This window comes from Gymnoscopelus braueri (genome assembly GCF_963280865.1).
Source record: "Gymnoscopelus braueri genome assembly, chromosome: 6".
Lineage (NCBI taxonomy): Eukaryota > Metazoa > Chordata > Actinopteri > Myctophiformes > Myctophidae > Gymnoscopelus > Gymnoscopelus braueri.
The window spans coordinates 27696360-27768448 of NC_137607.1; the positions used below are offsets into that span (position 1 = coordinate 27696360).

The window sequence follows — 72089 nt, forward strand, 5'->3', positions numbered from 1 at the left end:
GAAGACAAGGACTGTCCATCACTGAATGGCACTCTTTGATGCAGGATTATGCAACCTGACTGTTGTCTGACTCAATCTCTGCCTATGCCAGGAAAGCAATGGCAAGGCCACAATGTATGGCATTACATGTGTTTGTGTCTGTACTGGAAGAGAAGGGCGCCCAATAATGTGAACAGCTCACATCTATTCTGTGTGGCTGCTTATAAATGGCAACTGATAAACACTGATACACTGCAGTGTATGTGGAGTATAGACCCTCTGTAAAGAATGTCCCAATCTCTCTCTGTGTTACCAGCCTTTGTTTACTAGCATAAGCCACAATTCACCTAACCGCTTAAGTGTCTGTCAATTCTAACTGTAAGCAGGAAGCAGCTTAATTTGATTTGTGACACATCAAATTGCGGGTAGCTAATAGGTCTGTACTAAACATACTTCTGTGTTGTGGTTTTGTTATGTTTGAACTGCTCAAACCTCATTAGGGTCACAGAGGAGTCAGATTTGCTCTGTTATCAGGCTATTGGTTGAGGTTGGTTAACATGTCACAGCCTATAGTAGACATGGAGAGTGACCTTTTCTGTAAAGTCTTCTATACCTGCCTCTGTATTGTTTGCTATTTACTTCTAAGTCACAGTTTCTATGGGAAACAAAACATGTAATACACATGTATTTACTTTGTTAACATTTAGGCATTATCCAGAGTGACTTACAAGTGTGAAATCAGAGTAAATGGCATGAACCCTAGTCAATAAACGACAGGATAAATACCATTCTACAGCATACTGTACGTGGAGTGCAAAGAGAATTATGTAGTTCTCCAAAGAAACTAGGATACCAGGTAATCAAACCTAGCATCAACATGCTGTCTAAATAACATTCAAAAAGCATTCATGGTCAAACAAAACAATCTAAGTAACAAAATATGTGAACAATATGTAACTAGCATCTAGGGACACAAGGAGAGAGGAGTGCTAGGGGGTGAAGTGGAGTCTGAAGAGAGTTTTCAGACTGCGGGGGGGAAATGAGGAGTGAATCTACAGTTCTGACTGCAAGGGGGAGTTTATTCCACAGTTTGGAAGCCAGCTCATTGTCTCCGCCAGGCAGGCCAAAGGCATTGCCGAGACTGTATTTGCACCCTGTCCGTCCATCGACCAGCTAATCTCCGGCACCGTTGGCCTGATTGCAGCGAAACTGTGCACACACACTCCCTGGATGCCAAAGCAGAACCTCTGCCCCAAATCTTTCACATGGGCCTGTTATAGCGCCACCAGGGGGCTGATTTTTGCAAAACAATTCTTTGTAATGCCATCTTTTTACAGTACTCCTACAGATTTTGTCCAAACATCATGCAAATCGGTACACAGTATCTCTATAGTAATTAAACGAAACAGGTCTTTCAGATTTTTCATATTCCATCCTGATTGGCTAAGATTGGCTTCCAAAGTTTGCTGGAGTGCTCCGTTTTCTTTTTAAGATATTTTTGGGTCTTTTTCTGCCTTAATTGATAGGATAGTAGACTGACAGGAAATGGGGAGAGAGATGGGGGGATGACACACAACAAAGGTCGTCGGAATCGGGAGGCCAGCGGGCTCCCCCCGGAGTGCTCCGTTTTGAACAAAATGAACACAGCGTGCAATGTCAGTGAAATTTTGCGCGCACATTCCCACTAGGAATAAAATGTTCAAATCAGCCTCATGGTGGCGCTATAACAGGTCGATTTGTGTTTTTACCTGTAACTGCACCGATCTGTGTAAAACTTTGTATGCACACTCCCTAGAAGTTAAGGAAAAACCTTTGCCCTGCATTTTTCACATTTGCCTTTTATAGCGCCACCAGAAGGCAGACTTATGTAAAACTATTTCTTTGATATTACTCCTTCAGATTTTATCAAAATTTCACGCAAATCGGTACACATGATTTCTATAGTCATGTGATCAAATCGGATCTTTTAGATTTTTCATATTCCATCCAGATTGGCTAAAATTGACATCTAAAGATTGCAGAAGTGGCCCGTTTTGAACCAAATGCCACAAATCATGAACACAGTGTCCGATTGCGGTGAAACTTTGCACGCACATTCGCACTACGTTGAGGAACAAATGCCACCCTTTTAACATTGCCCTATTATAGCCCCACCAGGAGGCCGATTTTTGCAAAACAATTACTTTTAATATATTACTCATACAAATTTTGTCCAAACATCACGCAAATCGTTACACATTATCTCTATTCATATTCCATTCTGATTGGCGAATTCCAAACATTGCTGGCCCACAATAACCTACCTGTCCTGGCGGAGAACTGTGCTCCGAGGAGCACTTTTTCTGGTTGATTTTCTTTTTTTCTTCTTTTTATGTGTACATGAAAAACAAACCACACAACCTTACCATGGATTACTGTCATTTTTGTATTTATTTTAGTCAGGTCATGCAGCTATTTTGCTTCATGTTATAAATTGCGCTAATAGTATTGTTCATTATTATAGCCATCAATAAGAGACCAACAAGTCCAGCCAAGTTCAAAGCCTCACAAACAACCCTATTTGGATGTTTCCATGAGTTTCTGTCACCTCCTCAGTAGTATACACAGGAAATGGAATCACTCAGGTCTGATAACAATATTTATGTCATCTTGTGTAAAGCTTTTCCAGCTGTAACATGCATATCTCACTGTGCTGGTAAGATTCAGTTGATACGCCAGAGTAGAAACAGACTGTTACTCACAGTAAATGTAATGTTCAGTTGATGACATTATGCTTTGTTCAACATGGCATTAAATCATTGAGATGAACAAACCCTTGATAAAAACTGATCCTGGAAAAATCCCATCCTATTAATTAAATTCTACAAAAACATAAATATATTTTTGAAACATAAATAAATAAATCTATAATAAATAATACATATAATTTGTCACAATCCAATATGTATGTTATTATTACATTACATTATAATACAAAAACAAAATCCCCCTTAAGAACAGGTTGGTTTGGCTATGGAATAATGAGACCATGCAGATTTTTTATTTTCTTGTTTTTACATTACACTCAGATTTCTTAGTTCACTCAATGTAAAATAATGTTAGGGTTCATTCTCAAGCCCTTGTGATCTAGCAGCAATGTTATGCATTCGCTATAATCAATACCCAAATTGTCTGTCATTGATCCAAAACTGTCTCTTCAAATTACCTCCCTGCTTCCAAAACCATCCCTTTCAGCTGCATAGATCTTCCTCATGGTTCATTCGACTTCATTCTCATCTTCATCATCCATCCCACGCAGCTCTTTCTCTGGCAGCAATCCATAGCCATTGAGAAAGGCTTCCACATCAGTGGCAAAGAACTCGCCATTTAGGTGCTGTGTGCAGGCCAGAAAGTTCCCAATCAGTTCACCCCCCTTGTACACCAGCAAGGTGGGCAAGAGCTCATCTGAGAACCTCTCACTTGCACCTGTTGCCACTGCGTCAATCCTGCAGAACTTGACGGTGGGATATTCAGTGGCCAGGCAGTCGAGGCAGTTGTTAAGCTCCTCGCAACCTTTCACACCGAACTTATAGATATGGACTACTACAACTGTAGTGTGGTGCTCCTTTTCAATGACGTCCAGGAAGGCATCGCCACTGTCTAGGTCATGTACACCTTCAAACTTGGGTCCAAAGCTGAGCTTTTCATGCATCTCCACCATAATTTTTTTGCGGTAGGTTTTAAGACCCGTCTCGTCGTCCTCCTTGAGCAGTTCATACTCTTGGAGGCTCACCTGAAAAACAAAAAGGATGGAATCAATTTGACAATTTCCACTGTCTATCAGATCATTTGCTGACTTTGCTAAATTAATGCTTATTGGTTCATTGTTTTACATTAGTCAAAGCAGTATGGGTTAGGTAGGACACAATTTCATTTATAAAGATGACTAAAGTAGGTAGCTATAAGGATCAACACCTACTGAAATATGTATGCTGCACTGCAGGATAGGCTTGCAAGACTGAATGAAACCATGACACCATTTGTTGATGTGATAATCTTTATCACTGTGTCATACCTTGCGGCCTCCTTTGTCCTCGGGCCTGGACATCTGCCTCAGTAGTTCCCTCTTGGCAGGCGGCAAGTTTGGCTGGTCCATACTTTCCAGCTTGAATCGCCTCCAGTCATTGATCACGCCTTTTGGTCCTGTGGACGAGGAGAACATATATAGATATAAATGTAATAAATTATATCCTGATCAATGGTAGATTGTTTTTGGTCAGATGCCGAGCCTGAATTTGGAGAGTCCTAGACCACTTATTACTGATGTTTTGACCTATATTTTGAAAAATAAAATAAAAGAAAAAGATAGCAAAATCTAAATTATTTTAAAAGTAAAAAAATCAGGACACATCGGTACATAATTGCCGATACCAGTGTCGTCAAAAGAGTCAAATAATGGCAGATATATCGACCAAACCGATCAGTTAACGGTCGGGTTCTATAATGAATTTTGTGAGTGAGCAGCCTGTCCTTTAGGATATTCAATAATATTATATTTCATTCGATTATATTATGCTTATTATTCCACAAACTGTCAACCGCAACAACATCTCAGGACACAGTTAATATTGACGTGTCAACTTAGGCAGTCTAGTAATTGCATTAGTTGCTGCTCTTACAGTTATGTAAGAGCAGGTACAGAAAGAAGATTTAAGTGTCTGTCAAGTTGCTAAGCAAGAGATAATTGATGGCGAGCCGGTCATTGTCGAGAAATAAACCCAGACAGGGTGGTTAAATCCCGACGCGAAGCAGAGTTGCATTCAGTGATTGACCAATCAGAATCAAGCAATCAAACAAGCCGTGTAATAAATCACTATCTGTTCCTCTGCTTTCCTTTTGACTTGGTTATTGCATTAATAGTACTATATGTCCTCATAGAAACTATTTGTAATACTAATGAAATGGCAAGTCAATGCTTTTAACTGTATGTCATGCAGCCAAATAAATATGTCTGGAATTTACATTTAAGAACATAAGCCAAAAATAGATCTACAAGCTCACAGCGTGATATGATATGATATGAACATTGATATGTTTTGTTCATTAATATACGTCTAAATAAACAAATAAAATAAATAATTAAAGTGATGCGTTATGATGACTCATTGTGAGCATGTAGATTGGCTATTTTCGGCAAGAGATGTAAAGAGGTGTCTAAGAAGTGTAGAGGGGAAAAAAGAGACCAGCTACTAGAACTAAGTATTAGTTGACTGATTTACTAAGTATAGAGGGTTTAAGTGGTTAAACTTAGACTGAACCCCCTGCACTTGGCACAAGGCATTGATGAAGGCAGTGCTTTTCCCACATTGGAGTGGGTGTATAAGCTGCTTCTTACCTGTTTGTGTCACGTTCTCTTCCATTTCTGGTACGTTGCCAGACATTTTGAGTTACCTGTCAGAAATCAAAGACATTATCACAATCAGAAACACCATGAGTACTGTATTGTTATTAATAGTGAATACTACTGTATGTTTACACTTTTCTGATTCTCATTTTATAATCATCATCATCGCATTTAGGTTTCTCATTGTTAGGTCCTTGGACATACTGGCCATATGTCACATGACCATCCAATACGCAAAGGAGTCCATAGTCCCACGATAATTAATCAAATGAAGGTGCTCTAAGAGGATTACAGCATTGCCAGATCAGTTGCTCATTGTTGGCCCTAACATTTGAAATAGACTGGGTGATATTATGAACAAAATCTGTCCATTTTGTTTCATCCCACCTGTCTAGTGCTAATATCAGTGTTTGCATGTCATTGAATCAACCAGATTTAATCTTAAGTGTTTTAAAATGTATGTGGATATGTTACTTAGTACATCCAATCTTCATGCTGGCCTGGACTGATTCTGTTGATGGAGTTATTTTTATCAAGTCTACTGTGAGAGAATAGGTCAATATGTCTATATTTCAGGTGTTTCCTCACATACAAATATACTCTACATTTCTCATGTAAACATACAGAAATAATGAGATGGAGTCAAAGAACAAAATACAGATGGAATGGCATTATTTGTAGCTTTGAAAGCCAGAAAGCTAAACCATTACTAAAGATGGTGCAAGCATATTAATAGAAACAGTCAGAAGCTGGTCAGTAGCTCTATAGCAGTTCAAGCCCAAACAAAACTTGCTATCTCTACTCCATTGACTCCATTGCATTTTCCTTACCTCCTGTGGTTAGCGTGAGCTCTTCACTATGTGCAAATAATCCTCGGACTGGTCAATACCGTCGGCACACTGAAGTGAGGTGTCTAGTTTTAGATGCTTTGTATATTTGTGTGCATGTGTGTGTCTTTTCCAACCAATGAGGGTGGCCGATTGGAGATTTAAAAAAGGTGTTACAGGCATCTAGGTTGGACCAAACAAAAATAGCGTGTCGGTCCTAAGAGGATTTAAGTGCAAGAATTAGAGGTCTCTGCTTCACAAAGGCGTAACTACACATTAGTGAGAGGCATAAATAAAGAGAGCACAGTAATAGAAAGTATTAGCCTTGACAAATACTTTTGACTCAGACACTTAATTAGATTATCCAGCAATAGTAAGAAATAGATACCATTTTGTGTTCTTTTACATAATATACAGCAGTGCCAGTAGGCACTATAGAGGACTTGTTAGAAGGAAATAGTAATCGAATTGTTAAGGTTTCCTAACCTTGCTAAACAATGCAATGTGTAAGGAGTCAAGTCAAGCAAGGGCCCCATGCATATCCCCTGGATGAACTTTGTTCAAATGAAAGCATTCTTCTGTGGAATTAGAAGTTCTCCCAGGCATTGGGCTTCACACGAAATGAACACACGGCTGGAAGATTTCAAAGCACCAAACTCCGCTAGTTATACTGTAAGCACGGAATGCGTGGTGATGCTTTATCTTGTAGTCCGTGATTATGTCATTTGACCACCGCCCCAACCCCAACCCCAAGTTTAAACTCTTCTACCTCTTACTAGCCTCTTCTTGTTGCAATGAAGACAGTCTACACAGATATTTATGCTGCAATTTTTTATTTTCTTTATATTTTGTATTTTAAAATATTTTATTTCTTTGTGTTTTTGTCTGAACATTGAAAGCAACTGTCCAAGTCAAATTCTTTGTGAAGATATTCTTGGCCTGATTCTGATTCTAACAGGGAATTACGTTCCAAAGGTTTAAATAAATAACAGTTAAATAACACTAACAGACACACATTAACCACATTTAGCCTGTACATTTCCATTGCATACAGTCATAGAAATGTTGGTAACCCTTCTTCTTTTATTTGTTATTCTCACATACTACAATTTAAGGTTTGTTGAACAGGTTGAATCATTGCAGAGCAAATAGAAAGGGTTTGACTTTCTTAAGTGCTTTTATCACTCTTTCGGTGTACTGTATTTATTGGCTTAAAGGCTTAGTCAACCTTTTATAAAGTCTGACTAAGCATGCAAGTACGGTTGTGCTCAAGCCCTAAATGAGCATAGATTACAGAATCCAGCAGATTATTTACCTTGTAGGCCAAAAAAGGTGTCCATTATTAGTCTCCTGCAATTATTCTGGCCTCTCCAATTCTAAGAAGTACAGAGACGGATCAGTATCAGTTCAAAACAATTACAAAATATTATGAAAATGGGGACATGTTTTACATTTATTCATTATGATAATTTGGGACCAATTCAAGTAACCCTTTATCAAGAACCCATCTGTAGAGAATAATAATAATTATAGTGCATGTGTGTGTGCCTATGTGCGTGTGTCCAGCCCTGTTAGACTCTATTCAAGCACTAGAGGGCAGTCTTGTGCCTCAGTCAACTCAAATATTAAAGGTAGGGTAAGTGATATTTTTTGGTTAAAACAAAAAGTATTTTGTTAAAAGGTTAAAGCACTATATTCTGATAGTAATCATTGCTATAGAGTGTTTGTTCAGTAACAGGAGTCTCCCCATCTCTCCAGCTCTTTAATAAACAGAAAATAAATTTTCCGGTAGGTGTCAAAATCTCAGCCAATCAGGAGAAAGTACCCATTTTTAAGCTTCATTTTTATAGTGTTCCAGTTCCAATTTTGCCTGCTCATTTCTTAGTGTCATCACTTCCTATTTCACTTGTTTAATCTGTATCCTGATTGAGTTCTCTATCCTGATTGGATAAAATTGGAAATGAAACTGAAACTGAAACGAAAATGCATTTTCTGTTTTATAAAGAGCTGGAGAGACGAGGAGACTCCTTTTACTGAACAAACACTCTTTAGCAATGAGTACTATCAGAATATAGAGCTATTTAACACTTATTTTAACCAAAGAAAATCACTTACCCTACCTTTAAATTATGGAATAACATGACAGACAGTCTCTGACTGTACTGTACCTAACTTAAATATTCTTTGTAGTTTCATCAACAACTGTGTCCAGTCAACAAATTTGCATTAACATCTATTGCAACAAATTTGGATTAACATCTATTGCAACAAATGTGCATTAACATCTATTGCAACAATTTTGCATTAACATCTATTGCAAAAAAATTGCACAAACACCTGTTGCAATAACTTTGCATAACACCTATACTGTATCTTTGTCTAGGCCTACTTGCATTTCATCGCTTCTCACATTACCATAAAAGGATTTCCTGAAAAGTTGTAATCATTGGATCTGGTAAATTCTTCCTCTTTCAAAGTGCAGGGGTGCATTGTAAAACTAAAAAGGTGTCGCTGCCTTTGAATGTTTTATGATGGGGGGGTCTTGTTCTTTTCTCTACTGATATGTAAAGCCAGCTGAGAAATAATACATACACTGTCTGTCAAGAGGAGTTGATATGGATCTCATAGGTAAGTGCTTTTGTCTCCATACTGTACGTTTTCCAGGGACATTGAGCTATAAGTGACAAACCACCTGCTGGCAACAGTGAAAGTTACTATTTGGGTGATTCTTGACAGGATCACAATTTAATGATGATCGCACGGCTTTCTATTTTCCAGTCTTACCTCACAGCTCTGTGCTTGGCAATTACCCAACCCCTCTCTCACCAGGCCTTAAGGGGAAATTATTTGAATTCCTTGCATAGTTTACACAGGAATGTTGACTCCCCTTTTCCACGGGAAGCTTAAAGTGACACACCGGAAAGGTGTGCCAAGGTGCTCATTTTAATCTGACTGATTTAAGATTATCATCCACTAAACCCCTTCACTAATGATTTTGCTGAAAGATTTATCTCTGAGATGGTGGCAAAGAGATGAGATACCTGAGCAGCACATGATTGATCGGAACATTATTTGATCTGACATGTCTGATTGTCCCCATGAGCCTCCTCCTCAGCAAGCATGTCTCCTTTAGGGTTTGGGCAGAAGAAAGAAAAATAAATATGCAGTCAAATGATAAATGGGAAAATCAACAGGTATGCTGACAAGGTGTGTCTCTCTTGTCTTTGTCTGTAACCCCATGTTATTATTTAATCTATTAGTCATTAAGATGACAGTGTTGGTGGTGGCAGAAAGACATTACGGAATAGTGTTTGATGATATGTGTGTTTATGTACAGTATCTAGGCACTGAGACCTCCCTCTCCGAGCATGTCTCCAACAGGCCAGGCAACGTAGAGAGAGGAATGGCCAGAAAAATGACTAAACAGAGTAAAACAAACAGCAAACAAATATTTAATACTAATCATACCAATTGGTACGTTGACGTAATATATTGTGAAATATACTGATTCATTACTGCATTGCTGTGTAAGCAAGCATTAAGCTATGCTTGATCAGTATCAAAGTAGAAACAAAACAAGCACAACTCAGTCCAAGACATATAGTTTTCCGGGTGCACGGCTCAACAAAACACAATGTAAAAAACTAAGAAATGCCAGCTCTCACAAGTCCTTCTGGTACTTTTAATTACATACAAGGCACAGGCAGACATGACTGTGCTTCATGTACTCATGTACTCATGTCACCATGACTCAGCCATAACCATATAAGGAGTTCCCAGTGCAGCTATACACCCAAATATGGAGTGTGTTGTCTAACCTCAATGTCTCGTCATGGCATCAGCAAACAAATCAGTCAGCTCCATATATGGGCACAAATGGGGGCATGCCTATATATGGGCATATACTGATGACATCAGGGATCTCCATATATGGGCATAAAGGGGACAAAGAATGACAGATACAGAGATCTCCATATATGGGCATAAAGGGGACTCTCCATATATGGGCATAAAAGGGACAAGGACTGACAGATACAGATATCTCCATATATGGGCATAAAAGGGACAAGGACTGACGGATACAGAAATGTCCATGTATGGGCTTATCAGTCAGATTGGCGATGCAACATAGGTGTGAGGGCCGCACCTCTAGTACTTAATCATTCTTAAACTGTATTATCATTATAAGATTATTATTATATAGATAATGTGCTTGCGTATGTATCTTTCTCTTTATCACAATCATGACTGTATCGGCCCTGCTTAACTTACCTCTATCAATCATGACTCATATCTTCCAGCCACCTCTGCAAAACCTCTGTATATAATGATCTGTGCTTATTGCTTCAGAACTTCAGAACTTATTGCGTGATACTGCCTGGTATCACCTTGTTCTTCGAGCTCGTTGCTTGCCTACAGAGGTTTACAAAGGAAAATCTGCACAACAGCTTAGCTCCCCAACATATATTTTACTATTGCAAAATGTGTCAGTATATCACAAGGTATAAATCTCACATGCATGTACTTTAAGTATATGCTGGGTTTCATTGCTATAGGCGGTTTGAGGCCAGGTGTGGTATTATTATATGAACCATATGTTCTGTGCTGTTTCTGTTACTGGAAGAGGAGGTATAGGGTTACCCCATTTACACAAATCCTGTAATTACACAGAACCTTATTCTGATTTCCATACATCAGCACTGACGGTTCCGACTGTACACCATAGTATTAGATAACATTAGAATGAGTAATGCAGTATTATGGGAAAGACTTCAACAGAGCGTCACTGTCTCTGCCACATACTACTACTACTGCTATATTAATTATTGGGGCCTTCTCTCCTCAGATTTCTCAAGTGAGTCACGGTCTGTTAAGACTGCATCCCGTAACGTAGGTAAACGAGATAGAAAGGGTAGTATCTGTATTAGGTAATGGTTGACTGTAACACGCTTTGATTTGTCAACAGTCTGGTGACATATTGTGCGGAAGCTATTATCTCAAGTATGATGACCTCATAGCCTCATAGCCTTTTGAGTCAGTTACACATTGTCATTATGTTCTTAATGGCTTTACTTTGCTTTGTTTCCTTGTTTTGTTTCTCAAAACTAAAGATAAGATTTGATCCCTAGGGGGAAATTCAGGTGTCATAGCAGCAACAGCAGTGAAAACCAGAAAAGTGCACTCCTCTGAGCGCAGATTAGCAACAGGCTGGGTTGCCTACCCAGGGCTGTGTCAGTCATAGGGTGCAGCCATCAGAACACGAGGGAGCTGCGGCGGGAATAGAGTTTGTACGAGAGATGGTGCAACTGTTGGCGTTTGAGGCACCCCCATGGTCATAAGTGAAAGCACTTTCAATCTCTCAATCGATCAATCTGCAAAATACAAATGCGAAAATTCAGTGGCGCTGGAAGTCATTTATTCCAAGGGGGGCTGGGCTGGGCGGGGGACTCCGCGTGTGTCGCTTTTTTTTTGCGTTTTTTTTCTCTCACATTTTTCACTTTTCTTTTCACCTTTTTCAACAAATATTTTTATATTTTATTCCCTAAAGTTTTAATATATATGTGCCTATGGGTTCACCTATTGACATTATAGCTACTCTTATAAAAAGCAGCCACGTGTATGTTATGACAGTGGTATTACAGTGTTATATTAATGTCCATCTGAAAGTCCAGCCTTGCTCTATTACGAGCCCGGAGCCAAGCCATTCCTGCCATGGTGACTCAGGAGTTTCATAAAGCAACGATTTGTATTGCCGTCGCCTTCCTGCTGTTGCAGTTCCATCACATATTCCTAGGTAGTAATGGTTGACTGTGTGAAACTCTTGTTTAGAGTTGGTGGTTATTTTTAAAGGTAACTGGGAATTACAGGAAATAATTACAGCAGTGTAGAATACACCATTTTAGACATAACAAAAAAAACAGAGACATAGTTTAGCATATATACTTGACAGCAATGTATCTCTATGAACACCTACTGTATCTGTTACACACGTAAAATGAATCAGTCATACACACACAAATCCACAAGTCATTCACAATGCAAGTACGCACACACTATCATTACTCAGACACTTGAGATATAGCTTAGAGTTTTCATAAGACAAGAAAGGTAAAAAATAATATACTGTACGAATCAGGTTTTGCTGTGCGGGGTTGCGCTCATACAGTCTCCTAGCCTGGCATTGGCCACCCTGGTCACGTGGATTGTGGAGAAATTTTGTGAACCCACATGATCAGGTTGACCAATGGCAGTCTAGTCTCCATCACCACGCATTCAGAAATGTGTCGGCAAAAAAGAATGTTGAACCTGGGGTGGTCATTGAACCCGACACAAACCAGAGCAGCCCGATGGAAACTCACCGTATCCCAAATGACAACATATTGGGCTTGCTCTGGTTGCCCTAGCTCCCCTTCCTGTTGAAGAAAGTTATTGTGCAGTTGATCTAGAAAGATTTTTTTGTGTTTAAGCAATAAAGACAAAGTTTTGTTTAGTATTACTCATGGCCATTGTGGTTATAAGTTTCCAAGGTATCAATACATTATTAAGCAGAATGCCAAGGAATTTAGTAGAACTAGACCTACATCGCAACGCCGATCCGACCAATATGTGCCCATACAGTATGGAGATGATATGCCTATATATGGGCGTATCGGGTTTGTTTATGGTTATGTCTGAGTGACGTGGCCGTGGCCTGGCCGGCCGGCCATTAGCCAAATATAATATAGGATACACATTCGTTATGGGAATGCTATCGTATAAAAGTTTAGACGAGGAGTTAAAAGCTTAAACTTATTAAAGTTAAGAGATAATTTCCCCCCCTTTTTTTCTTTATGCAAATTTAAGACACTTCACTTGTATCATCTGCAAATCAATTATTAGACAGCTTATCTGAAACATTGAAAAAGAGCGTGTGTGTGTGTGTGTGTGTGTGTGTGTGTGTGTGTGTGTGTGTGTGTGTGTGTGTGTGTGTGTGTGTGTGTGTGTGTGTGTGTGTGTGTGTGTGTGTGTGTGTGTGTGTGTGTGTGTGTGTGTGTGTGTGTGTGTGTGTGTGTGTTGCCTTTCCCTATTCGTGTGTCTGTGGGTGTGAGTATTGGCACACCATGTTTTTGCTGCTGTGCCTCGGCCTCAGCTGAATGTTTTTTTGTTTAAAACAGCTCTCCTCACGCAGTGGTTTACAGTAACTGTCTAGTGTCTGGCCATAAAAATACAGTGCTAATAATAACTCCATTCTTATTGAGAGATAATTTCTTCTGCACCATCCCTGTTTCTCTGGTTAGAATCATTTTTTCTCCCTGCCTCCCTCTCTCTCTCACTCTCCCTCTCCCCTCATTCCATGCTCACTATGCAACTTGACTGAGACCATGAGGGAGAATAAGCACATGGTTGCTTTTTAGCTTTTTGTTGGTCAAAGCCCATAAACAAATCAGTCAACCTTTTGAACCCGGATGAGCATTTGCACTTCACAAAAGCAAACACTTGAGAACTCATTGAGATGTTACAGCTCGGAGCATCAGGTGCCTGTTTGCTCTTGGAAGCAAACAGACATTAATGATGATGGATTACAAAAAAATTAAAGAGATGAAGGATATGGTATAAACATGACATGAATCAACTTTATAGTCACATCACAGGTTTTCAGGTGTAAAGCAGTGTGTGATATTATAGTTTGTGAATAGTAACGGATGAAATGTAAATGAGATTTAATGAAGGCTATTATATACTTGTACATTTCAGCACGCACACGACAATGTCTCTTCAGTAACTGATTTCAGCGTGAATCTTCATGTCTTTGCTTGGATTAGTGTGCGCGTGCGTGTGCGTGTGTGTGTGCGTGTGTGTGTGTGTGTGTGCGTGTGCGTGCGTGTGTGTGTGTGTGTACATGCTCACATTGCATGCGTGTCCACCTTATGTGTGATGCCATGTCTAGGTCTGTGTGTGTGAGCACGCATAGATGGTGGTACTGCAAGGACACATGGTGTGGTCTCACGGAGGAGATTACAAATAACATTGACATTACTTCAGTGATTCACTGCGGTCACCAACATGATTGTTCGTCCTGACCAAATGATTCCTCCTTCCTAGACGATGCGTGTTAAAGGGCACAAATATTCTTCATAGTGCACACGCTCGAAGCAAAGTGCACACATACTGTGCAAAACACAGACAAAGTGTCTACAAAGAAGCACGCATGTCTGTTTGAGAGAAAACAGAGTGTATATATACCTCTCGTAACCTTGTGATGTTTTGCATGGCCTCTCTGCAACCCCTGACGAATGTACATTAAATTGCTCACGCTCACGCATACAGTATGCATTCAGAAAAAGACTAACCTATAATCTTGTTGCAGCCTGCCACCTTTCGTGTATAAGTTAATTGCATTTTTTCAATGAATCATTCAATCAAATTAAAGAGTTTGTTTGTGCCAAAGATTTGGGAGTGCAAGTTTATTCGTCCCCCCTTCAAATTCTGTTTAGAGTTGCTGGAGGTCTGAATGCTTGCCGGCTATAACACGCAACTGATACCATGGTTTAATGAAGCTCAGGGTCTGGCCTGATAGGGTCCAACCCTACCCCACCGTCTGACCTTCATTTGACATGGTTAGTCTTGTTTGGATTGAGTGACTCTTTTCCAATACCAAGACAGCGCAGTGCATGTACGTAGTTGTCTGGACCTACTGTTCAAGTTTAGTCATCCAAATGAGAGCAGTGTCCAGTGTCCATTTGATAAATGTTCCATTTACATACAGTCAAAATGTCTCTACGACGTAATCAGTAATGAGAAATAGTATAAACAGTGGTCAGCAGCATCACATCTTATTTACTCTGCTTATGTACTGTGAAATAGTTTTAAGTTATCATTCTATGATGTATGGGTGCATTTTGGCTATTATTTATTTGTTAATAATTCAATGATATATTTTTGGGTTTTTTATTGCCTTATCATAGTCACAGAGAAACAGGAGACAGAGAGAGAATGAGCTGAGCAGTGACATGCAGCAAAGGTCCGTCCGGCCTGGTAATCGAACCGGGAACTCGTACGCACCTTAACCACTCAGCTGTCGTTGCCCCATTCTATGAAATCTGTATGATTTTTTTCCCCAAAAGTGCTTGCAAATGTTATGAGATTGCAGTGATTTCTTTTGTACATAAAATGTTATCAGAAAATTATGCAGATTTCAGCTGTATCAGACTCCTATTCAAGGCAAATCTTTGAGTAATGGAAAAGATCAAGAAAACTGTCAATGGAGCTACTGGCAATGGAGCTACAAATGGGTCAGTACATTTCCTTGTTCGTCACCATCATCATCATCATCATCATCATCATCAACAAATGTGGTTGGGAAAGAAAAGAAAGTCACAGGATATGTCTTTCACTGTTGGCGAATCTCCAATTTGTGGTTTAGAGGTATTGCCTTAATACGCTGCATGAACCCCTGATTCACTTCGTCTGTGTGTGTGTATGTGTGTGTGTGTGTGTGTGTGTGTGTGTGTGTGTGTGTGTGTGTGTGTGTGTGTGTGTGTGTGTGTGTGTGTGTGTGTGTGTGTGTGTGTGTGTGTGTGTGTGTGTGTGTGTGTGTGTGTGTGTGTGTGTGTGTGTGTGTGTGTGTGTGTGTTGCGCAACAGCATAGCAGACCCAGACGGCACGAGTAGAAATGCGTAAGAGGGGGAGGAGAGAATGACGTGGCTACTGGACACTCTCCTCTTCCCCTCATTGTTGCTACTGTCACCATGGCTTGTCATTCATAAACATTTACTCACCCAACAGCCAACAGTGATGTTTTTGTTTGTCGTGAGTTTTGGGGGCCTCACTCCAAGGGAAACTTACAACTGGGGTTCGAACGGTTGTGTAATCCTGTTTGAACTCCCCACTGAGGGGCGCTGCAAGAACACAAAGCTCACCAACCACTCTGCTCAAATCACTTTCTCTCACCGGCTCTGGATGAGAGGCCAATGAGCAGAAGCTGTGCAGGGTTAGGGAAAGGTTGTGATGGGGGAGGGCCAGGATTCAATGCCACATACAGTTACAGTACATAACTCTGCTTATGATGTAAATATGTTTTGTCTCTCAATATAATAATGCCATCATTTATTGAATCATAAATGCCATAATATATTGAACTCATTTTCAGTTAAATAAAAAATGTGTACCATACATGTCTTTTTACGGTGTGGCTCCTCCTCAGAGGCGAGTTGTCTAGAAGAGGGTCTGTCTGTGTGTCCAGAGCTAATCTCGCAAAATGCTGGACCGATCAGAACCAAATGTATTGTGCACACTGCCAGTAGGCCCCAGAGGTAGCTCCCCTAATTATTTGTTTAACGACCATTAATGAAATGATGTACATTATTAGAATATCGTTTCTGGCAAATTAACTTTGGTCTGGAAAATATACATATGTATACGTAGGTCTGACCTTTTGGTCTTACTATACTATTCCATTTTCATGTTGTAGTTGTAAAAGTAACAGTCCCATGTCTTAAGACGCTCTTCAGCGGAGGAGGGTGTACGTCACACAACAGCATTTCTCCATGTGTGTGTGGTGACGTTAACATGCCATTACATTGTAGTAATGATGATACCTAGACAGAAACTGGCGCGTATCTCTTCCCTGTCTCTTTCCGTACCCCCCCACCCACCACCCGTCTCCCTCTTCAGGCTTGTTTACTTTTACATCTGTATAAGTGTTCTACACACCGCCTCTGCTTTTCATGACTCATCCTCTGTAGGAATGCAAATACTGTAGTGGGTTATACTGAAGGGCTTCCCTTTCTGTTATCTTGAGGTGGTTATTTTTAGAAGGGCTGCTTTTCATTCATACTGTACTTATGACTTTAGGTAAAGCGTATGCCTTATTACAGTAGCTGGAACACACCCAAGTGCTGAATATTTTACTTGTAAGACAGGGTGTACAGTATTTACTGAGGGTTGTTTTGTTGTTGCTGAAAAGATCTCGGTTTCTCAGTTTGTAGTTTAGTATGCTTGTTTGGTTTTAACAGATGTAGGCATACAATATCGTGCAAATCATTTGATACCAAATGCTTAACCACATGCACATAATAATAAGTCTGAACACACACAAAAAAGTTATTACTCGTTCTTGATACAAGAGCACCTTATTTTTTATACGATTTTTTATAATTGACTAAATCTATGATTTAGCCACTTTCAATTTCTCTATTAGCTGTAGTTAGCTCTGTATGCTGTATGTAGCTTTTGTTCCGAACACACCATAATACTGATACTGTGCAACATAACACATTATCAATATTTCATGGCTCTTTTTCAACAAAGAATATGCCTATGCGTCTCATACTCTGTGATGATGAGGTCAAACCGGTTTAGGATAACCTCCATCACCCACGTAATTCCAGTACAAGCCATTTACTGAGAATTCTACTGTATATATCAGCAAAATCAATAACCACAATTATGTGTTGGTTTCCAGCAGCATGAGGAAGTGTTCCACTTCTTGGGATGAGAATGGCGTGCCATGTGCACACACAGCCTCTAGTCGTCTTTTGTCATCTGATTTGTTCTGCCAACATTGTCCTATACATGCATTCGTCGTGGAAACTGTAGGCTACACATATTAGGAGCAGTAGCAGTGGGTGCAATCCAACAGAATCAGAATCAGAATCAGAATCAGTTTTATTGTCACATCACAGGTTTACAAGGTAAAAAAGTGGGTGAAATTCTTTTTTGTACATCATTCCCATCGCAACATTAGTTTCCATAGAAAGAAGAGGGGGGGGGAGAAGAAGAGGGTGGGGGGCAAGTGGGAAGGAGATCAAAACAAGAGAGCAACAGAAGGCCAGACAAGTTATCTACATATTTACAAATTACCTGAGATAATAAAAAAACTAAAAAAACTAAACTGAGGTGCCTGAGCATAGCAGCAATGTATTGTATACTGTGCATGTTATACTTATACTGTGCATGATAGACAATGGACGTTAAGGTGCTTAGAGAAAAAGGAGCACAATAAAAAAAAAAAACAGCGGCACAGCACAAGTTGTCTATAAAATCTACTTAAAGAAAACAATCTTATCAATAAGGTCATGGGATTCACATGGCCTAGACACAGATACTATTCCGTGCTTTTATCTACATCATGAGAATTTTTGTTTTTGGCATTGATTCATGTTTAATGTGTGTGTGTGTGTGTGTGTGTGTGTGTGTGTGTGTGTGTGTGTGTGTGTGTGTGTGTGTGTGTGTGTGTGTGTGTGTGTGTGTGTGTGTGTGTGTGTGTGTGTGTGTGTGTGTGTGTGTGTGTGTGTGTGTGTGTGTGTGTGTGTGTGTGTGTCATTGATATGTCATGTTGTGGTGGCATATACTGTAGTGTGTGTTAGTTGAGTTCTGACAGCCCATCCTGTCTGAATCTCTAAGAAACTTTGTGGGAAAGGATAGCTCATATTCTCTCTTTAACAGGAATAATACTGTACTGTACAGTGCTGCATTACATATCTATTAGTGGCAGCATAGAAATGAAATGAAGAAAATAATACATAGCCATTAGTCATGTATTATAAGAAAATAATACATGACTAACAGTTATTTACTATGGATTGAGAGGCACAGTGATTGATACGATCATCTGTCAGCAGCTTAGAGTCCTGGCTTCCTTGTTTGCACCTTTAAGGTGAAACTCCATCATAATAATTTGGCAGTTTAGTCAAGGTCTGGAGTACTATATAGGTGAACATCATTCAATATTGGTCACTGTATATTTGACTCTTATATCTTGGTTTATATACTTAGTTGACTGGTGTCCCCCAGGGTCCTATACTAGGTCCACACATGTTTCCCTCTACACCAAATCTGTTCACCAAAGATAGCAGATCTGCAAGTTCACAATGCATCACAACGCAGCACAACGTGTCACGTTAGGTCACGCTATCTTTGCAGAACGTTGTAATGCGGCACTATACCGCTTGCGTAATGAGACTCACTCGTATGCTGGAACATGTTTATGTGTCTGTAATAACAAATATCAAGCAGAGCATATACAGTGAATCATGGTCCCAGTAAACATACAGTATACAGTATGCGTGATGATGGTGTGGGAGTGTTTGGACAGTCATGCTGGGTTTCCTTGGGGATATTTTGCACTGACAGGGAAGTGGAATCTATAGATATATTCTTTGTTTTCCTGATTCCTTTTTTGTCTTGAGAATAGTTTTTCTCATCTCATTCTGTAAGTTGAAAAAAATGGTATGCATATTTATTTAAGAATGCATGATTGTTCACCAAAAAAATGTATATACTGTTTGACACTGATTTTCTATAAATAATTGTATGCTGATGTAGATAAAAGCACGGAATACTATCTGTGTCTAGGCCATGTGAATCCCATGACCTCATTGATAAGATTGTTTTCATTAAGTAGATTTTAAAGACAACTTGTGCTGTGCCGCTGTTGGATTGCACCCACTGCTACTGCTCCTAATATGTGTAGCCTACAGTTTCCATGACGAATGCATGTATAGGACAATGTTGGCATAACAAATCAGATGACAAAAGACGACTAGAGGCTGTGTGTGCACATGGCACGTCATTCTCATCCCAAGAAGTGGAACACTTCCTCATGCTGCTGGAAACCAACACATACGTAATTGTGGTTATTGATTTCACTGATATATACAGTAGAATTCTCAGTAAATGGCTTGTACTGGAATTACTTTGGTGATGGAAGTTATCCTAAACCGGTTTCATTATCACTGAGTATGAGACGCATAGGCATATTCTTTGTTGAAAAAGAGCGATGAAATATTGTTAGTGTGTTACACATATTGCACAATATCAGTATTATGGTGTGTTCAGAACAAAAACTTTACTTTCAAAAGCTACGTACAGCATACAGAGCTAACTACAAGTAATAGAGAAATTGAAATGGGGCTGGGCAATTTCACTTATAAGTAACGTTGCCTAACAATAAACTAAAACTCTTCCACTGGGAGCTCAAACGGTGTGCGGACTTCCCCTCTTTTCCATATAAGTCAAATTTCCCAGCAACATTTCGACCGTAACCGGTCTTCATCAGGTCTTTAATGACCTGATGAAATCCGGTTACGGTCGAAACGTTGCCTAACAATAAACTAAAACTCTTCCACTGGGAGCTCAAACGGTGTGCGGACTTCCCCTCTTTTCCTGATGTACGTATTGTTGACCAGCACCCGATTAATTATTTTAAGATGTGCATGCTTACCCCTCGTTCCAATTTGACTTATAAGACTTCCATCATGATTATTTCAAACTTTTGATTATGATTAATGAACAATTAATATATACAATTTTGTTTTCCACTGCCCTCATAGTTCTCTGACAAGGTCTGTACTGTAAATATTACAGGCTTGCTATGAAGTATAAACATGGCTTACATATATCTTCATATAAATATTTTCATATAATTCTTGTATGACAACGTTGGTCTTGAGATATTTTGTTTACAATCAGACGGACAGACAGACAGACAGACAAGGGCTGACGTCAAATGAATACTATAATGATACTGCTTTTGGTAATGTGGGTGATTCACCTTAAATCATATTTAGTCAACTAAATACCCTGAGTCAAAGGCAAAGCTTATTGTTACACGCACGCACGCACGCACGCACGCACGCACGCACGCACGCACGCACGCACGCACGCACGCACGCACGCACGCACGCACGCACGCACGCACGCACGCACGCACGCACGCACGCACGCACGCACGCACACATTCATTCATTGTAGTTACATGCCGAACTTGGGCCCAAATTAAGCATCGGTTTGCTGCTTGCGGATGCTGAGGCACTCACTCTGAGCCAGGCCACTGCATTACTGCCAAAGGCTCAACCTCCAGGGATTTCTAACAGAGCCAAACACGTAATTTCATTCAGAGGGGCCAAGAGAAAAAAAGTCTTACACTGAGAAAGGGAAAAATACTGTGAGGGTTTCTTTTTCCTTCTTTTATTGGGGTTTATTTATTTATTTATGTTTGTTAGTGGCAGTTAGAGAATCAGGAAACTGAGGGCAGAGGGGGGGGGGGGGGGTGCGACGTGCAAAACAATGTAATTTTAAAATGTTTTAAATGTTTTTGTGAGAGTACCTACCCTAGGGGATACGGGGAGAACATGCAACCTCCACACAGAAAGGCCCTTTTGCCAACCCCACCTAGAGTATGGGCACTGACGATTTCCTAGTCTTGGCGATGCAATTACTATGTTATTAATCAGACGACTCATCAAGTTTTTGTCAGTGTGCATTTACTGTAGATCATGTTTCATCTCTTTGTCCTGTATTCCAATTTGTCACCTGCCTGTTACCTTGAATTCCTTTAACATAAGTTACCATTGAATCAGCTGGTGTGTCTTCATTTCATTCATATCAAATATAATATGTACAAACAGTACAGTATACTGATACCGGGTGAAATATTGTCTCTGTTGGTGACACGAAAGTGGTTGTCAAAATAAAGTACAGTATAAACAAAGGATAAATTATTCATACAGTAGAGAGGAAGGGTGATATTAGCACGGTGTGAAATGTTAATTATGTAGTTATGTAGTATGTGCCAATGGCATGACAGCTCACAGAGACACCTTATTAGTAACATGTGAAATATTTAGAGCCACCGGATTAAATGACCTGTAGCTGATAAGATCACTGTCCCATATCATTAGTCACTTGTGTGAGAAAGGGGTAGGGCACCACCGATGCATAAGAATGTGTGTGTGTGTGTGTGTGTGTGTGTGTGTGTGTGTGTGTGTGTGTGTGTGTGTGTGTGTGTGTGTGTGTGTGTGTGTGTGTGTGTGTGTGTGTGTGTGTGTGTGTGTGTGTGTGTGTGTGTGTGTGTGTGTGTAACAGAGTGAAATTATTAAATGGAGTCATGTAAATCTATCCTTTGGCTAAATCTGGAGCCATTTTGAAGTAACACGTAAATAAAAAAGTTATGAAGATAGACTTTTCACCATGCCTATGTATAAAACGGTTATAAAACCATGGGCAAAAGTGGTGGTTGCAGTGGGCAACCCGCTCCCTTCTATTGTGCTTTTGAACTTAGTTGTTGGAGCCATTTTATTGTGAGAGCTACAATAAACCCTGTTTCCTATATTGAGAAGTTGCCGTGTCTCTTCCTGGAAACTTCAACCCACGGGTCATTACGTTGGTGTCAGAAGTGGGATGGCTCAGCCTGAAGAAAGAAAGAGCGAGACAACGCCAGTGGTACCCCATGGTGAAGATGCTCACCCCTGGGTGATGGTGTAGGCACAGGGATTTAACCTGTGCCTACAATTGTACTGGCATACTGTATACCGGGGAAGAAGCTGAGCGCTCGCTCTACAGAACTTGGTAGAGCTGTGGAGTTTACAGGGCTTAGGTCCTACTAGAATGACGATGGGAGAGGATCCTGTTCCTTATGTCGAGAAGTTGTCACTTCTCTTCCTGGAAATCTTCAACCCACTGGTCATTACAATGAAATAAGTGAAACCTGCTACAGTAAATAAATGAGTTGAATGAATGAAATGAATGTGACACATTATCCCTTTACTGTATATACAAATGATATGACTATGAATACACTCCATTGCTGTTGCACTACATGTTGATTATCTGCTGCTAAGGGATGTCTCCTACTTGCACAAGAGACTGTGATATTCAGCTTTCTTTTCTTTTTCTTGCACACCTACGAGTATGTACAGTATATTTTATAATGTTGTCCTGTTATCTGGCCTTTTCATTTTCCCGCTCTATTTCTTTTCTTATAACTGTAATTTGTAACTGAAAGATAATTTCACTTTTTCACACCTTTAAACTTGTGACAATAAACCTGAAGTTGAAGTTGAAGCATGATTATAAATTATATGACACAATGATAACAAATTGGAATTCTCTTCCTAACGGAAGTTTCTTGTTTCAGAACTAAATATAGTGGGTTAAGACTATATTTGGTATCTATGCGCTATACATCAAAGGCATGACCAGCACTGAAACAAGTTATTAGTTATTAATAAGGGAATGCTTTTGAGCTCACAGCTCAGTAATTTCTCAATGATGACAATCCTAATCCCAGTGTTTATCTATCCTTTTGTTTTTTCTGTGGTGTTAGCTAAATATAAATCCAGCTCTAATATCATTGGTATGCATCTTCTCTACGCATCTTCACTTCTTCTTTAGGTCTTCAAATGAGCTTGTATGATGTATGAAACAGGTGCATATATTTATGATGTAGTTGTGACGTTAGTATCTGTGAGGTAAGTGTGATGCATTGCACAGGTGTGTTTACTGATTCAGTATCACCAGCTGTTTTTGTCATCCAGTGGCAGTGACACATGGCATTGTGAGTGGAGAAGGCCCAATACCCTGTAAGACCATACATGGTTCCTGTTGCGAACGTTCAGGGCATACTTGCCAGCACTGGCCGATATATGGAGATCCCCATAAATGGAGACGATCGACCTACAAGGTCGTCATAGAGACCCAAGACGTGTCATAGATACGGGGTCTGACATCAGTGAACCCTTCCCAGAGGCTCCATATGTGGAGATAACCGTCACGTCCAGGACTGACGTCCTGGTCCCATATTTGGGCATAGCTGACATGGGCAGCTCCATGTGGGGAGATGTCTGACACTATCTGACATCACCACGGTGATGTCAGGGGCTACCACAGTAGGATAAAACACGCTGGATGTCATGGCTGAAACCACTCTAGACCCATCGGCACTAGACCCAGTCTTAACCTTTCCAGAGCAAACCAACATCGATCCAAGCAGGATTAGTTCAACTGACAACCCAGTGTTCAGCGACGCTCGAAGATCATCTCAACCCTCTCCAGTGTATCAGGTCGACTAGCTGGCCGTACAAACCAGCTAGGCCTCACAGTGGCTCTTGAGTCCGGTTCTAAACAACCAGCCGATTATCCTCCTAAGAGTGTAAATAACAGATTCCACAGATATAATGGATGGTGTTGTGGAGAAACCCTATGGTGGCTGTGAGGGGCCAGATTCCATGTATGTGAAGTTGATCTCTTCAGATGGCCATGAATTCATTGTGAAAAAAGAACATGCCTTCCTCTCTGCCACCATCAAAGCCATGCTGAGTGGGCCAGGTGAGGTTGCAGAGGATGAGGTCAATGAAGTGAACTTGAAGGAGATTCCCGCTGAAATCCTGACTCGGGTCTGCAAGTTCTTCTCCTACAAGAAGTGTTACTCCAACCAGGTCGGCGATGCCCCAGACGCTCCTGAATTTCCGATTGACAAGGAAATCGCACTGGAACTGCTCATGGCTTCAAACTTCTTGGATTGCTAAAAAGCTGAAGAGGCCCTGGCCGTGGCGTGGCGGTCCAGGCACCCTATGCTGCAATGCCAGCCTGACAGCGTGTCGTGGGTTCGACTCCCGTTCCCGACAGGCGTGTCACCCCACCATCTCTCTCCCCATTTCCTATCAGCCTACGTTCCCTATCCCTCTCTAAACAAGACCAGGAGACCTGGTTCTGCCAGACCCAGAATAAGTACTTTATAAGATCAGAGCACTACGTCACCGGACTTCACATGACGTGTCAGCCTGTGTCTATGCCCATGTATGGACGAAAGGGGGACAGACTTTTTTTGGCTGGGGCCGGAGGACAAAGTGACCATGCCCATGTATGGACGAAACAGGGACAAAGCCTCATGTAGTAAGCCCGACCCCTTGGGTCTGGCAATAAAGGCATAAAATGCCCCCCCAAAAAAGATGAGAGATAAATGAAACAAAATTGCATGCCACTGTTTCATTTTGCACCTGGCTTTCTATTTTCATTAATAGATGTCATGTCAGGCTCCACCAGTTACCCCAGAGAAGGTGACAAACGTTGTTACCCCAGAAATCAGCTCTCCGTCGTAAAGATTTGTTTAATTTATAAAAGATCAAGGCAAAAGCGAAGACATGGCACTGTTTTCCAAACAGTGGGTTGGGACCCATCTTTGGGTCGCGGACACATTTTTTTTTCTCGTTTCCTACATAAAAAAATACATAAAAATACATAGTACATTATTTCAAAAGATTTAAAAAAGTTTAAACAAAAAAGTCACAACTTTTCATCAATCAAAAACAATTACAACATTTTAAATCGAATAATTCCCATAATTAAAAAAAGGTTTAGAAGTAGTGAAAATAGCAGATCTTACAATGCTTTTAGATCTGCTATTTTCACTAGTTTGGGCACATTTTTCTTTTGGGTCTTGAGCTAATAGGTTTGGGAACCACTGTTCTATGGTGCTTCCTATTGTCCATGTAAACACGGACAGTAGGCCTATTGTGTCATAATAATTGCCTTGTCTTGAACAATAAATCCTCCACTGAGGCTTAATGTCAGACCAATATCAAAAAGCATTTTAACCAGTGGGGTAAAGTAACTAAGTACATTTACTCAAGTTGTTGCGAACGTTCAGGGCATACTTGCCAGCACTGGCCGATATATGGAGATCCCCATAAATGGAGACGATCGACCTACAAGGTCGTCATAGAGACCCAAGACGTGTCATAGATACGGGGTCTGACATCAGTGAACCCTTCCCAGAGGCTCCATATGTGGAGATAACCGTCACGTCCAGGACTGACGTCCTGGTCCCATATTTGGGCATAGCTGACATGGGCAGCTCCATGTGGGGAGATGTCTGACACTATCTGACATCACCACGGTGATGTCAGGTGATGTCAGGGGTGATGTCAGGGGTGATGTCAGGTGATGTCAGGGGCTACCACAGTAGGATAAAACACGCTGGACGTCATGGCTGAAACCACTCTAGACCCATCAGCACTAGACCCAGTCTTAACCTTTCCAAAGCAAACCAACATCGATCCAAGCAGGATTAGTTCAACTGACAACCCAGTGTTCAGCGACGCTCGAAGATCATCTCAACCCTCTCCAGTGTATCAGGTCGACTAGCTGGCCGTACAAACCAGCTAGGCCTCACAGTGGCTCTTGAGTCCGGTTCTAAACAACCAGCCGATTATCCTCCTAAGAGTGTAAATAACAGATTCCACAGATATAATGGATGGTGTTGTGGAGAAACCCTATGGTGGCTGTGAGGGGCCAGATTCCATGTATGTGAAGTTGATCTCTTCAGATGGCCATGAATTAATTGTGAAAAAAGAACATGCCTTCCTCTCTGCCACCATCAAAGCCATGATGAGTGGGCCAGGTGAGGTTGCAGAGGATGAGGTCAATGAAGTGAACTTGAAGGAGATTTCCGCTGAAATCCTGACTCGGGTCTGCAAGTTCTTCTCCTACAAGAAGTGTTACTCCAACCAGGTCGGCGATGCCCCAGACGCTCCTGAATTTCCGATTGACAAGGAAATCGCACTGGAACTGCTCATGGCTTCAAACTTCTTGGATTGCTAAAAAGCTGAAGAGGCCCTGGCCGTGGCTTGGCGGTCCAGGCACCCTATGCTGCAATGCCAGCCTGACAGCGTGTAGTGGGTTCGACTCCCGTTCCCGACAGGCGTGTCACCCCACCATCTCTCTCCCCATTTCCTATCAGCCTACGTTCCCTATCCCTCTCTAAACAAGACCAGGAGACCTGGTTCTGCCAGACCCAGAATAAGTACTTTATAAGATCAGAGCACTACGTCACCGGACTTCACATGACGTGTCAGCCTGTGTCTATGCCCATGTATGGACGAAAGGGGGACAGACTTTTTTTTGGCTGGGGCCGGAGGACAAAGTGACCATGCCCATGTATGGACGAAACAGGTACAAAGCCTCATGTAGTAAGCCCGACCCCTTGGGTCTGGCAATAAAGGCATAAAATGCCCCCCCAAAAAAGATGAGAGATAAATTAAACAAAATTGCATGCCACTGTTTCATTTTGCACCTGGCTTTCTATTTTCATTAATAGATGTCATGTCAGGCTCCACCAGTTACCCCAGAGAAGGTGACAAATGTTGTTACCCCAGAAATCAGCTCTCCGTCGTAAAGATTTGTTTAATTTATAAAAGATCAAGGCAAAAGCGAAGACATGGCACTGTTTTCCAAACAGTGGGTTGGGACCCATCTTTGGGTCGCGGACACATTTTTTTTTCTCGTTTCCTACATAAAAAAATACATAAAAATACATAGTACATTATTTCAAAAGATTTAAAAAAGTTTAAACAAAAAAGTCACAACTTTTCATCAATCAAAAACAATTACAACATTTTAAATCGAATAATTCCCATAATTAAAAAAAGGTTTAGAAGTAGTGAAAATAGCAGATCTTACAATGCTTTTAGATCTGCTATTTTCACTAGTTTGGGCACATTTTTCTTTTGGGTCTTGAGCTAATAGGTTTGGGAACCACTGTTCTATGGTGCTTCCTATTGTCCATGTAAACACGGACAGTAGGCCTATTGTGTCATAATAATTGCCTTGTCTTGAACAATAAATCCTCCACTGAGGCTTAATGTCAGACCAATATCAAAAAGCATTTTAACCAGTGGGGTAAAGTAACTAAGTACATTTACTCAAGTTGTTGCGAACGTTCAGGGCATACTTGCCAGCACTGGCCGATATATGGAGATCCCCATAAATGGAGACGATCGACCTACAAGGTCGTCATAGAGACCCAAGACGTGTCATAGATACGGGGTCTGACATCAGTGAACCCTTCCCAGAGGCTCCATATGTGGAGATAACCGTCACGTCCAGGACTGACGTCCTGGTCCCATATTTGGGCATAGCTGACATGGGCAGCTCCATGTGGGGAGATGTCTGACACTATCAGACATCACCACGGTGATGTCAGGGGCTACCACAGTAGGATAAAACACGCTGGATGTCATGGCTGAAACCACTCTAGACCCATCGGCACAGTCTTAACCTTTCCAGAGCCAACATCGATCCAAGCAGGATTAGTTCAACTGACAACCCAGTGTTCAGCGACGCTCGAAGATCATCTCAACCCTCTCCAGTGTATCAGGTCGACTAGCTGGCCGTACAAACCAGCTAGGCCTCACAGTGGCTCTTGAGTCCGGTTCTAAACAACCAGCCGATTATCAGTTTTACAGTTCCTCAACCAGAAAGGTAATGCTTGTCCATGGAACGCTCACACGATGTACTGTACACGTCACACAAGACATGCGGGTTGGATGAGGAAATTATAAACACAGAATCAGACGCCATGGCATTCCTCTTTGGAAAACGCTATGGGGCGTTTAAGACAACAACCATACCGTGTGGGTGACACAATACAATCTCTCCTGTCTCTTTCTTTCTTTCTTTTTTTTTCTTTCTTTTGTCCTTTCTTTCATCCTTTCGGACTTTCGAGCTGAATTCTTTTTAAAATAAGTATGAATGATTCCTTTTTCACAAAGAGCACAGAGCAGCCATCTTTTGAAACATGTAGTGTTGCTCCATATTGGAAACACTCCTGCATGGTCATACTTCCACTCTAGTGGATGTGGGTGCATGCCTTTTCATGCATTAATACAGTACAATAGTGGCAAAATATTGTCATTACATGATGAGACCGGGATGTTGCATGCGTCTTTTGTTAAAAATGTCATGAGAAACAATTACATCATTAAAGAGAATCACCAATTATTTATTCAGTGATGATGCTCTGAGAAAAGGCTTGTTACCACACGATACTGTAGCTACAAACACACCTTTACACCTATGACCTAACCTCAGGGTTAGACCATAGAGGGTTAGACATTGGTATAGCCTGCCGAATCCTTTCATATTTGAGAACACAAAACCCTCTGTGTGTGAACGTATCCACTGAAGCCTTATTGTATACTTTGGCTATTCATCACGATGCAACATGTTTTGAGCTTGTAGGTCTGTTAGATTGTTTTTGACACATGAAACACTTAGAAAATGTTTTGATAAAAATAAGGATGCCAGGGTGAATTAAAGTGTTTTTTTTTTTACCTGGGTCCTATTTTTTGATAATTTGGACCACATCAAATGTTTTGGGAATTGGTCCATTCGTTTGCCTCTGGGCGTTTTGTGTCTGGAGGGGCAAGCCGGTAATTAAATTATTTTTTTTGTTGCCAAATATTGGCTTATATTCTTATATGTGCCTGAAAACATTATTCCAGTGGTCTCTGGAGGTATCTCTCGCTCTGTCTGTTGAGTTGAATTATCATTTGATGGCCATCCCTATTCATTTGAGCCAGAGAGTAGCCAATATCTTTTACACCTACACTCCGCTTGTGTACACTTCCTATTCTAAAAATAGGGCCCAAGTAAAAAGAAAGACATTCTCCTTTTAATGTCTCCCAAGAGTTGATGCCAGTATTTAATGTGCCGAAGGGGCTGGTGCCTACTTGCAGTGGTCTCTCGGTTCTACCAATCTGCAAGGCGTCACGTAACGCTCTGCTCCGATCACGACTTCCACACCGGGTTCAGTTCCAGCGAAGGCCACTCTCCCACATCAGGGCCCACGACCTGCTCATGCTCATTACACACGCACAAAGTGAGATGTGTTCCCCTGCTCCATCTCACACCGCTTGATCCGAGCATACCACACATTGCTGCATAACGGAATAATACTTACCCTTGGGCCACGGTGAGTGGGGAAAACTAATAATGTACATGCACAATTAGGTCACTTTCCAGCTATGACGAGCCAAGGCAAAGTGTCTCTGACAGGCCATCCTACGCCCCGTCCTTTGAAGTGGACAACAATGATTGTGAGAGGGACTGTCCATCAGGTTCAGTTGAGATGACAACTGACTGATGCACATGACTCAATTAATCCCATTTACCGGGACTGTTGACTTGTGTGTGTTGCTCTGTACTTATATGACTATTTACTGTAGCGTATTGTTTGTTGATTAGGGTTCATGCGTACTCTCCTTACTCTGATCTTGCACTTGTAAGTCGCTCTGCATAAGAGCATCTGCTAAATGGCTAAATTGTACGTTGTATATGTTGTAATATTTGTGTGTGTGTGTGTGTGTGTGTGTGTGTGTGTGTGTGTGTGTGTGTGTGTGTGTGTGTGTGTGTGTGTGTGTGTGTGTGTGTGTGTGTGTGTGTACAGTGTGTGTGTGTGTGTGTGTGTGTGTGTGTGTGCGTACATGCATTCTCAAATATGAATTAATGTATGTGTGTGTGTGTGTGTGTGTGCGTGCATGCGTGCGTACATGCATTCTCAAATATGAATTAATGTATGTCTGTGTGTGTGTGTGTGTGTGTGTGTGTGTGTGTGTGTGTGTGTGCGTGCATGCGTGCGTGCATGCATTCGTGCATGTGTGTATAAACTATTCCATGCGAGGTGGCAGAACATGCTTTGTCGTTGCCCCGTGTGGAGAGAGACGTTGATGCTCTCTCTCTCTCTTGATCAGTGTGAGATGTGTGAATGGATGGGAAAGTTTGCCTTGTCATTGTCTGTGTTTAGAGCGGATGATGCACAGCTCTCTGACTCACCACTCACTGTGCCTCTAAGCACGTCGGCCTTTCTTCCGGGGGTCTGCCAACCTCTGCTGTGCCGCCATGTTTGTTTTGGATGCAAAAATAACCATGATCCTCTCTGTTGCACAGAACCACTGAGGCAGGGTTTCCTCTCTAGTAGTAATGTGCTATGCATTGCTTTTACGCCAAGTGCTGTTCTCCTCACTACATATTCATTTTCCTCCCGTACTGTATTCCCGACAAAGCTGACGTCAGTCCTGTGGAACTTTTTCTCACAGCTTATTTTCACTCAGTATGCTCACCACAGCATTTCCCATAAGCACTTTGTCATTTCTTGTACATGCAGTGTCATTTTTGCATGTTAGTAACCAAAATATCTATGAAGGAATAACAAAACAATCCTGAATGTTAATTTAGTGTACACACCATCTTTCTTTGTATTATTGTTATTATTATTACCTATGCTACTGCATTGTCTGAAGGAAGCCGAACAAAAATAAGTACTCTAATGTAGGCATACCTGTACACAAGATAAAGTAACAATAATGCACAACCTTGAATCTATTAATAAAGTTTGATTTTATTTATTTATTATTTTATAAGCAATGAATCAAAGGCTACATCGTATGAAGCAAACGTTTCGGCGCCCCAGTGCGGCTCCAGAGTTTGTTTGATTAATCCAGAACACAAGCAGATTGCTGTAATTTAAAGTTTTCTATAACCAGCAACGTGTGAGTGATAATAATTCTGTGTATCAAATATAATTTTATACCAAGGCAACGTCGCTCTTACATGGCCATGGCACATTGGGCAGAGAGGGACAGAGTGTAAGATTGCACTGGGGATAATGGCTTGCGCAGTCTTCTCTTAAAGGCAATGGCATCTGTCACGGTGATTGGTTTTATTATTGTAACGCCTAAACCACACCTATGCATAATGTAACGGGCAGCGCCAGTGTTTTAGGGATAAGGCTGGTGTCCGAAGATAGCAACTTTTGCACGGGAACGCCCCTTGCGCAATGCTAAATCCCCAAATAGTGGCTATAGGATCTTCGGACGAAAATAGTGCTGATCATGTCCTTAATTGTACTTCCACTTGGTTTCCTCCAATCACCTTGATACTCTTGAATAGGGGTACACAAATGAAAATGTTGCATAACTATGCAATATACTGTATATACAAAGCTTGGCTTACGGGCTACAAGACTTCTTGCACCACCACATACAGTATTCTATACATAGAGGACAAATAAGCTATGTTATAGAGACCTGTGTATGTCTGAAAATCCAATCCTATGAGGGGCTGTGTAAGATTTAAATAATAAGACACACTCATAACGAGACACTCTCACATACAACTGAAACACTTTTGTACATTCACCATTGAAACACACTCACACTCACTACTGAAACATCTCAAATACAGATATACACATATTCTGCATGTAATACTCATTTTACTTACTGTACTTAAAAGTATTATTGTTTTAATGTAAAATATTATAGTATATACAAATGTATTAATGTAATAATTGTTATCCAGTGAAATTAGTGATTTATTTTGTCCCTCTCTATTTTTGACCTCCACCTTTCCTCTTTAGCTTACTGGGAATGGGGCTGGGCCGGAGGTCCATTGATGATGTACAATCAATATAATAATCAATATACAATTGCTGCTCCTACGCTCTGCTCACAGACCAGGACACTTCTGTTTACAACAGCGCTGGTCTTGGGACAGGCAGAAAGCTAAACAAACCAATAATGTCTTGATGATTACTGACATTTTTGACCAATCGCAATTTGTGACAACTGAAGTGCCAGTGGGCTCTGCTCTGCTATGGCAGAAACATAAAAAAATATTTATAAAAAAGACAGGCCACATCAGTGATTACACAGGCAACTGAGGCAAGCCATCAGGAAATGTCCCCAATCTCCTGACCAATCTGGGCCTGGATGAGCGCTACTGAGAGTAACCATGTGTAATATGTGATCAGTACACTTAAACGTTAAAATGTAGTTTATGTATTGAGAAGATAAAGCACTTCAGCTTCAAGTATGTGAGGGTTACTAAAGATTGTGAAAACTATGGAAAGTTAAATGGGAAGTTTTTATGCTATGCCATCAACATCAGTGCCAACAAGTTAATTGGTAATTGACAATATTATTGATGGCACTCTGTGCCTTCCATCGGCCTCATTACCATTGGTTACCTCTAATAGGCTGTTTGCCCGCTTAAAGGGATATTTCACTTTCAAACATGTTTGGGGTAATTTTAACGTCTAGGCTTTTGTGAACACCCCAGACAGTTTTTTTCCTCATTTATTTTATATTATTTGTTTCATTATTATTTTTTTCCTTTTTCCCCAGAAATTATGAAAAAAAATAAAACACAGCCTCCTAACACATTAGAAGGACATTCAGTCACCAGAACCAAGGGCAGAGGTTTTCAATTAATCTAACATGGTTCAAATGTAGTTTGAAGTTACAATGGGTTTTTATAGGTGTGTCTGTTAAAATTAATATCAAATATGTAATTACTGAATCAAGCAACTTAAAAACGGTCTGCGGTGTTCACAAAAGCCAGACTAGACGTTAAAATGACTCCAAACATGTTTGAAGGTGAAATATCCCTTTAAAGCCAACATGGGCAACCTGTAACTAGTGCTGATGATGGTCTGAGGACCAAAATGTCCACACTTAGTCACTTTTTTGTGCTTTGTAAATAAAAATAATATTTTTGCAAGAGCCTCAACCTTTGTCTGTCAGTGTGCGAGCCTCTTCTATTTTTTTGTGGACTTGGTGGCCTCTCGCACCTGATTCTAGCTTTGGTAAGCCTTTAATTTAGAGCTCAAACTTTTGTACTTTATTAACCAAGTCCTCTAATTGAAATGAATATTATTTGTTATCAATTATAATAATTTATAAATTGGAACAGAGGAGGAGCACAATCAAGTTACAATGCACTTTATTGTAGATAATATCAGACAAGAACAGTCAAAATCAGTCTAAAAGTTTACTCAGCAATTCAAGTTTAGATAGGTTTAAAAAAGAAAGCAGTAACAGTCATTCCAACATTGTTTAAGACTGTGAAGGTATTATGTGAGTGAAGTTGTAAACTAAGGCACGTATTCAAGTATCAAGTCATTCAAAATATCAGTGCGATTTCTGAGGTCATCAATTAATAAAGCAATAACATGAAACACATGAAACCAGTTTTTTCAATAAATAAAAAGTAAAAAAAAAAACAAGTAAAAAAATACAAAAAAAAAATACAAAATTCCTTATAAAAAAAATGTTTCCAGTACATAATAAATAGAATAATAAATATGACAAATAAATAAATATATAAATAGAATACTTATACTGTATATAAACAAGCCCAAAATTAAATAGTAAATTAGAGCTCAGTAGTCCTTTCTTTCAGAATGACTGTGGGGTTAACATCACTACTGCGAGAGTGTGACGTGCTTGAGTTGATGGTAAACGACCCCGTGTCTTCTATGTCAGGCACACGGAAGGACGCCACAGGGCAGGGGCCTCGGACGTTGTTGCACACCAGCTTTTGTAAGGAGGCTGTGTTCACTATGTCGAAGCCAACACTGCCTCCAAAGGTGCTGGGCATCCAGTACTCTGGGGAACAAATGGGGTTTCCCATTAGGCCCTTGAGAGAGTACGGGGCTCCCATCTCCACCATTGTCTCCCCAAAGATGGCATTGGGCCTGGGCCTCTCCACCAGCAGACCAGGGTAGAGTTCCACAGCATCGACGTGTCCGTACAGCTCTTCCAGTATTGCCGCCATCTCCTTCTCTCCTAGTGGAACACACAAGAGGAACCCGGTTAGTTCCTCAGCCTGGCTTCTCTCACTGCCTCGGCAGATACAAATTGCGGCTAGTCTAAATATGTCCACCTGTGTTTTGTCTAAGTGGAATCCAGCAAACACATTTAAAATTATAAATAATGAGCTCTCTTCCAGGCTCTTCCCTTTTCCTCGTTCTCACTCACAAACTACTATTCCCTCATAGATCATAGATCATATATTAATCAATATTAAAAAACCCTCTCACGGATGAATGCAAGTTTCCCTCAGTGAAGCAGTACATGTTTGTGGATCCTCCAGGAGGCCACTGTGCCTGTTTATATGGTGCTCTCTTCTATATAAACTGCTTACACTATCTCAAGCTGAAGTGAACATCTGTTTTGTGCAGGAGGCATGGTGCCGAATTCCTAACTACACATCGCAGAAACTAAAGCTGAAGGGAATAAAAGCTTGTTGAGACCAGTTTAATGGTTTTTCAACATGACCCTTCAAATATTCCATATTTTATAGCCAGGCACTATAGGCAACTTAAAAACTGCACAAGCACCCTAGTGAACATGCCAGAGACAGTTCCCCTAGCAATAACATGTCAATAGATGTTTACTCTTATGTTATCACGTGCGTTACCATCTATCTTTGATAGATCTATACGTTTTCTTACCTGTGAGGTCTTCAAATGAGCTGTAGGGCTTCATGTTGAAACGTTTCTTGTAGGCATTGAGAGACTGATAGCGCATTTTTCTGGCGTTCTCAATTGACTTGATGGCCACAGGCATCAAAGCCCCAGGGACATTTCTACCACCAGCAACCTAAACAGAGGACAGGAGGTCAGTTGAAGGGGTCTTTAGGCAACAATACTACTACAGTCTGTAGGAAAATACTGCTCCTATTACAATTAAATATATATATATTAATATTATATATATTTATTAAATAAGTACTAGTTCTTACCCGTCCAGCAATCTGCTTGCTGAAGGAGTCCACCAGATGGTTGATACCATGCTCTGTGACCACAGATGTGTTGAAGACAAACTGCTTATAGTTGTATTCTTTCTCCTCGATGTGGAAGGTGTCGGGCATCAGTGGGTGCCAGTGGTACAGGGTGTTGAACTCTGACGCGATGCGGTTCTGGTACTGGAAGCGCTGGTTGAATAGCAGCTCAGGGTCAAACTTGAGCTTGAAGTTGTAGCCACTCAGATGCTGCACGTAGTCCTCAATAACTATCTTAATGGTCTCGCCTATACAGGACAAATTACATTCTGATTAGATAATGAATGCTTGAGAAAATTACAATAGAATATTACAGGAATCAGATAATGTTTACATTTTTCATTCAGACTGTTTGACGTGTAAAACCAAACTCCATAAAGGTTGTGCTTCCGCTCTCTGAGTTTTCTTTTTTCATTGTCAAACTTGTTTTTAGGGTCATTTAAAACTTTACTGCAATCATTCTAAAAGGACCTTTTTTCTTTTTAGATTTATTTTCACCTTAGCGAGACGCTGTTTTGCCTCATACACTCAAGAGAAATATCATCATCTCACACACTCACCAATCAGGATAAGTCTTGTGGTCTGGAAGAGTCTCTCATCGTTCCAGTCGGGGTGGATCTCCTTCAGGACATCACAAACCCGGTTGTGCTCCCGGAGGAAGATGGTGGCGTACATCATGAGACCGGGGACCAGTCCGAAGGCCTCGTGGCCCACGGCAAAGCGGTGTGAGTCAGGAACGTGAGGAGGGTAATGCATCTCTGCGCCAACGTCCTTCACTGTCGGAGGGTACACCTCACCATCCAGAACCTGTAAACAGAGCCGTGGGAAGGTTAGAGAGGAGGAACCACTTGTCAGAAGTTTTTGTGGTCTTCAAGATACATGTACCAATATATGAATCAGACCTGTGTCTCTGTACAACAACAACATATGTCCTGTACCTGAAACTTCATCTTGCCGTCCTTGAAAAGCCTGAGCTTGTGTTGCCTCTCTAGAGTGTCTCCGTAGACGTGGGTGAGGTCCACCTGAGAGCATGAGCACACAGTCACATTAATACAATGCTTCATTTTCAGTTCACCTCATAACATCAACTATACATCAAACCGTCTATTAACGGAAATCTTTTGTGGTGTAATGTGTCAATAAGGTTCTCCACTCGTTTCAGTCCTGATGCTTCAGCTCACATTACCACAAATAATGCCCGTGATCTGTACTCACCCCATGGCCTTGAGCTTTGGTGAAGGCGGGTCCATTCTTCATGTCAGATTTGAAGAACTGATGAGTGAAGTGCTGTGCGAAGAACCCGAACATCAGGCTGGTACCCTGAGGATCAGGAATAAACTGCCTCCTCATCAGAAGCTTCTCAGCCAACAACTTGGCATCAGGCAACTCCTTTTTACCTGGAAAAATCATACAGAAAAATCAATTGTCACGCTGAAATGAGTGTGCTGGATCTACATAGAGCCAAATTATTTAAATAAGCTCTAACCTTTTTGTCTATTCTTTTTTTTCTTCTCACAATTTGGATGTGCTATGTGTATGAGCCTTACTCAGATATTTTGGTAAATACATCTTTGTTGTGTATTTTAGCTGCATTTTCTATGTGGAATGCTCAGAAAGAAAATCCAACTAAGTTTCAAGAGCTGTTTTATTTGGCTGAGGCCAGTTTTGTGAGCAGTTTAACAAGAGAGACGGAGACTGATACACTTCCTCTTGTGAAGGTTTTGGCTGGTGAGAGTGGGTTTTGACTGTGATGACTCCAGCACAATGCATAAGTCAGCTAAACGCAACAGTCTACAAAACAGAGTCTTTGGTATGTTCTCACCATGATGTAATGGGGCCAATCGATTCCTGCTCAGTATTAAAGAATCTAAAAAAACAGGTTTTCCAGAGGCAGTGAGAGTGCACTCACCTACTACTCCCATAGGGGTTGGGCAATCCTTCGGCACCGGGGGTAGGGTGCGTGTATAGTATGAGAGGTTGGAGTACGCTTCCCAGCTTTTGTATTCATAGTCTGCATTGAAGGTAGGTGGACTGTCTATCAGATGGGATCGGGCTGGAAAGAAAATAACAGATAATTAGGCTTATACTTTGTTCCTAATTATGATTAACATTAGATTTTTTTTAAATCATCAATTAATCAATCATTAATGCGTAATGTTTAACTTGATGTCAGGTTCCATTTCACATTGTCAGCTTACATGAGGTTTCAGTTAATTTGTGGATACTTACATGTCAGTACATATCTCATGATAGCATCCCTGAGAAATGATATGTTGTTGATGATGTTCCAGAATCCCTTGTAGTGTGTAAGAAGGTGATGAATGGTGTTTGGGGATGGCTTCAAGGACACTTTCAGCCATGTGAAGAATTCGGCTGTAAGACAACATAATCATTGATATATTTGATAAATACTAAAATAGATATAAAGGGACATTAGTCATTATCATGGACTTTTTTATAGGCTACACATTGTTAAGCAAATTTTACTTACGATCTGTGCAATTTGGTCCATAAAATCCAGTCCGTGTGCAATCACATTCATGACCCTCTCCAAGAGTTGTACATACACCCCTGTTCTGGCATGGATCCGAACAACACGGATTACCTGTTCAGACAAGTTTTGGCGTTAACTGGAGTGCATACAGGATACAGCGCAATTACGACTATATATAGTATAGTCCCTATGGCTATGAAATTGCTTCTAAAATCCCAGTCTAATTAACCCAAAATTATGTATTAACCAGTCCAGTACACCCTCAACTTTATGATGTCCTACTTAGCCCTACTACACACAATCGGATAACTCACTATAAGCATTTTATTCTGTTCCATGTGTATGCTTACCTCCTTCGCAGACAAGTAAACCCAGTGCCAAAAGTAAAACCACGTCAGCTATTCTTTTGTTCATACTCCACTGCGTTTGATTGGTCCTGATTGTAGTTTTGTTTTTTTTTGTTCTCCGCTTCTCTCCAGGAGAATCAACGCAACTCAGGTCAGGTTGTGAATGATCTCAACGGTGCGCGCAGCACCTTATATACACTGGAGGTGGTGACGTCACCACCCTCCCCCATAGCCTCCCCCCCATTCAGCCGGTGCCAAGCACGGCAGTCAATGACCACTGAGTGAGAATCTTTATTCTTACCCAATCCCAATCCAAGTCTAAAAATAGCCTGTTATCTCATAACTTGTTGGTCACTCACTATACTAGTCATTTCAAGTTTATACAACCAATTACCCTATCTGTTTATATTTCTAGTTCCTCTTGTTGGTGCTCAAGTAAGACTGGTAATGCGAGGTTAGTACTCAAGTAGGTTTATAGGCCCACATATAAATTCAAATAATGCTGTTTGGATAGCCATGTTGAAAACTGTACCAAATAAACAAATAGCCTACACAATAATAATAATAGGCTAATACTAGGCTACCTGGCTACTACTAATATATAATTATATTATAATATTTAACCTAGAAGACGTCTGGTATAGGACTCCACGCACTTATCTTGAGGGCAAACTTGTAGGCGATTATTAATAGGAACACTTTTTGTGTGATTGTGTGATTAGTTTTTCTTTTCCAATAATTTGCCTGGCTATTCTGCTTTGGTGTTAATGGACGAGGCCGAATGTTGAACTGATAGCTATACTGATAGTGATAGTGATAGATATTGTATTTTGGTGTTATTTTTTGTGTTGATGAATTGAATACATAGGACCCCAATGGATTTTTTGGGGGTGTTATCCTTTTAGACCAAGTGTTTGACTGTGCTGTTTGCATTTATGTCTAATAAAGTAAGTATTCAATCAATCAATCAATCAATCAATCAGGGTTGCTGTGTCCGTAGTTGCATTAATTGTTTGCTACACTAAATTTTTAATTGCAGAAATGGTCAAAAGAAAAAGAAGACAAAATGTTGAATAGCTGTTAACGTCAGTATGGTAAAGTTGAGTGTCTTTTCAAATCATATTACTCAAATGATTGGTCACCACACAGGGCAACTCAACTCTGACTAATTGATAAGCCAGTCTCCCCTGCTACGCAGGTTTCAGTGATGCCGATGCGCCCGTCTGCGCCCTCAGGTGGAAACTTTACGCACGGCCCTGGCACGGCACGGCACGGCCTGCAGCGAATACCAGAACGCTCGCCCCAAAACACAGTCGCCCCGGGTAAATTGGGCAACCTCGGTACGGTTGCCACCTGGTATTCCTAAACGTAACCTCAGTAAACTATGCCTAAACCTAACCTTATTCCTAAACGTAACCTCAGTGAAACTATGCCTAATAAACCAACCTTATTCCTAAACGTACTGTAACCTCACTAAAACTCCTAAACGTAACCTCAGTAAAACTGTGCCAAAAATAACCTTATTCCTAAATTTAACCTCAGTAAAACTATGCCTTAACATAACCTTATTCCTAAACTTAACCTCAGTAAAACTCCTAAACGTAACCTCTGTAAAACTATGCCTAAACCTAACCTTATTCCCACGTAACCTCAGTAAAACTATACCTAAACCTATAGCCTTATTCATAAAGTTAACCTCAGTAAAACTGTGCCTTATTATATTACCCTGGCTAAACCTATAACCTTAACCTCAGTGAAACGAATACAAGATTACAAGAACCTGTGTGCGAGCGGTCCGCGAAAAAATAATTGGGGGTGAGTGTGTTTTGGGGCGAGCGTTCCAGTTACCCCTGCAGCGCATCACGGAAACTGGAGCGTCCGGGGAGAGCGGTGTCTCTAATGGAATGCAGCGCAGTCAGATACAGGTTCTCTTGTTTGGAGACTCACTTTTGTTCAAAGCTTTTTTTGTTGCGACGCGCCCTTTTATAGCCGGTGTTTTAACGCGGTATAAATAGTCATTTATAAGAACAGACAGCCATGCTTCGTTTCCTCGGAGCTTGAGTTTTTAGACTAGTTTCTAACTTCCTATTCCTGCATGTCTGGCGTGTGTGTATGTGTGCGTGTGTGTGTGTGTGTGAGCGTCTTTCGGGAGAGTTAGTAGCACCTCCTCCACCGACCACCTCACAGTGAACAGCAAAGGAACCATTATACTCTACTTTTTGCACAGCATGTCACATTTCTCAAGCTTTGTGAGTCGATAGCAAAACGTCTGTAAAGGTATGTAGGCATTTTCTTTTGTTCAAACTGAATCGAAAAAATACCCTGATTCGTGCGGTAGGTGCTGCCGCCCGCTGCGCATAGCCTTCGTTCGTCTTTGACTGCATGTGAGAGGGACAGGGTCGTGCGTAACGCGCTCCGACAACTTCTTTAATCTGCATTTTACATACAGAAGGCCTTCATCATTCATTATGCATCGTCAGTCACCTATACATATTTCAGCAGGAGTCTCCAGGTGCTTTATGTGACGTTCAAAAAGTAAAAGCACCTAAATAGTAACAAAAGTGAACTGCCCATGGCTGGCTTCCCATCCCACGTCATACGAGTGCTTATTGCAGACTCATAGCTTACTGTGCATGCCTAGAACACATCTGATCTGTTTCAATCAAGCTATAACAAACGCCATAACCGGTCTGGTTACATGAAGCCAATCCACTCTTCGATGGCACTAATGCACTAAGCACCATAGCTAGATTAGCTACTTGTAAAGTGGCAGAATGTCTCTTTACATAGAGCTATATTTATCAATACTTAATAAAAAAAAATTCACTTCTAAGATATACTCAGCTATTTTAAAAGAGCTCTACAGACTTCATACCTTTCAATTAAATTGCCTGATCTTGGGGGGACAGATTCTTTTTTATAGTGCAGCAGTGGTAAGAATGTATATGAATCCCATGTCTATATTGCATTATAAATACTTATAATGCATTATAATCCACGTATAACACTGTCTAACTGCAATTATACAGTGTCATAAGCAAATTATAGTGCATTTATAGGCTACATTACCTCTCAAATCAATATGCAATGCTTTATGATGTGCTATTTAATTATTGTTATAAAGCATTATGAGCACTTGAGAGTGCTTATAACTGTACTTATACAGTGTTATAAGCAGATTATAATGCATATAAGTATGTTTATAATGACATGGTCATCATAGTAAGTATTACCAAATAGTCTGCTCACAAGTCTGAAATGGAAAGTTTTACAGAGTAGCCTGTATAAGGTGGACTTGCAGACATTCTTACATTGCTTACATTACATTGTAATTCAATTACAATGTTAACTTTTTGATTGTATAGTCTTCACTTGCTGTCCTGTTGTTGTTTTGTGTTTATCTTGTGGCCATGTTAAGTGTTAAAGGCTAGAGGACCACAATGGGTTTCTTTCTTCATGAGTTGTATGTAATGACTGCAGTGGAGTCTTATATGTAGTATTTTTAATCATCAATTAAATTCATTCATTCATTCATTCATTCATTCAGATCTACATATTAGTTCCTTATTCACATTCACATATATATTTACACCCCAAAATGTATTTTGATCTAGGTTCATAAAGCCACATTGAACGTTTTTGGCCTATTTTTCTTTGCCATTATTTTTGTAATTGTTTTAAAATATATTTTTGGGGCTTTTTCTGCCTTTATTGATAGTAGTAGACTGACAGAGAGAGAGAGATGGGGAGTGACACGCAGCAAAGGTCATCGGGATCGGGATTCGAACTCGCGACACGCAGCCTAGGTGCCCGGACCGCTACACCAGCCAGCCGTCCGGGCCATTACCGTTATTATTGATAAAAGCATGCAGATTCATATTTCCCACCACAGTTAATAGGCCTATAGTAGCCTAGCCTACTCACAAAAAACAACTATAAGCTTTTGTTATTTTCACAGTAAACCTTCATGTATTGTTCAAGGAATATGCTGACGCATCAAAATGAAAAATTAAATGACAATGAATGACCTCCACAAAAGCAGCTTCTGTGGGTGTTTTTGTCATTCATCACAAATGATGATTATCTGCTGGCTTCGTGGGTGACCTCCTGAATTGGCACATTCAGAAGTTGGACCATTTATGCAAACTACGTGACCAGTGCTGCGAACACACTACGTGCCTGAAGTCCTCTCAGTAATGTTATGCTTTGCTGAACAACAGAGACAATCCTCGTTGACCGTGTGATGCTTAGTACACACACACACACACACACACAAGTTTCTATTACTATACTTGTGAGGACATCAAAGTTTTATAAATGCCATTTTTACCCTTTTTCTGCCAACCCCCACCCCCAACACGAAATCCTGAGATGTATTTAGTTGCACCGAAGTCACGCTCTGAAAATAGCCTATTTACTAGCTCACAGCCCTTTGACACTCTCTCTCTCTAACAGTCTCAGATAAAACAAACAAACAAAAAAACACAAATACACACACATCTCCCATGACTCTGGACTGACTATATCTATTCTCTGTGGCGCTGCACACTTCCCCTTTATGTTACCACAAACTCCAAGATGTCAAAATGTTCGAAGTTTACATTTTGACATGTCCAATGAACTCAGTTTGTATAGTTCACATTAAGGCCATGCCACCGAGGCTAAGGCTATGTCTGTTGCCTTTGTAGAACGTGGCCAAGAGGAGTGCGTTTGTCTACTGCCAACTGATTGATGCCTGTGCCAATCATAATCAGTGATATCTATGTGAAGAGAGGCCTCCAAAAACTAACTGACTCATCATCAGGCTTTGCTGTGTTAATTTGGTATAGCAGTTTTACTGATGTTAAAAATGCTTCTTTCACCAGTTCTTTAAATGCTTCCTTTGATAACGGAAGGATCTTCCTGAGTTCAAGTTCGCATCTGGACCAAGGCTCTTTCCTGGAAGCTGAAAATTACCATCTCAACAGCCCCCAATGGCGTCCATAGACCCTTACCAGTACATCATTGTAAGTACACAGACAACCCTAGCTCTATGTGGAAATTCCAGATTCTATCTTTGGGCTTAATCTAGGCTTGAGAGTGTTTATCTAAATTAAGACTGTAAGTGTTTATGACCTTGCCCTGTATATTTTGTACCAGTTGCCGGATCTGGCAGCAATACAAATGATATCTAGGTTAATTATACTACATAGTACGACAGTGTCACTTGTCAAAGAGTTCTAGTTGGCAAGCAACACCGTCATGCATTAGAGTATAAACTAAGCTTATGTTCACTCCCATTGAGGACATTTTCAAGTAAAAAATGGGAGTGCACCCTCGTGGTTGTCATTTTACACCAGAATTTGATGGTGGAGTTCGTAGGAAGTTTGTAAAGTAAACAAAGGCTTTAATAAGTAAAATGACTGTGACTTGGTCTGTCCGGGGATCTCCTCCCAGTGGGACGTACGTCGAGGTCCTCCCTAGGGAGACGCCCAGGAAGCATCTGTACTAGATGCCCGAACATTCATAGCTGGCTCCTTTCCAAATGAAGAAGTAGCGGCTCTACTCAAAATATATATTTTTTAAATGTAATTGTTAATACTTTACATAGTAGCTACAGTATGTGCAAATCTATTCATGTCTAAGGAATTTCTAGTGCAGAGTGTTTGCTACAATTACCTCTACATCATACAATGGACGAAGTTGTACACAACAGCATAGGAAAGTATAACACTAAGCCAGTGTGATTAGTAAAAAGAAGAAAGAAAAGGAGAGAAAAATTCAGAAAAGTGTAGAGGTTGGCTGAAGAAGAGTTTTGACTTCAGGTTTGTGAGCATGATGAATTTGTCACATCAATCAATCAATGAGATCATATGTATCGTACTTACAGAACGGGTGTCGCTGTTGAACTTCTGTGGAACCTATATTTATTTTAAAAATAATAGATTTTCATTAAAACTTGAATCAAAACGTTAAAATGAAATATGAAAATGGCTTGTCTTTCATATATAAGCAGGGGAATTAAACATATTGCAAATAACACAGTCAACGCTGATCTGATACTACAGATTGTACAATCAGAATACTCATAGATGGAAGCTACCAGATGAACTTCAGCATGATTGTCCCTGACTGCAGAGTGAGCTATCAGCTGCCTTGAGAAATATATTTTTATTTAGACTGGGGGAAGTTAAGAGAGACCACAGTAGACATCATGTGCTACTACTGCACTGTATGTCTTTATTTCTGCAGTTTATAATTTCAGGGTAATTTGTACAAGACAATGGGAAGACCGTTTGTCCCATACAGTATATGTGAACAATGTGTTTACGTTTCTCTGCAGGTGGAACAACAGTTTTCTCACACTTTCAAAGTGACCGTAGTGCGGGCTGAAGGTGTCACCAAGGGAGCTCTGGGTGACCTGTGTGAGTCTTGATCCACTTGTTGTTACCCCTGTTATTCTGGTTGCTACCATTCAGAATGTTTTCTGACCAGTTGTCCACAACAGAAAGGTGTTTGTATGCATGACTGCATTAACATAACACTATATGGCAAAATGGAAACTGAGGTTTCCCTGATCGGAGCCCCTAAAAAGCTTTAAGACCAACATAGCAGTGTCCAGAGAAATTCTTTATGGTAGTTCATCTTTTTATTAAGTACAGTCTGATATACAGTACACAGGCGTTACTGTAATTACAAAAAGTATAGGTACATGAATAAATAAATAAACATTAAAAGTCTAGAATAAATAAAACATAGATATAGATTAATAGCCTATACATGGTAGAGAAACAGACAGAAATGAAAAATGGAAAAGTATTGATAAAATCCATCCTATGTTTCTCCTTGCAGTGGACACCCCAGACCCATATGTGGAGCTGTTAATTCCCTCAGCCCCGGAGAGCAGAAAGAGAACTCGCCATATAGACAACGACATAAATCCAGAATGGAACGAGACCTTTGACTTCATACTGGACCCCAACCAGGAGAATGTCCTGGAGGTGAGAAGTCCATCTGATCAGAGTCCGTTTTGCATGGGATGACAAGATTAACACTAACTTAATTGGTTATAAAGGCGATACTCAATATCAAGACTGTAAACGATGCATATTGAGAGTCAGCCTGTTTCAGAAAATTGCAAATGTGCCATGATATGCCATGAACCCAAAGTCTAAATATAAATACATTCTTTGATGATTTAGGATGGCAAGTCTATTGATGTAATTGTATTTATGGATTTAAATGAGTGAACATACACAAATACACAAAATACATTACATTACATGAAAAAAAATAACCAAGACGGTTCTCCATGTTTTATTTAACTACACATTGTTGATGTTTGTTCCAATCAGTTGACATTGATGGACGCCAACTACGTTATGGACGAGACTCTTGGGACTGTGTCCTATGACATAAACTCCATGAAAGTGGCTCATACAGAGATGGTGACTTTCATCATTGGCAAAGTAAGTAGTAACTAGACAGTATAATCAGATTTGTTCCCCATCTTCCCCATCTTAATGTTTAGAAGGTATTAAAAGTCAATAGCATACAGTAAGATGGATGAGAATATGAATTGTAGGATTTATAAAGTAAGAATTCTGAGTGGTTCAGTAACAGCAAAAAAAAAGCGTGTATCAAAAAGTACCTGCTAATTATAACTAACAGTTGATTGTGTGGTGTGATGTGTGGCTTAGTCTTTCATTGCCGTTTTACACTTTTATGATCTGTGCGCTGCCACTCCTTGTTATCAATTATCCTACATTACCTCTAATCCTTTGCCTCTCTGTAGTCCCTGCTCTCCTCTCTCCATCTTTACTCATTCTTGTATTGTTGTGGATTCTTCAGTGTGACCCCGGGTGTTAACAGTCGACAGGTTAATGAACGCTAATCAGCAGCCACTACACTGTAAATTAACCACACATTTTGATGTTTCAACAGGCAACCAAAGTGTACTTGGAGATGTCCCTGGAGGTGTGGTACGTACTCCTTTTAATCTGCACTTTGTCGACACCGTGGCTTCAAAGCTTCACTCAAACAACAAAAACAAACAAACAAGCATCGCCAGTAATGGCTGCATAATAATGAAGTCAGATGTCGAACAATGCACAGGAATTCACCCTGAGGACGTGTGACATTCAAGCTACACCTTAACGCTTGCATAGCAGTGCTTATCTCTATTGAGATGTTTGTTGGCTCAACATACTGTTCATGTAGGGTTTTAAGTAAATTAAGTGCTGTTGCATAGTATGACCGTGCGTGCGTACGTGTGTGTGTGTGTGTGTGTGTGTGTGTGTGCGTGCGTGCGTGCGTGTGTGTGCGGCTGCATGCATGTACGTGTGCGTGTGCATGTAACCATATTTGTACTGTACGCCTGTGAGTTACAGCAGAATGCACCTTGCAATAAATGTGAGAGATTGATTATTATTTATGTGTGTGTATGCATCCCTAGCACCAAACTGGACCTGCGGTTCAGCCTGGCCCTGTGTGAGAAAGAGAAGCTCTTCAGACAGAAACGCAGGGACAGAGTGATGCTGGGCATTAAGAAGCTGCTGGACATGGAGAAACCGCGCTTCCTCCCCAGCTCTCCTCAGGAGGTGGGAACAACAGCCCTTCTCTTTTGTATCAGTCTGTCCTCTCACTCCTCTCACTATCACCCCACCCAAATAGAGAAACTCCCACGGGCACTAACAGAATGTTTCTTACATCTAGTAGTACTGCACCATATTGTATGCTGAGCTGCAAGAGTTGTACATTCCTGTGCTGAGCTGAAATACGTTCTCAGCCCACTGTGGTTATGGGTTTCTGCCGACAGCTCCTTGGGCTTAATGTGAACTCTCTCTAACCTCCGGTCATAAACAAAATAACCAGCAATATGCAAGACAAAATAGCACTGTATTTCCACTGCACGGCACTAGAACAGTGGTTCCCAAACTTTTTAGGTCAAGACCCAAAAGAGAAATTAGACGTTTGAAAAATAGCTGATCTACAAGCTCACAACATGTCGCTTCGCACCGCGTTGTGAGCTTAGCTTGCAGATCTGCTATTTTCACTACTTCTTGAACGTTGTTTTTATTTATTTACGGAAATTATTTGATTATTTGATTTTATTTATGTTATACTTATGCAAAATGTTGGAATAGTTTTTAACCCATTTAGACCTGAGGCCGGTTCTAAAAACGCCTTCTAAATCCTGACCTGATCCTGTTTTCAGAAAAACTTACATAAAAATATATGTTGCCTCTATACTGTACATAGCAACAACAACCCCAAAAGGGGTTCCCAGATTGAAAGGTATAGTTACGTCTAGGGATTCTCGGTCTAAATGGGTTAATTAAAAATATTTTAAAATATATATATATGTATATATATATATATTTTTTTTTAAATGTAGGAAATGAAAAAAAGGGGATATTTACTTGTGACCCATAAAAAGTGGTCCGCAACCCAAACATGGGTCCCGACCCACTGTTTGGGAAACAGTGCACAAGAACATTCCTCAGCTCGCTCTCCAGCGTGGACTCCTGGAAGTAATACTGGCAGAGTGCCAAAGCATACAGAGAGGCACTCCGACAGGGCTTTGGCTACGATTCAGGGAGGAAGAGATGAGGCGAAAAAAGTACGAAAAGTTAAAGCCACCCGGGATAGTGCTGCAAAGGGGTGATGCAACCAGTGTCGTAAAACGTGCGTCAGTCAGTGCAGAGAGATGCTCAAAGGCAAAGGAGGACGTTGTTTATGCTGAAAGAACGAGATTCTATCAATGAAAGCGAGGCACATTCAGATCTGCTGATAATTATTCAACCGATGGCACATTATGCAACCTTATGCCTGAAGCCAGGCTCACGACTCATTGCAGATGCGACTTGATCTGCTTGTAGATCTGCTATTTTCGGTGTGCCATTTTCGGTGCTTGTATAATTTAAGCAATACTCTTATTGTGTGTGTGTGTGTGTGTGTGTGTGTGTGTGTGTGTGTGTGTGTGTGTGTGTGTGTGTGTGTGTGTGTGTGTGTGTGTGTGTGTGTGTGTGTGTGTGTGTGTGTGTGTGTGTGTGTGTGTGTGTGTGTTATTGTTGGTCCGTTACAGGTGCCAGTCATAGCCATTGTAGGTTCAGGGGGAGGTTTCAGAGCAATGGTAGGCTTCTCTGGAGTAATGAAGGCCCTGTATGAGTCTGGGGTCCTGGATTGTGCCACCTACGTCGCAGGCCTCTCTGGATCCACGTGGTCAGTTAACAGTAAACACACATTTGCTTGTGGTGTGATCTCTCTTTGCTTCTCTTTCCCTCTCCCTCTCTCTCTCTCTCTCTCTCTCTCTCTCTCTCTCTCTCTCTCTTCTAGTCTTTCTCACTCTCCTCTGCCAGGCTGTGTCTGCACTCTCTCTCTCTTTCTAAACCCTCTCTCTTCCTTTCACTCTTCATTACCCCCCCCCCTTCCCAATCTGTTTCCCCATCATGATGCTAGCAAGCGTGTCTTCCGCTTTGAACTTCCCTCACTTCTCCTTTTCAAGCATTTCTTACACATTCTGTCCACTTCTCTCATCCAATTCACACATTTCTGTAAGCCCGTGAGAAAATATTGAGTGCGTTAGATCGGTCATATTTCAAACTCTTTACTTCTTTTGCTTTGGAAAAGTGTTTGCGGTTTGATATTAATTTAAGGCTAAATCATTTTGTGGTTCCCCTCTTTCGTTTTCCCCAGGTATATGACCACTCTCTATTCCCACCCTGAGTTCCCTACGAAAGGCCCTAAAGAGATAAACCAGGAGCTGATGAAGAGTGTCAGTAGTAACCCACTGCGGCTGCTGCTACCCCAGCACATCGGCAACTACGCCCATGCTCTGTGGAACAAGAAGGCTGCAGGGCAGCCTGTCACCTTCACCGATGTATTTGGAATGCTCATCGGAGAGACGCTTATACCCGCGGTATGAGCTGTTCACCACATGCTTTTATGGTTTTGTGGTTTAACCCTATACTTCGTGTATATTGAATAGCGAAAATAGACAATCTACGAGCTCTCAACGCGACACAATGCGACATGTTGTGAGCTTGTAGATCCGCTATTTTCACAGAATGTTTCGCTTACGTTTTCGGGGAATTTACACTTATTATGACATGGCCAGAATAGAATTCACGTGGTTAATGATGATTTTTCCTTCCCGTTCTTTGCTTATTGACCTGCTATCCTCTAGCTGTCACCCCCCATTTCCTCTCTTTTGTGACACGTGACCTTCAGTAACTATTTCACACTGTTCTCTTTCAAAGTTATGAAACAAAATGGAAGAGGAGCTACACTCTCTCAAGGCCAGTTTGATATTCAAATAATAAAAATAACATTTCAGTCTCAACCTTTATCAGATCAGTTCTGATGAAGGTCGGGAGAGAGAGACTGAAACGTTTCTATTTTATTTTATTATTATTATTATTGAAGAAACAATTTGGCCTTGAGAGTGAGGCTCTTCATCCCTTTTGTTTCACTAATTTAGGACCTCTCCTTGAGTTGCTTTGAGCACAGATTTTCTTTCAAAATAATGCCATTACACTTAAAATTGTGAGGGGATGCAACAAACTGACATTGATTTTCTCTTATTTCACCTTAGCTATCACCTGTCAGGGCGAAAGCAAAGGGGGAGATTATGTTTTGAGATATGAGATTTGTTTCTTTTTCCGGGGCAAATCAATGTCACAATCAATGTCACATTTCTTGTGCACGCTGCCAGTAGAAGCGTAATCATTGGACTGATCGGACTGAAACCATGGCCAAATACGTCATAGGTCACTGACGTAATAGACTGGCCACACTTTCTGGTGGAAATAGGCACTTCGCCGAGCGCATGAAACTTTTCAGTTTGTCTTACAATATAGTATGTGATGTAAAAATATTTCATAATGTAAATAGATCGGATTGTTTGAGATTTTGTTTTGTTTGTCTCATCTCAGAGGATGGATACCAAGCTGAGTGAACTGCAGGATAAAGTGAATGAGGCTCAGAGTCCCCTTCCTCTCTTCACTTGTCTGCATGTCAAGCCCAACGTGTCCGAGCTCATGTTTGCAGGTAAGCCTGTGTGTGTGTGTGTGTGTGTGTGTGTGTGTGTGTGTGTGTGTGTGTGTGTGTGTGTGTGTGTGTGTGTGTGTGTGTGTGTGTGTGTGTGTGTGTGTGTGTGTGTGTGTGTGTGTGTGTGTGTGTGTGTGTGTGTGTGTGTGTGTGTGTGTGTGTGTGAGCGCTGGTGTGTGTGTGTTAGCCTAATGTATGTTTTTGCATACGTAATGAGTAACTAGAAGTGCTCAAATGAGCTAAGCCACATGCAAAGTAACCAAGCTGGTCATATTTCCTTATAACAGAAAGTATGCACCATGGTAAGATAAGCTGATATGCAGTGGCTGCTCTGGGTTGGTGGTTTTGCTACATCAAGGAACTGAACTGTGCAGAAGAGCATGTGAGATTATAGCTTTGAAGTGGAACTGATAAAAAGTGTGTGGACATTATAATTTTTTTAGATTCTAGCTTTGTCCCTTTTTGTACTTCCTCATTCCACAAAAAAAATGTGTGGACTGAACTATCTATCTTTACAATTGGATTGTTACCTCTCGCCGCTGACGCCACACCCACTCCATTCATTTGGACCTCTCGCCGCTGACGCCATACCCACTCCATTGATTTGGACTAAACACAACAACTACCGGTACATATCACATGTCACCACAACACTAGCCACAACGTGCGCGATGAATTTGCGGGTGGCGTAGGGTACTTCTCATTGCTCACTACACATTTGCCTCCTCGGAACATAATTAATTCTACTCACCACATTACGACCACAGCGGACGGGGAAACACTTTAGCACCGTTTACCGTGAGCACCACCGAACGCCGACGGCCACAGCCGAAGCAACACCCGCTCTTGCTTACCTTTTTGTTTGGTCATGTCTCTATCCCACCACACTCACGCTAATATGTCCATCATCTCCGTGCCATGCAAATCCCAAACAATACATTATTAGTTACCCGCGCCAGCCTCTAACAGTCACCCGAACCGACTCGGCAGTCAGTCGGGATGCTAGGTTGGAGAAAAACAAGTGCCAGAAACAAGCAAGGAGGTTCATGAAAAAACAAAAGCCACAGGGAGCAAGACGGTGGATCTATATGGGGTCTGAAGGGGTCCGCAATGTTTCGCGCGGCTCCCAACACTCCCAGGGGTTCCGCGGACCCCCAGGGGGTCCCTCATGTATTTTTTTTAAATTATTTTTTTAAAATTATTTTTATTGCATTGGCTGCCAAAGACGCATATCTGCGTTCTATTTAATTTCTCGCCTGGCTGCCAAAGACGCAGATCTGCGTTCTATTTAAAAAAAAAAAAAAAAAAAAAATTTTCTTTTTTTCTTTTTTTTCGTTTTTTTCTTTTTTTTAGACCCAAAGACCAAGGAGATATGATATATCAAAGATTTAAACTCCTATCCACTTCATTGTTAACTTAAAACTTAAAAAATCTGTATCTCGGCTCCTGAGAATTTTTTTTTTCAATGGAAAATCTCTGGCAGTCTACAGCCAAAAATCTGAAATAATTCTGGCAGGAAATGAGTTAATACATACAGACAGAGGGACACGGAGGGACCAACAAACGCAAAGCCCCGCGCAGCGGATGGGGTCTCTCTAGTATAGTATATTTGGAGATAAAGTCTACAAGACAAAGTATTATGCAAGTGTTATTCCAATGATTGTAGAATGCATAGTTGTCCCAAAACTTGACATTAACTACTGTATAATGCTATTAAGTGACATTTTCTGCTGCTGCTTCATTGGAATTGAATAGTAGGCTGACTTTATAGATTCCTAGAATGTAGGAGCTTCTGCATTAGGCCTACACTCTGAACAGCCGAGTGCTGTTGTCGCTCTCACAAGATTGTTACATAGAGGGATGTTTTACACATGGGAAAATGACAAAAATCTCATTAAGCGAATACATGCCATTACTGGTACTGATCAAACTCAACTTATTACAAGCAATATCTTACCTAGGAGGAGTGTCATAGGTATGGTGCATGTGCATTGTTTAATTCAGGATATTATTGTAACACCATTGGGTTTAAAGTCACAACTGCAGATTATTTAGATGTTATATAAATTCAGCAAATCTCTGCATGTGCGAGTGCATGTGTGCGTATCTGTCCCCTGCGTATCTTGAGAACCGACAGGCCGATCGACTTCAAACTTCTGCGTATCACGTATCGCAGTTGACCTGATGGAGTGCGGTGCCGGTGCCCAGTGTGAAGTCGGTCGTAATCCTTCCCATTGGGCATTGTTCGCAACAGGCATTGTTCTCAAAGGGAATTGCTCCCACTGGGCATCGTTCCCAACGGGATCGGCCTATTAACCAAAAAGGTGTATGTATTCCACCAGAAAGTGTGGCCAGTCTAAGGCGTCAGTTGTCTACTACAGTACTATGTCGACAGGTCCTCTATGACTTCAGTCATACATTTTTGGCATTTACTTCATTGATCCACTGGCAGCATACACAGGAGATGTGGCACCGATGGGCCAGTGGTCTGCGATATTAGCAAACAACGATGTCAAATAGACAGACGCACAGGGATGAAAGCAGACTCTTCCTCTTTGCCCTTTGCCCAGGGGGAGATCATATTATTAAAAACCAGAAAGAATGCATACAACCTCCAACATCATGCAATTGTCAAAATATGCCATTTTCCACGTGTCGGATAATTTAGCACTATATATATTCTGTGGTTAGAAATGAGCTCTCTAGCACACCCATTTTGCTTGATTGGGCCAATAATGTCTGCTGATGATAGGCATTAGGCACACAAAGATTCATGGTGTCAGGTGAAACTATTCGGAAGTTATGTGTTTTTACGAGAAGCCACTCCCAGAGATATCCTGCCAACAGACAGAGACACAAATGGAATGGGGTGAAAACATAACCCCTGTCCAACTGATAAAATTGGTATCCTGACCTGAAAATGAATTATCTGTTTATTAAGGAGCTGGAGGACTCCTACTGAACAAACACTCTATAGCAGGGGTTCCCAAAGTTGGGGTCGCGACCCCACTTGGGGTCGCGGGAGACTGACGGTGGGGTCGCGAAATTATTTTGGGGGAAAAAATAAAATAAAAAAGATAATAATTTATTTTAATTTTAATTTTAAATTCAACAGAATGGATGAAATACAACCTAAAATGATTACAAATAGTACGTTTTACCATTTTAATACATTTCAAATGAGCACCGAACGTGCAAGTTTATGTGCATAAATTACCTCCAGGTTTAGGTGGGGTCGCGAGTCAATGGCCGCTGTATTTTGGGGTCGCGGGCTGAAAAGTTTGGGAACCCATGCTCTATAGCAATGATTACTATCAGATTATAGAGCTATCTCTTATTTTAACCAAAATCACTTACCCTACCTTTTACAAGTTAGCCAGATCTATCAAGTCAAAATTTCCTGTTCCAAAAACGGGGCTTATAGAAATTCTGTTTCTGTTAAGTATGATTAAATTGTAAGTGCTAGACCGGTGAAGTCGGTCGGTGGAACGGTTCTCGAGATACGTGGATTACAGACTTACATACGTACGTACAGAGATTCCTTGCATTTATTGTAAGATAAATAAGGCAGTAAGTACAGATCCTTTTTTTGGTGAATGGATATTCAAGGTTGTGCTTTATTGTTACATCTTGTGTACAGGTACATAAGAGTAAAACTTATTTTTGTTCGGCTTCCTTCAGACAATGCAGCAGCATAGGTAATAATAATAATAATAAAATCGCAAAATAAAATTACGTTGTGAAAGGATCAAGAACTCAAGAGGAGTTTCTTCATGAGTGTGGTCATTCTTCTAGTCTATCTATCATTTGTCTCAGTAACATTCTAATGTCATTCATCGTGGTTTTGCACACACCCCAATACAAACCAAACTTTATTTTGTTGTCATGTCAGTGACAGTTTTTTGTATCGCAAAGCAGTGCGTAGGACAGTTAGAAATGTCTGCCTGGCTTTAAAGCATTTTCTGGGCCTCTTGCCTATGTTAAGATTTATGGTCAAACAGTAACAGCACTTTATATTATAAAAAGCTATTGTGGTAAATACGATATTACCTGTATTAATGATGTTACTTAATTTTCACTTGCTGCCAACTTCATTTAAAGCCCCCAGGGTTATATCACGTCTGGATATGCCGGATCTGGCTTGATAAAGACATAATGCAGGTTTAAGTTTAACTTGAGCCAGTTTTCTGGAACAAATCCATAATTTATTTGCATATCCATGGCATGGGTGTTATTCTCAAAGCGTGCATAGAAGTGCTAAATTCACCTGGGAGTGATCATCATGCAGACACTTCTACCACAGTGCATGTTTTCCTGATTAATGAATGTTTGCAGTATCTTAATCTGTAAAGGTTTTTAGTCCATTCCACTTGTTCCTGGTATTGGAGCCATAGTATTGTGACTCCACTTTGTCCATGTACATGTATTGTACCTTTGCAGTGTTGATTGCCTTTCCAAATACCCCAAGTTGTAAGCAGCAGTACAAACTTTAAGCATGGTGCAAAAGTCCCTGTTTCACCCATGCCTTCTGATTTGGGAATGTTTGTAATTTAATCCTCTGGTCACTGTCATTGATCCAGTGACCTGATTCCGTGAATGCAACAATGTTGTTGTTTCCACGGCCGGGAACACCAGCCACTTTTGTCGTGCTGGAACTACAGAGTAATAACAAAAGAAAGTAAAAATAAGCCAGAGTTGTAACTTGATCGCTTTCATAGACAGAAAATAATGGAATAATAGGTTGCAGAGCTCTGAGCTGAGGAAATCCTTGGTGGTTTGCGTGTGTATGTGTGTGTACTTGCACGATAGTGACTATGTGTGTACATATTTTTTATTTTTAACTGCCTTTTGTCACAATGAATACATACTCTGCATATCTCAAGGCTTATGTTGTTACTGTACTGCTTACATTCCTAGCAAAGTAATGAAAATGTCTTTATTGACCCCAGATATCAGGGTTGATGTACAGAGATAACAATGTTGTATGACAATTATGGTTGATGTATGAATTCTTCTGCTTTTAATTTGTATTTGATGCTCTGTTTCAACATGCAGATTGGGTGGAGTTCAGTCCCTATGAAATTGGGATGGCTAAGTATGGAACTTTCATGACCCCTGACTTGTTTGGAAGCAAGTTCTTCATGGGAACCGCTGTTAAGAGATATGAGGAAAACCCGCTGCATTTTCTCATGGGTAAGAGAGAGACGGCAGTAAGAGAGAGACGGCATGACATCAACACATGACAACAAATAAGATATACAGATATACTGTATGTGCGTTCATACACACACAGAGCATCTTATACACACATTGATATTCTTTTCCTGTGTCAGGTGTGTGGGGCAGTGCCTTCTCTATCCTCTTCAACAGAGTGCTGGGGGTAAAAGACACAGTTGGTGGCAGCACCATGGAGGAGGAAATAGGTAATTTCTCTTCCTCTGAATATCTCTTTTTGTCTTCTTTTTTTGCTATTTACCACTGAAAGATCTAGTACAGCCTATCCCTTGGATTAGTGAATATGCTTGGTTTCCCATGCAATATCCATGCAACCACACACTGTTTGCCATGTCTTTGTTGTAATGATGTGGTAGATAGGCATAAGGAAACAAACAACAAAAAAGACAAGCGAAAGCACGATTGAGGCTCTTCCTTATCCTGCTTATGCTGTGCATTGATTCAATTGATACACAACAGGTGTAGTCACACCTAGGCTAGCACTGAGTCCATTGTGTTTGACTGCTTATGCATTACACTAACAGTGGACACTGCTTAAATCAGCCATCATTCCACAGTTACATTGGAGGCTTGTCTGGGATGGTTTTCCAGTGAGTGTGTGGGGGGGATTTAAAATGGCAGCCCTTGCCTGAAGCCCAGGAGCCCAATATCCTCTTTGGCCAAGGGGGGATTCCTGTTTGGATGAGTGGTAGATGTTTCGTTTCCCAGACACCTGGATTTGAATCCAGGTGGTGGTTACACTAGGAACATTTTAGAAATACATCCACAATATAAAGTTGTATGTAGCGATATTATACTCAGGGTGATTGACCATTTTAAGCCTGATTTATGAGCTTGTGGATCGGTTATTTTCAGTGTGCGACACTTGCACGCAACTAAATATAACTCAGGCTTTACCTTCCAGACAGCAGCACCTACAGTATGCCTCAGCACTGCACCTCTCATTGTTGTCAGTGTGGACACCTTCGTCATCGTCTGATAGTAGATTTACTTTGGCACACTTTGACACCTACAGTGTAAGAGATTGCCCTTTAAATAGTCTTAAATGCTTACATAGGATTGGGTGTGTGTTTGTCTTTTCATGTGTGATATCCACAGACAAAAGAAAAGATATCAGCTTCCGGTAGTTCTCTCTGACAGCTCATCAGATGTGTTTAGCTTGGGGGCTTTGTTTGGTTTCTCACAGGAACAATGGCGTGGGACGCTCATAAGTGCTAAGAATGTCTCCGCCCTGTCAAAGAATGTATTAGTTTATTAGGCGTATTGTATTACTACCCGAAGCGTTTTATATCTATTGACAGAATCTCTGTCTGTCTGTCCTTCTTGAGAACCGTTCATCCGATCGTCTTGAAGACCCCAGGCAGTGTCATGTTGAGTGTGAAGTTGAAAACGGTTCTCGTACAATGCAGTCAAGCAATCGGCCCGTTACAAATGGGCACACGTTCCAAACGCCACACATTCCGATTGGCCATGCCCTGAATGGCATTTCCTATACTCACTTCTGTGTGTGCAGCAATATATTTTAGTGTTGAGTGTTGTCACAGATACTGTGTATACATTTTTCAATACATATTGATTCTGAATATTTTAAATTGTTTGAAATTGTTATTTGCTGCACTATTGATACCAGCCGCACATTCTCCTATCACTGCACTTCTGCCTCTGCCTAGTGGAATAGTCAAGAAACCATACTGCATCTTTCTCGCACGGCAGCGACAGACAGACTGCTCCATACAGTATCAGAAAATAGTTGACAGTTTATCTTTTTGTTGGTTTTTAAAATATTAATTTTTGGGCTTTTTATGCCTTTATTATTGATAGGCTGACAGGAAATGGGGAGAGAGAGATGGGGAATGACACGCAGCAAAGCCTAGGTGCCGTCCGGGCCACAATTTGTTGTTTTTGACAGTTAGCCAGACGCATGACACTGTTTCTAGGAATGTTTTTACACAGGGCGCTGTTCGTTATTTTACAGCATGGGCTACCATGACTTTCTTATTTTTTCTTTGCAAAATTACAGTATGCCCACTTCCCCAGACACCAGTACACCCCTGGAGATAAATGATTGTGTTATATCATCTATACTGTAGATGTGCTACTGCAAATAACTTCTCTTGAAGATGGGTCCTAATGACTGCATGTGTTTTTCTAACAGAGCAGATCAAGCCGCAGCACATCCTTGGAGAGGACAGTCTGGATAATGATGATGAACCACGCAAAAAAGGTGACGAGAACTTAAAAATGGTGTGATGAAAAAAATTAAAATAAGAGTTCTGACTGTTTACGTGTTTGTCCGGAGCTAATCTGGCAAAACTGCACCGATCAGCACCAAATTGCTTGTGGATGCTGCACGTAGGCCAAATAATTATCATAATTTACATACTGTATGTTTTATATTTTTGGGCGGTGTAGCCCTATAAGTGGGGTTGAGACACCTCATTAGTATTAGTTTCCTGCACTGTGATTGGCCCATTAGTAGACCCCTAGCTGTACTGTGATTGGGCTGACTCTATTGGCTGACTCTATTCAGCACTGTGATTGGCTAGCGAGACACATGATGACATTAATAACCTATAAATAGGATTATGCACTTCCAAAAAACAAAAGAAAAAAATTGGAAATGAGCTTCCATCACTATGATGACCACTGTGATGACCACACCGCCCACTTCACACTGGGTGTGATTTTTTATTTAATTACATATAATAATGGAAACAATCAGGGCCGGTGCTAGGCAATTTGGCGCCCTGTTTAACTTACAGTCATAGGCTATAAGAAAGTTGCAACAGTGACAATGTGTGTGAATCACAGCCACAGTCATAACTTTGACACTCTGGAGGGTGAAGGGAAGTCTACACCCTGACATTCTGTAGGGTTTGAAGGAAAGTATACACCCTGACACTCTCTAGGGCAGGTGTCTTCAACAGGGGGACCAGGACCCCTAGGGGTCCTCAGAGTTACGACAGGGGCTCCGCCAAATCTTTGTGTGATAGGATTTTTTTCCTTTCTTACAGAAACCACTTGAACCCTAACATCCCTATTCTGAGGGGAAAATTCACCGATAATAGCAGATCTAACGTGTCACAGTGTGACGCGTTGTGAGCTTGTAGATCTGCTATTTTCGGTGAAGAGGTTGGGTTTAGAGGGGGGAATACGCAGACCAAGGTCAAAGGTGAAATTGATTAAGTATTGAGGGTTCAAGAGGTTAAATGTCTGAAAATACACATTAAAATGAAGGATAATGTGTATAATAATGTATGTGTATAAAACACAATTGTATGGAATATGTGGTGGGGGTCCCTGCTTCATCTGTCTCTCAGCTAAGGGGTCCATGGTCTGGAAAACGTTGAAGACCCCTGCTCTAGGGTTTGAGGGAAAGGCTACACCCTGACACTTAAGTGTCTCCTTTTTACATTTTTATCTATTCTACAGTATCATGTTAAATGCTGTGTCACGGCTTAAGTATGCAACTGCTGTGGGCACTACCAGGCCAGGTAATGACTCTGATGTCATGGTAGGCCATAGTCATGATGACTGTGAAGTTAGGAGAAAATGTCACAAGTCCTAAGCCCTGGGAATCGAACCCTGGACGTTGCAGCTACAGTATGTGGTCGGTGCATTAGCTGGTTGAGCTTCCACATCGAATATAATTAGATTTTATTTTATTACGGCAAAACAAATAAGACATCATGGTTTTATTCCTCAATAACTCTTCATAATTATTTACTTTGTCATTGAGAAAGTTAGTTCCGGACTTCTGGGTGGTTTTCTTTGTACCTTTCTTACCTAATAGGGGACATCCAGATAGTCTGTCAGGATTTCAAACAAATTCCACTGTGATTATTGGTTGGTGAAAACTGACTGGAGTAAAGGAGAATAGGGAAATTATACCTCTGTTGTGTGAAAGTATAAAAATACAAGTCCAGACATGACTCAATTGTAAATGCCTGTCTATAGGCCTTATATATTACATACCGGAAGTATCATTTAAATACGAAAAGTCAGTGGACCTACTGACCCATATATGGTAATTACACACCCTGTTATCTTGCTCCCCAGGAGGCACAGAAAACCAGGAAACAGAAGATGAGAGCAATCAGGCCAGCTGGGTCCAGAGAATGATCTCTTGCTTTTTGAGCGACTCTTCTTTGTTCAACACACGAGAGGGTCGGGCAGGGAAGGTACGCCTTTTTTCCTTTCTTTTTTGATGTAATATAGTAGTAAGTTGGGCTTTGACAAAACAAGAGTATGAGTGCAAAGTATGAATAGTCCATGAAAAGGAGAAGAGTGTCACGCTTGTCGCTTACTTGTTAAAAGCAAGATTTAATTTTGGAATACAATCTCCACACCCAAACCCTTCCCACAGGTACACAATTTCATGCTGGGTCTGAACCTGAACACAGAGATGCCCTTCTCCCCGTTCAGCGCCAACATCCTCAACGAGTACGGTCCTCCTGAGGATGAGGTGGATGCTGTTACAGGTAGGGGTGGTGGAAAAAGCTATTTATTCCTTTATTATTATGTATTTATTATTAGTTATTCCTCTGTATGTGTGTGTCCTCCGATTATGATTATTTTTGGTCTTTTGTAACAGATGGGTGTAAATAGAGTACTCCACATTGCTGTAATTTTAATGCAATTTTAGTTCTGTAATATGCTGCCTGGAGAAAGTTACCTCTCAAGCCCTTGGAGGTCTTTTTTTTACAGATTTTCCTTACTTGCAAATTGTTGTATCTTTTTAATTAAATTAAACAAAACAAATAAATAATAGATAACTTCACAGTGAAAGTCCTAAACCCTGAATCTTAAACACCTTCCTCCCAAAACGTAATTCTCGATAAACCAAAATCCCTCCCAATGTTGTGTGGAATATATTCTGATCTGTTCTGTTCTCATTCAGACCCAGATGAGTTTTCTGAAATCTACGAGCCTTTGGATGTGAAGAGTAAGAAGATCCATGTGGTGGACAGTGGTCTAACCTATAACCTTCCCTACCCCCTCATCCTGAGGCCGCAGCGCGGTGTTGAACTTATCATCTCCTTTGACTTCTCAGCAAGACCCAGCGACTCCAGCCCACCCTTTAAGGTATTTGACCTGAAGGCTGATCACTGTTACTCCATACCTGGTGTAGTTCACTAATAACACAATGAAATCTGCAGTGTTAAAGGAACACTGAGGAGGCTGAGGTCCTTTGTGTGTGTAACAGGATGCTACAGATGTTCTGTAATGGCTAGCTCTCTCTTCTTTGCGATTGCATGCTGGGGGGGGGGGGGGGGGTTTACATTAATGGCGGGGATACGAGCAACCTGAACAAGCTGGTCAGGAAAGTTAGCTCCATCACATGACGATTGTGAGAAGGTTTAGGAACAGGGGTATTGATAGATTCATTTTAGGCGACTGAATTTCCCCAGCTTGATCAATAAAGGTTTTATCTTAAAATGTGTCCTCACTATGCTCGTTATAAGATGGTAACATTTCTGTATAACCACTCTCAAAGGTGCGCTGTGGACAGTTCAGAAACCTGCCTACGAATCACATCATCAGTGGTCCTTTCAAACAAGATTTCACAAGAACTTGGTACAAGAACAATGGCCTCTATTTCAGTGTGGTCCAGGAAGAAAAAGGCTTATAGTAAACTACAGCCTTTTTCTTCCTGGAAAGTTTAGCTTTAGCATTTACTCCCCATCGATGATATCATTTGAGGAAGGTTTCTGATCTGAGCGTTAGTGAGATAAGGTTGAAAATGGCTGGAGCGCTCTTTTAATCTAACTGAGATATTATACAAATGTAACCACATGGACCCTAATGGGCCATTTGTTTACATTTGTACTCTCTCTTGACTTAATTAACACTGAGGATTTCACTGTGTATAATGTCATCATATTGACAGACCCTTGATAAAGGGATTGAAGAATAAGGAAGTGAATTAGGAAGTGGTTAAAACGACACACTTGTAGAGGACATTTTTTTTCAGTTTCTTAAATTTGCACCCTAGGAACTTCTGCTTGCAGAGAAGTGGGCTCGGATGAACAAACTGCCCTTTCCCAAGATCGACCCCAAAGTTTTTGACCGAGAGGGCCTGAAAGAATGCTACATCTTCAGACCAAAAAAGGGGGAAAAGAATTGCCCCACCATCATCCACTTTGTGCTGGTCAACATCAACTTTAGGAAGTTCAAAGCCCCCGGTAAGTACATACGCATGTGGAGGTTTTCATGTCGCGGAAAATATTTTTGGGGCTCTTTTGTAGGATTATAATGAGGCACGTTTACCATCACAGCATATGAGGCATCTCTTCCTCCAAGTAAAACACTGGAATTCCACCATATTTGGTCATTTCCGTTCCGTTTTACACATACTGTAGGAGAAGGTTGGGCCCCTTGTCTGCGTGACCCCAGTAAATCTTCCCTTTAAAGCCACAATCCGTAGGTTTTGTGTGTGTGTGCGCGTGTGTGCGTGTGTGTGTGTGTGTGTGTGTGTGTGTGTGTGTGTGTGTGTGTGTGTGTGTGTGTGTGTGTGTGTGTGTGTGTGTGTGTGTGTGTGTGTGTGTGTGTGTGTGTGTGTGTGTGTGTGTGTGTGTGTGTCTGTGTGTGTGTGTGTGCGTGTGGAGGGGGGGGGGGGGGTCCTTGAGTGCGGGCCTGGTGCCTGGGGGGGGGCCTCTCTCTCACACATCAGTGGGAGAGATCTGAGTGTAAACAGACCACATATCTTCAGCCGTACAAAGTTACACACTAACACCACATCCATGAAGGTCCCTATCCACTTTACTACCTCTTCACATACAGGTCATCCACCTACATACTTCCTCTGTCTGTTTATGTATGTTACACAAGGCTGGGTCTTTTGCACTGCAAAAATTTTACACCGCAGGAAGTTTGCCAAATTGGGGGAAAAAAGGCATGATGTTGACATGTACAGTGAACATAAGGGGCTAAGTAAAAGAAAATATATATTTACTTTTATGAAGTTCATGAAGTTACAAATTGTGCTTTCATTACACAGCATACATTGAGACATATTGATAACTTTGCATGTGCTAGGTGCTAAGGATGTTCCATTCAAAAGTTAATGTCCCTGCAAGGTTTTTCCCTAGCAAGAAATGCAAACTGCAAAACGAATTCTCTGGGATTATTACTCGCTGCCTTGCACATACAGTACACTAAATTGTCGGTGTTAATTCATCCATCTATAATTCAGAGAAGAGTGTACAAAATGTAACCAAAATGTGTTTCCGTAATTTGTAAACTCTCTGAGATCAATTAACACTTGATTGTATGGAGTAGATAACCTCCTGGGTGGGTAACTGACCTCCATTTTCTCATGTTTTAACTGACCGCCATTTTCTCGTGTTTTAACTGACCGCCATTTTCTCGTGTTTTAACTGACCGCCATTTCTTCATGTCTTAACTGACCTCCATTTCCTCATGTCTTAACTGACCTCCATTTCCTCATGTCTTAACTGACCTCCATTTCCTCATGTTTTAACTGACCACCATTTCTTCATCTTTTATCTGGACATTTCTTGCAGGAGTCCCAAGAGAGACCGAGGAAGAGAAAGAGGCTGCAGACTTTGACATCTTCGACGACCCTGAGACGCCATACTCCACCTTTAACTTCCAGTACAACAACAAGGCCTATATTCAGCTCCACGACCTCATGGAATTTAACACACTCAACAACTTAGAGGTCAGTTTTATCTACTTGGTTTAACAATGTCTGTTTTTGACTATGGTGATGTGCTGTACATGCATGCTTCAATCTCCACACTGAAGCCTCTGGAAGCAGTCTACCACAGTGCCCTACGTTTTATTACTGGTGATGATTATCACACCCATCACTGTATTTTATATGATAAAGTGGGTTGGCCATCTCTCACAGTGCGTAGACTTTAGAGAGCAACATTGTATTTTATTTATTTATAAGGCCTTGTGTGGTAAGCTTCCTTTGTACCTATCCGCGCATTTAGAACCAAAGGTTACTGGACATTCAACACGTTCACAAACACACATTAGATACCAGTCCACGTAAGAGCAGTGAACAAGGAAAGACTGCTTTCATTTATTATGCTCCACACAAATGGAACAAACTTCAGGACTCTCTGAAACTGGTGCGATTGGTCTCAATAGAGACATTTAGGGTGCTTCTTGAGGACACACGACACCTGTTTCATGTAACACTATATTTATTAGCATCTGTTGTAATATGATTCAAATGTTTGTTATTGTTCTTCATTATGTATGTGTTTTATATGCTGTTATCAGCGCGTCCTTGAAAAAGAGAGGTTGCTCTCAATGGGCTTCCCTGAATAAATAAAGGAAAAAGAAAGAAAGAAAGAACTAGACCAGTAGACCAGTGTACTCGGGTAGAGTAGATGTAAATCGGGACTGATGCAAGTTGGGAATGCATGCTCCACCCAGTTATGCAATATCCGTTGTACCTGTTGTCAGAGTAGTCGCTGTACCCATTATTAGAGTATCCAGTGCGGTACCCCAACTACCACATTATAATAACTTTAGATATTACAATCAATGGGTTATTTATAAACAGGCAACGGTCTACTTGGGAACGATGCAAGACGGGAAAGATGCAAGTTGGGAATGCTAGTCTCACCTGTTTATGCAATACCCGTTGTACTTTTTGTAGTACCCACTACCATACGACTGATCGACTAAATATGGAGAAAATGAAGTCCTAGTATGTAACACACCTACAAACCACTTTATAACTGAAGTTCATGATGTCATGAATAGTTCGTGACGAAAGGGGACGTTACGAACTTTTTTTTGGCTGGGGCCGGAGGACAAATGACCCCTGCCCATGTATGGACGAAACAGATACAAAGCCTCATGTAAGCCCGACCCCTTGGGTCTGGCAAAAAAACAATCAATAAAGGCAGAAAAGCCTAAAACAAATCTTCAAATAAAGATGACCTACATGGACATACACGAATGGAGTTCCATTTATATTGATGCAGCGACACAAACGTGACGCAAAGCTCAGCCAATCCGTGAAGCCAATGGGTTGGTTTGGCCAATCATGGAAGCTAATGCCTACATCCCTCACACATACACAGAGTTTCGGTGTATCCTCAGACAGACCGATACAGACATTCGTGTTTTTTTTGGCTCTGGACAACAGCCGGTCTGACTGAATTCCCACTCGGCACTGTACTTTCCATTGGCGACACACATAGCAAGTTTGAAATCATTGTTTGGACAGTAAGTTTTGCCAAATTGTCAAATGGCATTAACACAACTGCCTACTTGGGAGTTATGCCATTCAGTGAAAGCTATGAATGTTTATACAGGTACATTCACCTTTGTTCATCAAGTGCATTACATGTACAAGGAATGTGTCTTGTTCAGACTAGTGCTGTGATACTCATCAAAATGACAATGGTCATGAACAAACAAGCACACACAAAACGTAACCCACAATAATTACCCCACACACTCTACTGCTTGTTTGTTGATCATTAATTAATTTGTTGATTCATTTATTTATCTTACATTTGTTTGTGTCATTTACTTGTATCCTAGAGACTAGAGTCCAATTTTAAATATATTAAACAATAATATTTGGCCAGGCTATATCTGGATTACACAAGTTTTGACTACACAGAAGCTGTGTTACACATTACTGTAGGAATTGACTTTCCCTTGCCTTGTCTGATTCATGTCCTCTTGTTGAGTACTTGCTGTTGAGTGCTGATGTGATGCAATGTGTTTGATTTTATTGCAAGGTCACTCCATTCAGGCTGTGCCAATAAAATAGTAGTGGTGTAGATATGCAACTGTCACTCAAAGCCTTTAGAGATATTGATGGAGGCGAGCTCAGTTAGCCAGTGCTAATGTATGTAAAACAACATTTAGCGGTATGTACCGCTAAATGTCGCCTCAATGAACAGGATCTGACATATGTAAAATCTGCCCAACAACATCAAAGTTGGCTAAATTATCCAGAACTAATGGGGTCTCTCCCATAACTAAAGACTTCAAATGAATGTGCGTATGCTGATTTCTATATCTATGCACCAACCACGTTTCAATCAAGATTAACAAGGTGTTCAATGGACTAATTAGCTGTGGGCTAACTGCGTAGGTTGAAGTTGTCCAGCCACCCTCTGCATGATGAGGTTTATTGCAAAGCAAGATATTAACTGGAAAAACTGGGCCCACCTATCAAGCCATGAAAGTAACGTATATCATGAAAGCAAATCACATTAACACCTGCGCTCTTGAAATATTTTCTTAATAATGTTGTTTTATTTGACCAGTGTTTTTTAAATAAAGGTTGAATTTCAGGGAGTATTTTCCTGAATGGATTCATAGTATAACATGATCAAATGTTCCCCCAGATAATCAAAGAGGCCATCAAGGAGAGCATTGTGTACCGGAAGGACAATCCCTCACGCTGCTCGTTGTCCCTCTCCCTCAACGATATCCAGAAGAAGAAGTTTGGCAAGAGAGAGACCCGGACGAAACCCCGGAAGTGAAAACCTGAAGACTCAGTAGAATAAGTGGAATTCTCGTATCTGGAGACAATTGTTGAGGTTTTTCTATCTATGTAATGTGAAACACTGTGGGTCTGATAAAAACCTGTGGTTCTAAAGGGTAATGGTTTTATGTAAAAGACTCTTTGAATTTACCGGTAGAAGCCATAAGGAGTCTCACCTCCTCATTGTTTGAAACTTTCCATATAAGCCTCTCCGACCTACTTATTTAAATATTCAGCATCTGTGTTCAACACAGATATCATGTTCCCCTGCTCCCTTCAGCACCCCCTTAAGCCCCTCATGTTTGGCTCGTCCAAATATGCAACTCATGTGAGAACATGGAACAGCACCTTGTAACGACTGGGTTTGTTTGATGGCAACTCTTAAACATGCCAGATGCACCCCCTCTGGATACCTGAAACATCTCAATGACGTTTACCCACCTCATGGGAGAGAGAGAGCATTCCTCACTACCCTGCAGGGACTGTCTCACATTAAAGCCACCATTTTTGAAAAACAAAACAAGGCCCTAGTCTTTTGCCCTTTTGCTCTTAAAGGGGAAATCCACCCATTTTCAATATTTAACTATGTCATTAATATAGCATAAAGGAGTTGTGTGGAAATAAGAAAAAATTTAAAAAAAAATTAACATTGCAAAAAAAATTAACATTGCAAAAAAATTAACATTGCAAATTACACTGTGATGACTCATCATGGTGTAATTTGCAATGTTAATTTTTTTGCAATGTTAATTTTTTTTGCAATGTTAATTTTTTTTTAAATTTTTTCTTATTTCCACACAACTCCTTTATGCTATATTAATGACATAGTTAAATATTGAAAATGGGTGGATTTCCCCTTTAATGACGTACTGAGGTTCATCCCTCTGAATCGGGGTAAAGGTGTGGTTATTTTCCTGACCATGTTATTTCAGGCCTCTCTATTCCTTACTGGCACACATTGTTTTTATCAAGTAATTTCCTCCTTCCCCAAACCCACGGCTGTAGGACGTCTCAGAGGGAGGGGGTGGAAGGGTGACGGGAATTACATGATTATCACAGGCACGACTGTCCCCTTTATCTCATCTTTTTATCCTCTCTCTCTCTTTCTTTCTCTCTCTCTCTCTCTCTCTCTCTCTCTCTCTCTCTCTCTCTCTCTCTCTCATGGGCTGACAGAATTTGAGATGAGATTATTACAGGCACGACTGTCCACTTCATCTCATCCCTCCCCCCCTCTCTCTCTCTCAATCTCTACCTCTCTCTCTCTTTCTCTCTCTCTCTTTCTCTCTCTCTCTCTCTCTCTCTCTCTCTCTCTCTCTCTCTCTCTCTCTCTCTCTCTCTCTCTCTCTCTCTCTCTCTCTCTCTCTCTCTCATGGGCTGACAGAATTTGAGGTGAGGTGAGAGAGAGGCTAAGTTTGAGGCGGGGTGGGGAGATCATGGCGTGATCACGACATCCGCCCGTAGCTTTACGTTGCCTCTCGGCGGCGCTTAGTGGAATTTTACACACTACACCTATACCTGCAGCGTTGAAGGCCTGGAATCTGACACACTACACCTACGTATACCTGCAGGGGGCCGTGCAGAGAGCAGTGGAATTTTACACAGAAACCCTAACACCAACCCAATAGGATCACATAAACTCAGAAGACAGTTTTTTTTTGCAGTTCTACAGCGGTCAAAACTTTGCCAAATTGTGAGACTTGTGGGACTTCTTAGTGCATTGTACTGCAGCAATACAAGCTAATTTTGTTGCATTTAAAACCTTTTTGTCATTCATGTCTAACAGAATATTCTCTTGTATTTTATGACTGACTTGAATTGATATTCAAAGCTGAGTGCAACAAAAGACGACAAGCAATGCTGGTCTGATGAAGACAACTCTATGTTGAAACTAATTCATATCAGAGTGAAATGATGCAATATGTCAAATACTTATCATTACGCACCTATTTAGGTTTAATGACTATGACTATATAATACAGATTTGTCAAGCACTGTTACAGTAGCAAAAATATGTTTTCTATTATTTGTGTTAACGTGCTACCTTTTTTTGTGTGTCCTTTAACATTGTTTACATAATATGGAAGTAGGGTTTTTCTGGAAATCAAATCAAGGGGACCAAGTTGTGCACATAAACATATAATGTCATGCATACTGTTACACATCATTGAATAAAAAAAACGGGGGGGAAACTATTTACAGTTGTTTGTCTTTATTTGATACCCCTCCCTGAAATATCATGTTTGAAAGGAACTCAAACGGAAAATTTGTAATAGTTTTAGCATTCTTACATTGTTTTGTTAGCTGTGCATTTTAGAATTGATTTTAAGATTTTACTGACCGGCTCACCTGGGAGCTGGCCCCTGATTATATTGCTGAATTGATGTGAGCAGGAATGCAACCTTGGCTCCTTTGACCGGGCCCTTCTGGTAGTTCTAAAGTCTAGACTGAAGACTAAAGGCAACCGCACCTTTGCCATTAGGGCCCCAAGGCTTTGGAACAAGCTGCCTGAGGATAGCTAGCCAGATCAGTGTCTCCTTTCAAATCAGTTCTTAAAACACACCTAAACTTACTTTTACAGTACCCCCACCCCCTCCTATTGCTTTTACGTTTGTTCTATTTTCTGTTGATTATCTGTGTGATGTTCTTTTGCCATAGAACTGGTAGCTGTGAAGCACCAGACAGGTGCCCTATAAACAAATGTGATTAATTATTAAAATGTTTGCTACATAATGCTTCTTCAGCAGCCACATATACATACATAGTTACATACTCTAGTGTACAGTATTAAAATGTAGCTTTCATTACAGGATCCTCAAGAGATATGAAAGAAGATTCCTATGCTAGTCCTTTTGTCTGTATGACCTAAATGGGGCCATACTACTTTCATAAGGTTTATTCTTCCCTGAGAAACGTCTCGAAGCACTGCCAAATAATATCTTCAAAGTTTTCTGGAAAAGATCTCTGAAGTCCCCTGAAAAGTCTTACATTCACTTTGAACATGAAATGTTATGCCCTACTATTAACCATTTTCATGCAATTTGTAAAACATATTTGTGAAAGAACCTCAACTCTAAAATCTCTCTAAGAACAAAAGACATTTGCACTACATTGATTATTTTAATTATGCTCTATGGCAGGGTCTTTCTGCCGTTTTGCTACTGTCTTCTAGCTTGTATAAATCTACCTGTACATTTGTTCTATTTCTAGATCATGCCAGCACAGCAGTGGGTTATTTGCTCAATGAAAACCCCTATGGACAGGCGATAAAAAAAAGCCCATGAGACCTGTGGGTTTGTCTCTCTGCTCACTTGCTCACTCCCTTCTGTTTGTACATCCCTTGTGTTTCCCCTTTGGGGTTACCCCCATTCGTATTGTTCAACTGATTCTACTGTAAGTGCATTTGATGCATTGGACCACTTTTTGTTATGCTTGGTGCCAGGCCATGAAATATGCAGATTTATGGCTCCGGAGCAGTTTTACAAAACAGCACAAGTCTGTTAACTGCTTCTTTCACCTCGACAAGGGCAGCAGCCACCCACAGACTCTTGCAGACTTGCTCCAACTCATCACCTGGTAAATCATTACATTCCCCAATTAAAGAATCATGCAAGAGCAATATTCCATCATATGAGAGTACTAATTATGTACTTAGGATACTTTGCTGCGGTGCAAGTCTCGGAGGCTCTTTTCCCTGGCTCGGAAATGTCTCGCTGTGTTTGTTCTCCAGTGAAACCCCAGCAGACATTCAATGTTGTACCGCCTCGGAAATGCCTGCCTGTCTCGGTTGACTGTATAGGTCAAATGTTTTCCATACTGAAGCTTGTTAAAGTGCACATTCACGTGATTGCCCTGTATGTGCCTGTATGTCTTTTGATGTGTTGAGTCATACACATAGCACAGACGGGCTGTGGCAAACCACAAATCCCGCAATGAGGACACTCATGACCAATGCATGCGATGCGTGTGTTTGTGTGTGTGTGTGTGTGTGTGTGTGAGAGAGAGAGAGAGAGAGAGAGAGAGAGAGAGAGAGAGAGAGAGAGAGAGAGAGAGAGAGAGAGAGAGAGAGAGAGAGAGAGAGAGAGACACGGGAGGGACAGCATGTGTGTGTGTGTGTGTGAGTGTGTGTGTGTGTGTGTGTGTGTGTGTGTGTGTGTGTGTGTGTGTGTGTGTGTGTGTGTGTGTGTGTGTGTGTGTGTGTGTGTGTGTGTGTGTGTGTGTGTGTGTGTGCGTGTGCGCGCACGTGTGTGTGTGTGTGTGTGTGCGTGTGTGTGTGTGTGTGTGTGTGTGTGTGCGTATGCGTGTGCGTGTGCGCGTGAGTGTGGTGCGTGTGTGTATTTTTTGGAGGGATTGATTAGCATGATGTGCACATGCACCTCTGATACAGAAGCTCCTGGTCCTGTATCAGTAGAGGTCATTAAACATGCATGTGGGAGGGGGGAGGAATTTCAGGTTTATAGACCTCCCTCTCTTTCAGTATCTCTCTGACACCATCCTACTATTCTGGTTGTATTACTGGGCTTCAAATACTTCCGCTGAAACTTCCAGCGTAGTGAGCAAAACTTTCTCATGACGAGAGTTGACACAGGCCGGACAGGCCGGAACCTGCCTGCCTCAGGAGATATGAGGGGGCGGTCCAGTATGTCTTGACCAGATGGGAAATAGTGTGTTTGTGTTATCCTTGCACCTCCTAAGGCAAAGTGCCAGTAGTCTAGACAGTGTACACTAGGAAATACGAAAACTTACAGTAATATAGAGTACAGTAGGTGTGTCACTTCCCCCAGAAATCCTGAGAACAAGGCTCTGTCTTTGAAAGTTTTTGGATCTGATTTCTTAAACCAGACCCAAAATAAATAAGCCTATTGCCAACAGCTTTTCTGGAAGCAATATTTTTTAATAAGTAGGGTCTCAAGGTGAGAGAGTGCATTTGTCATGTTTAGCTCTGAAACTAAAAAGGTTTCAAGATCACTGTTGGTTATTTATCCATGATGTAAAAGTTTGGTCAAGAGGATGCAACTATTTGTTTATGACAAATGATCTGTCTGATTACAGTAAAGATGAATACAGTACATTAGCAAAGTGGAAATTTCAGCTCATTTCTCGCAAATGCGTTCATTGGCGTAGGCGATGACCTGACATCATGAGTTAAAGCTCTGACTTAAAAGCCTATCTATCATGATGGACCACCGTGGATGACCAGCAATCTCTCACCCATAACCAACCCAGTAAAATAAATACCTCCACTGCAACCTTTAAAAGAGTAGTGAATGAGGTGAGTCATATACACACAAGCATGTACACACGCGCGTGCCCACACACACGCACGCACACACACACACACACACACACACACACACACACACACACACAATTACTATACGCTATCTGCTTTACTTGCAAATACAAATATATTTATTGGGAACAGGAACAACATTTCCACAAAGGCCTGTGGACCGAACATATTCCTGTTCCCAATAAATACATTTGTATTTGCATTTTACAAGTGAAGAAGATAGTGTGCGGGAAGTCCTTTCTTCTTCAAAAGATAGCCCATGGTCTTCTCCAACACACCTGTCGATCTATAGGTGTGCAAAGGTCCTGCTCTTTTATTTACCCCGTGGGAAAATCTGTTTGGGCACTACACAAACCAATTAGTGCATTGCATGTTTCACCTAAATACAGAGACAATGACCATATCTTATCACACATCATGACAGACAAGGGATGCATGGCACACCCATTTCTTTGCATTCAGAGCACTAATTGAGATGAATGTGTTTCTGAACCGGTTTAGTCTGCACCTGAGGACCCTATTCCCCCTGCCAGACAGGAGTTGATATTCAGAATGGAGAATGTGGTCATAGTCTGTATTTCTAAATACCTACTGTATCTATACAGCTGACCCACCTTTATTCATTAAGCAAAGGATAGCTGAATCATCTGTATATAGTTTACTGGAGCCCAGTGGTAGATTCAGGCTGTCTGAGGACAAGCCAAAGCAGGGGTGAAACAAATATAAAAAGGGCATCAGCTGCACTCATGAGGACACATGTCTCGCACGTAGGAGCACATCGAGGCCAAATACTTTTCGAGCATGACACAGTATGGCACTCTACACAGGCACAGCGCCCTAGTGGAC

At 41.0% G+C, this 72089-nt stretch overlaps 5 protein-coding genes across 6 annotated transcripts; 3 read left to right on the plus strand and 2 right to left on the minus strand.

Annotated features, from left to right (window-relative positions):
* Positions 1-3235: 3235 nt before the first annotated feature.
* pdcb (phosducin b) lies at positions 3236-5399 on the minus strand (the record flags this gene model as incomplete). The annotated part of the gene is made up of 3 exons (XM_080431537.1): positions 3236-3751; positions 4034-4161; positions 5354-5399. 3 exons carry the CDS (start codon positions 5397-5399, stop codon positions 3236-3238), a joined length of 690 nt encoding a protein of 229 aa, XP_080287663.1.
* An 18726-nt stretch (positions 5400-24125) lies between these two features.
* LOC308086480 (elongin-C-like) lies at positions 24126-24476 on the plus strand (the record flags this gene model as incomplete). Its single annotated transcript, XM_080430015.1, has 1 exon — positions 24126-24476. One exon carries the CDS (start codon positions 24126-24128, stop codon positions 24474-24476), a length of 351 nt encoding a protein of 116 aa, XP_080286141.1.
* A 1723-nt stretch (positions 24477-26199) lies between these two features.
* LOC308086865 (elongin-C-like) lies at positions 26200-26550 on the plus strand (the record flags this gene model as incomplete). The annotated part of the gene is made up of 1 exon (XM_080430509.1): positions 26200-26550. One exon carries the CDS (start codon positions 26200-26202, stop codon positions 26548-26550), a length of 351 nt encoding a protein of 116 aa, XP_080286635.1.
* Positions 26551-33501: 6951 nt separating this feature from the next.
* On the minus strand, positions 33502-38334 carry ptgs2b (prostaglandin-endoperoxide synthase 2b). Its single transcript, XM_080430670.1, has 10 exons — positions 38197-38334; positions 37844-37957; positions 37582-37725; positions 37262-37405; positions 36568-36749; positions 36291-36374; positions 35913-36159; positions 35314-35600; positions 35024-35171; positions 33502-34355 (listed from the first exon to the last, which is right to left on the minus strand). The coding sequence occupies exons 1-10, from the start codon at positions 38258-38260 to the stop codon at positions 33943-33945; spliced, it is 1827 nt and encodes a 608-aa protein (XP_080286796.1). The 5' UTR covers positions 38261-38334; the 3' UTR covers positions 33502-33942.
* Positions 38335-40114: 1780 nt separating this feature from the next.
* On the plus strand, positions 40115-68131 carry pla2g4ab (phospholipase A2, group IVAb (cytosolic, calcium-dependent)). 2 transcript variants are annotated; one of them, XM_080429813.1, is made up of 19 exons: positions 40115-40470; positions 43059-43199; positions 44516-44597; positions 45025-45173; positions 45528-45641; positions 46117-46154; positions 46628-46772; positions 48260-48396; positions 48871-49093; positions 50109-50223; positions 55279-55416; positions 55557-55646; positions 57614-57682; positions 59518-59639; positions 59825-59939; positions 60359-60543; positions 61454-61643; positions 62985-63142; positions 65814-68131. In XM_080429813.1, the coding sequence occupies exons 2-19, from the start codon at positions 43167-43169 to the stop codon at positions 65949-65951; spliced, it is 2241 nt and encodes a 746-aa protein (XP_080285939.1). In that variant the 5' UTR covers positions 40115-40470; positions 43059-43166; the 3' UTR covers positions 65952-68131. The 2 variants fall into 2 exon arrangements, with proteins under 2 accessions (XP_080285939.1, XP_080285940.1); XM_080429814.1 differs by having other exon boundaries at positions 43089-43199.
* Positions 68132-72089: the final 3958 nt, after the last annotated feature.

Excerpts from the sequence above, each read along its gene's own strand:
- pla2g4ab (XM_080429813.1), top strand. The coding sequence starts at position 43,167 with ATGGCGTCCATAGACCCTTACCAGTACATCATT. Across the intron at positions 44,598-45,024 it reads GGGAGCTCTGGGTGACCTGT|TGGACACCCCAGACCCATAT; the intron begins GTGAGTCTTGAT and ends TTCTCCTTGCAG. Across the intron at positions 63,143-65,813 it reads ACACACTCAACAACTTAGAG|ATAATCAAAGAGGCCATCAA; the intron begins GTCAGTTTTATC and ends ATGTTCCCCCAG.
- ptgs2b (XM_080430670.1), bottom strand. The coding sequence starts at position 38,260 with ATGAACAAAAGAATAGCTGACGTGGTTTTACTTTTGGCACTGGGTTTA. Across the intron at positions 37,726-37,843 it reads TGGACCAAATTGCACAGATC|CCGAATTCTTCACATGGCTG; the intron begins GTAAGTAAAATT and ends GTTGTCTTACAG. Across the intron at positions 37,406-37,581 it reads CATGAGATATGTACTGACAT|CCCGATCCCATCTGATAGAC; the intron begins GTAAGTATCCAC and ends TTTTCTTTCCAG.